The sequence below is a fragment of the Saccoglossus kowalevskii genome, chromosome 5, assembly GCF_978046115.1.
Source record: "Saccoglossus kowalevskii chromosome 5, keSacKowa6.1, whole genome shotgun sequence".
In the NCBI taxonomy this organism is placed as follows: Eukaryota; Metazoa; Hemichordata; class Enteropneusta; family Harrimaniidae; genus Saccoglossus; species Saccoglossus kowalevskii.
Window position 1 is genome coordinate 30,157,351 of NC_140645.1, and position 54,906 is coordinate 30,212,256.

The 54,906-nt window shown below is 36.1% G+C and overlaps 3 protein-coding genes across 3 annotated transcripts in view; 1 reads left to right on the plus strand and 2 right to left on the minus strand.

Annotated features, from left to right (window-relative positions):
* Positions 1-7,726, minus strand: part of LOC146746011 (nephrin-like) — a 13,883-nt gene extending 6,157 nt beyond the window's left edge. The window contains exons 1-6 of the mRNA XM_085498892.1: positions 7,702-7,726; positions 6,506-6,790; positions 5,717-5,986; positions 3,654-3,920; positions 2,639-2,920; positions 871-1,170 (exon numbers count right to left, since the gene is read on the minus strand). Coding sequence (XP_085355018.1) covers positions 871-1,170; positions 2,639-2,920; positions 3,654-3,920; positions 5,717-5,986; positions 6,506-6,790; positions 7,702-7,726 — 1,429 coding nt within the window. The remainder of the gene's footprint in view (positions 1-870; positions 1,171-2,638; positions 2,921-3,653; positions 3,921-5,716; positions 5,987-6,505; positions 6,791-7,701) is intronic.
* A 20,373-nt stretch (positions 7,727-28,099) lies between these two features.
* Positions 28,100-41,196, plus strand: LOC146746012 (uncharacterized). Its single transcript, XM_085499306.1, has 12 exons — positions 28,100-29,293; positions 29,799-29,942; positions 30,213-30,343; positions 31,309-31,380; positions 31,498-31,593; positions 32,488-32,576; positions 35,720-35,822; positions 35,989-36,091; positions 38,085-38,192; positions 39,183-39,278; positions 40,042-40,140; positions 40,337-41,196. The coding sequence occupies exons 1-12, from the start codon at positions 28,147-28,149 to the stop codon at positions 40,564-40,566; spliced, it is 2,418 nt and encodes an 805-aa protein (XP_085355432.1). The 5' UTR covers positions 28,100-28,146; the 3' UTR covers positions 40,567-41,196.
* A 2,844-nt stretch (positions 41,197-44,040) lies between these two features.
* Positions 44,041-52,744, minus strand: LOC146746013 (kin of IRRE-like protein 2). Its single transcript, XM_085498893.1, has 5 exons — positions 52,637-52,744; positions 52,358-52,422; positions 50,675-51,001; positions 44,378-44,659; positions 44,041-44,105 (listed from the first exon to the last, which is right to left on the minus strand). The coding sequence occupies exons 2-5, from the start codon at positions 52,404-52,406 to the stop codon at positions 44,041-44,043; spliced, it is 723 nt and encodes a 240-aa protein (XP_085355019.1). The 5' UTR covers positions 52,407-52,422; positions 52,637-52,744.
* Positions 52,745-54,906: the final 2,162 nt, after the last annotated feature.

The following is a 54,906-nucleotide window of genomic DNA, read 5'->3' on the forward strand; positions in this document are numbered from 1 at the left end:
GACTTTGGGGGAAACCATGATTAATGTCTACAGGTTCTTGTGTTGGATCAAACCTGGTTGATGCCAGGATAATACATTAAATTGCCATTTGATATAGAGATGTCCACACAGCCCTGTCATGTAGTCCTAAACATGAATATACTTCAGTAGCAAAACTTCTCTATGTGTCAACACGAGTACTGGCAGTTTCCACATACAAAAACAAGCAGCCTCCGCAGTTAGCAATGCACATTTCAATTAAAGAACTGAATATATCATTAGAAAATCAACAAATCTGAGCGAAGTCTACCCAGGGTGCCTACATATATATGTATGGTATCAAAGCAATCAGACTGCTGTTTTGAACAATAATTCGAAATATCACTTTTTACCAAAAATATTCTCCGAAATTGAATAATCGAAAAAAATCATCGTGAAATGAATGAATCTGTGAGTTGCCTAACGGTAGTACCTACATGTATAATATATAAAAGCAATTCGACTTGCGGTTTTTAACAAGAAGTTGACACGGACGATGGACAATCACTCATATGATAAGCTCTGCTTTACAAAGTCAACAGTGAAGCCAACAAATCAGAGGAGTGACATTCAATGTATTACATTTTGAGCCATTTCAGAATAAATTATTTTACTTAGGTTTTGTTTTCTGGAAAAATGTAGAGCACGATTTGACACATTCTTATAAATGTACTATTATTTTGTTATTTTTGGACAAAAAGATAATTTTCTATTTTGTTGACCATGTGCACTGCTGGATGCTGAAATTGTGGTGCAACATTCTACAAATTTATCTATAATATCTTTATTAAATCAGACTAAATGGATACCATGAAACAACAGGCCCCCAAAGTAATATTCTTCACTACTTACTTATTGGAACAAGTTCAATCTGCAGCGACTTTGTTCCAATTTCGTTATAGGCCATACAATCATATCTGCCGTAGTCTTTTGCGGAATTCACTTTCTCAATTGTTAAGGTACTAATAAAAAGGTTATCTTCGTATTTCTCAGCTATCTGTAATCCTTCAACGTCATTGGTTAGCTCACCACCAGCTGAGTTCAACCATTTGAACTGGGGATCAGGGAAAGCATCGGATTTGCATACGAGAACTGCCATTTCATCTTTATCAACTGCAACTTTGTCAACAGCATCAACTATATCAGGAGAATCTAAAAATAAAAATGTACCGTTGGTGAGAGGTAGCAAAAAATAATTAACTTTATTTTTATTAGTCAAACACAAACTTTACAATAGATACAACAAGCATTGATAATGCATAGTTAAGTATTAGCTGTTGTCGATGTAAATGTTCAGTACAAGTGACATGTAGGAATGAAAGATCAACACTAACACAGATAATAGAGTTCGGACATGTTACAGAATGATATTTTATGTGTTTTTTTGACAAATTTGATAAAATCTCAAGGCAAAACATGTTGTTTTGTTACCTTGCGATATACGACATACGTACAAACTTTCAAGTGAATCAGACCATATCTTTTAGAGGAATCGACACAAAAAAGGAAAAGAAAAAAAAACATGGCCGCCAGTCAGCCATTTTGTCCCAAATTTTGAAAAAAATATGACGTGCACGTGTAACCCAATATACATGATCATCATACATAGTTTGATTGGAATCACCCTATTCATCCCTAAGAAACAGTTCCAGACACGTTACAGACTGATTTTAAGATATTAAACAAAATGGCCACCATTTCGAAAAAAATGATCAAATCTCAAAACAAAACACAGTGTTGTGTTATCTTGAAGTATAGTACCTATGTACAAACTTTGAACTGAATAAGGCCATATCTTATGGAGGAATCAGCATGAAAACGGAAAAAATGGCCGCCAATTGGCCATCTGGACCGAATCTCGGAAGAAAAGGTTATGTACAAAGTGTGATTGAAATCGCCCTGTTCAGCTCAAAGAAACCGTTCCAGAGACGTTTAAATATCAGAATTTAGCAAAAGTGAAGGGAAAATGGCTGCCAGTCAGCCATATTTAATCAAATCGTAACGAAAATCAGCGCGCATATGGAGATCATCATACCTTGTCTGTATACCAAGTTTGAACGAGATCGGTCAAGGGGTGCCTGATAAATTGCTCCAGACGTTCACACGGACGTACGGATTGAACACAGGAACGGACGGAACCCAAATTAATATTCCCAGTTTTCGGACTTCGTCTATGTAAAGCTTATTTACAACAAAGTGCGGAACGTAGGAGGATGGGAAGTGATCAAGGTTAGAAGAAAATTCAGTAAATTGATTGTTGACTGCTTATGTTATTAGATATACATTTATGCCATTGTAACAGTGAAATGTGAGATTTGATGACAGATGCGACTATTTTGGTTTGCAGCAATTTAAACTAATGATATCTGTATATTGGTTTGCACACTCCCTGAACAAGTTCAAGATTAAGATGAGCACACATATTATGCAAAAAGTGAAAATGAGCGAGTCAAAAGTAGACAGTGTTCTATTTTAGAGTGTACACATTTTCACGAGTCTGAAAATTACAATTTTGTAGCAGTGAAAAAATTGTTACAAAAGCAATCAAATTATCGAAGATTCGGAACCACGACAGTTCTTATTTGATAACTCAGTGATTATGTAATGCATTCTTACTTACAGTGGATAACAAGTTTTGCCGAGGCTGAAGCTTCTTCATCCATGTTATCGTAGAACTTTGTTGTTGCTTTACAAGTGTAGTTACCGCCTTTAGATCTATCGACCGATGCAAAGCTTAGATATTCCATATTCTCGCCAAGTTCATTGACAGTTCCATCTTTCATGATCTGTGTCCACTCGTATTTAAAAGGTGGTGGCTGGCTATCAACAGTACAGTTAATAGTCACCTTGGTTCCCTCAGTTACTGGCAATAATGGACTTTCCAGACTCACCTCAGGACCATCTGAGAAAACAATTGCATCAAAATTTCGACCAATATAGAATACACTAGGAATCTTGAATAATGGATTTTCGCTGACTGCGAATCTCTGCAATGTAAAAAAACATTTCGCTGAAATCAAAATATTACATTTTTAACTTGAATTCTTTTTTTTTCTTTTCATAGTTCAATGTCAAAATGCACATTCATCGTGCAATTGTAACTCGTCAATGAATCAAAGTATATTCAAAGAGATCCATTTCTTGCATATTCAAGGCAATAACTGTTCAAGTTAGACACGTGATACAAAATGTTCATGCCATAAATCTTAACCACACAGGTGATCCGAGAGCCAACTGATTTCCAAGACTTTTCCAGACCTTTTCCTAAACTTTCTTGCATCCCTTGACATTTTGACCCTTAATTCAGTTAACATCATCACCAAAGCTCATCAAAATTCAAAATAGCAGTTCATACGTGTACAAAATTAATTTATTTACAAGTTCATAGCCATGAAGACTTACTTTCAGGGTTCAACCTGTGACCAACAGCCCTTTCTGAAATGAATTAATAACTATGAAGAAATTTAAAGACTTTTCAAAGATTTGTTCCTGCAATTTGAAGACAACTCAAAGACTTTCCAGACCTCAAAAAAATCCAAAGACTTTCAAATTATTTTCCCAATGCTATGGGCCCTGCGATCTTATATTAAAGGCAACAAGGGCTTCCAAACGCTAGTGAAATGAGCAATACTTACATTCAATTTGTACTATCGTTGTGGCGCTACCAGTGCCTTGTACACCGTCATAGAAAGTATTCTGTGAATTACATGTGTAGATTCCGCCTTCACCTTTACCAATGTCGACTAATTCCACAGTAGATGTCTGACTGAGTGGCTGATCCGCACCTGGTGCAACCCACTGAACTGACTCTGGTGCAGGCAGAGAATCAACCTCACACTCAATTGTCAGTGTCTCTCCTACTCTACGAGCTACCACTGATGGCACAGTCACAACAGGGGCATCTGGAAAAATGAAATTGTAAATTATTCGATACCATACATTTCTCAGCTGAAATTTTAAATTGGTACAAACTTCTGATCATTTTTTATCATTCTAAACCAATGTTGGTCTATGTTGTTGTCTTATCAGGTTTCAAAAAAAATATAGAAAAAAATATTGATTTATTACAACTATTTTATGAAAATGAATAATTTATTATTTTTTGAAGCTGCTTGGCCCATACTATACGAGGATATTTTTGATAATACGTCACATTTTGCATAATGGTTAACATTTTAGTTAAAAAAACAAGACATGAATATCACAGTCTCCGTTCTTTGATTATAAAGTAGTACAAACAATATCTGCAAACATGTGAATGAATATGTAATCTATGTGGGCACAGTCACCATAAAGTGATTTCCCATAATCTAATCTGTACTGACCACCAACAACTTCCACTGACCCATGTTCAGAATCTCAGAGTACACAAGTAAAACAAAACTACTTGTCATACATTCATAAATCTGAATGAACCTTGATGTACATGAATTCTTTGTTAATTAAGGTCTTAGTATATAACTAGGACCTGGGTCGAATCAAAGATCAAATAACTGCATTGTTTTAATTTGTATATTCTTGGGAGGGTGTGGTCATTATTGCCAAAAGCACATCTACTCTTGCCAAGGTGTAATCATACCAAATGCAAATAAAATCGACACGGTGCTGGTAGAGATAGCATCAAATAACTGCATTGATCTAATTTGCATATTTTTGGAAAAGCTTGGTCATTGCTGTCAGAAGCACATCTACTCGTATCAAGGTGTAATCCTACCAAATATGAACGAAATTGGCTCAATGGTTGCTTAAATCAAGTTAGCTAATTTGCATATTTTTGGGTAGGGTGTGGTCATATTAATAATAACCTAAAATATGACTTCCAATGATAAGTAAGCTATTTTGAAATTGGGTTCTAGAAGTTGGTTCCGAGATTCTGTAAAGTTGCAAAGTTCTGAGGTTTTGAGGTTCTGAGTTCTGAAAAGTATACATTACCGATCGAATACATTTGGTAAAGCTTGTGAATCTGAAATCAATAATTCATAAATCTGAATCTAACCGAATCAATGTATTCTGAGCATGCTCAGTTGTTCTGTCAGTGCAGTAGGAAGAAGTAATTGTTGATGAAAATCTTGACCCACATAGGATTTTCTGATCTGGAAATAAAAATTACGTGCATATTCAACAGAGACTTGCTCATCAACCTGCCAAATTTCATAAAATCTGCTGCAGAATTTCTGAGAAAATGTTGGAGACATAAAGGGGGTGGACGGAAGGAACCAGAAATAGGAATTAGTAGTCGCCTTTCAGGCTACGCCTGAACGGAGACTAATGAGAAATTTCAAATAGAGTTAAAAGTTGTCTTAGCCGTAAAAAGATACAGGATCAGCCTGAAAATCTGGGAAAGATAGAGTTGTCACAAATGCAATATTTGTTTTATTTGGCCTCAATGAAAATTAAAAATGGAATGGAATCTAACTCAGCAACAGTGCTTATAATATATATACAAGGCCAATCAAAGCCATTGCATGGAATTCACGAAATTAGTGACGTACTCTTGCATAGAAGATGAAGATATGACAAATAATATAAAAATTTGAAACGAGGAATCTGTAAAATGCAATATGAAAGAAAACATACTATTGAAAACATACTATTCACATCTGTTCAGTTTCATGGCAATCAGCATGTTACATTTGCGCTATACTACAATTAAAACTTTTGACCAATGACCCCAATCCACAATTTGTGTTACACTTACATTGGACAACAAGCTCAGTAGTACTCTCTCCCTTGCCTGGACTGCCATCATAGAAATAATTGAAGGCCCAGCAACTGTACAACCCAGCATCGCTTCGTGCTACGCTATCTAAGGTTAATTCTTCGGTGGTCTGCTCCACAGCACTATTACGGATCCACTGGAACTCACTGGCAGCGGGATTGGCTTCCGTGATGAATGTACTGCAGATCATACTCACTGCGTCTCCCTCTTTCACAGTCTTGCTCTCATCCAACACAACAACTGGAATGTCTAGTGATTATAACAAAGATTATTTTAATAATAAATTGCATGGGACATGTTTATATCTGCACATACAGATATAAGCAAGACATTGTATGAATTTGCAATTCATTTCAATAAAGAAATCTTAAAGCACTGCAGTAAAACGTTTGGAGATCATATACAAAAACACTGACTCTACATTAAAGTTGTTATAGCTGAATAGGGAACTGAGTTCTGTGCTAACAAGACTTAAATTATTAAGATTAAGTGAATAGAATAAAGGTAATACTGGAGAATACTTTATTTTTGATGGAATTAATTTTAGCTGAAAAGGCTTTTTGTATGAAATTTATTTTCACTGATTTTTGATTAATGTGAAATATAGGAAAAAAAATATGTTCACTGGATTTTTCAGCGAAAATAAATTACAAGCAAAAATAAAGTATTCTACAGTATGCTCGGCATACCCAGAGTTTGTAAAAGGAATATCAATGATAGCGCTCTCTAGTGCCATTCTCACATACAATAATAGCGCTCTCTACTTACATTGCACATCTATTATAATGATCTCTTCAGTATTTCCTGTACTTCCATCATAGTATATATTCTCTGCTGAACACATGTATTCTCCAGCCTTGTCACGTGTAATGCTTAAGATTTCCAGTGGGTTATTAGGATCCACTTGAAAATTGTCCAATAATGAAGTCCATGCCACGTTGTCAGTTCGTGGATTTGACGATATTACATTACAAGAAGCAAAGAAGTCCTCGCCTTCTTTAATCTTTCCATCTTTGTATCTGGGTTCCACATCTATTTTGAGATCAGGAGGGTCTACAAAAAAAAATTTATTCCATCAGAGGTCTCAGATTTTATGCTTATCACCACAAAGTGTCCTGATAATTGGCGATCCGCTCCGCTAGGATTGCCCTTATAATCACTTTTGTCGTTTTGTGTGTGTGTGTGTGTGTGTGTGTGTGTGTGTGTACTTGGATTACTATATGTTGCGAGGACTTTGCATGGTCAAACGACCTTTATTGCGAGGACCTAGGGAGACTTCCGAGGACGTTTTGACTGTCCTCGGAAAAACACCCTTTAAAAACGAAAGAAATTTGATAAAATACCCTTTGGCGTTCTTCTGACAGGGGTCCTCGGTAGGTACAGAAACATTGATGTGTGTGGTTAAAATCCGCACATTTTCATTGGAGGTGTTTTGTGGCTCACAGCGCCACCAAATTAGCATATCCACACACCTTAGGCATACACACTGTACGTGTGTGAACGCGGAATTAACTGCGCTAATTAGGTGGGAGCGCCACCAACCAAAGTTTTTTGGTGAATACACACACTATTTTGAAAAGGCTTTTAGACTGATTTTTTAGCTTTGTTGTAAGAATAATTTACGTTTATTCATGTTTAATAATTTCAAAGCCCCCAATCATTCATAAATTCGACACTGAAACAACTCCATTGCTGAAAAAAAACTTATTACAGAAAAATAAATCTATGGTGTAACCTTATTTCAGTGACGTCCGAGGATTGAAAGCTGCTCACAGCCTGTGAACGCATACAGCAGGTTATCGAGCTGGACACCCCCGGATTGACCTACATAACGTTAATTTGGCAATTTGATGTATGCCAGCTTCAAATACAGTCAGATAACGAACATATGTTAATTTACATAACAGTCCTAAAAAGTACAAATCATTTGAAAATGAAACTTGTATGATAAATCTGGTTGTTACATTTGACATGCCCTGATTTCGTCATAGTGAACGCCCCATAATGCATTGCGATTGAAAAACTAACATGGCCGCCTTCGTGATACAGAATAGTTTGAATTTGTGGCATTTAGTGTCTCGTTCATTGTTATTCAGGAATTTTAAACATATTAACCATCCCCTGGCTTATATTTGCTAATAAACGAGTAAGTACATTTCTGCAGGTCTTCACAAATGTTCACCAAATCGAATAAACATTAAACTGGTTTTGTACTGAGTCACACGCTGCAAGCGAGCCACTGTCTTGTTAATGACTACCACACGGTTAGGTTTTGTTGATCCAAATAAACTTCCAATTCATGTATTCGAAAGAATTTTATATTAATAGTTAAACATTGAATATATAATTTGTTGTTGTGATATTAAATAATCTAAATATAAAAATAAACTTAAGCCGAAACCTTTTTTTATATAACCATGGCGATTCATGACGTACGTGATAACTTAATGCGAGTAATATTAGCGGTATAACTTCCATTTGTGATAGTCACGCCATTAAGTGTTGTGTGTTTTTCTCCACAGTGTTAGACATGATTTTACTTAATCACGATGATACTATTACTCTATGATTGCTTTTATTTTATTTTGTTTTGTTTGAAACCTTACTTCTGTAATTTCCAAAGTCAGTGTTGTGTCAATAGATATTACTAGTTTTATAAAATAAAATTTAAAAAAAACTCTGGTAGTCTGGTTGGGCTACTAATTTCCAAAAAAAAATATAGCCCCAGGACAAGATATTCTAGTGTGTGTGCTTTGGGGGTACTGTAAGTTGTGCTCTGATAAGTCTATTTTTACTGAATAAATAATATGACTGTCTGACTTTCTTGCTGTGCACTGTGAGACTGTGTACTGTTTATTTGAGTGTGACCTACCAGATATCTGGTAAATGTGCCCTTGATAAGTTATACCTATACTGGTTTATTTCAAGAGTATCTTGTATTGTCATTTCATTCTGACATCAGCAAATCATTTGAACAAATGTTAATCATTTGTTAACACACAGGATTACAGCATTATAAAGATTATTTGCAGAGCACAAACAGAAGCTAATGCTGCAAATATGTCTGTCCGTCCATCTTCCTTCCGTTTGTGTTTCAAATCTTGTTCCACTGATCTCAAGAACCACTGGCTAGATTGAAATTAAACTTGGCACAGGGTTACTATATTCTGCTTGAACCAATGCATATACTGGATTACATTTACAAACCTATGCATGGTTTAGATAATTAGCATAATAATTGTCTAAGCATTTGTATCGTTGCATTTGTTTGCACACATTCATTGAAACTTGGTTCATGATTGCTGAGTGTGTAGATCAACATATAATAACAGCTTCTAATTAGTATGTGTAAATTAATTAGCTAATTTTATACTAATTAAATATTTCAGCTTGTTTATTCCTCACCATAACATGTGTAAGTTGATTGCCTGATAATAGTTTTGTAATTAATCCATCTATACTAATACATTTTTTTATCACGTTTTGTTTGTAATGTAACATTTTCCGTCAGTGCATTAAAACTTAGTACATGCACAGTGTTTGTATAGATTAATATCTAATAATTAATATGTGCAAATGAATTAGCTAATTTGCATACGAATTTCAGTATCATAGTAAACGCTTTTTCCAACAAATTGAAACTTAGATAATTAGCTTAGCAGCTTATTAATTAACTGTGTTCAGTCTGTTTATTCTGTATTATATTAATAATTAATAAATTTGTCTAAATATTGGGACTATTTGTCCTCACAATGGTAGTGTGTTTGTTAGTCCTCGGTACATGCTGATTCTCTACTTGCAATCCACACACATGATGTATTACAACAAACTGGCTTTTTTCCAAATATTGGGACTATTTGTCCTCACAATGGTAGTGTGTTTGTTAGTCTCCGGAACATGCTGATTCTCTACTTGCAATCCACACACATGATATATCACAACAAACTGGCTTTCTTCCAAATATTGGGACTATTTGTCCTCGCAATGGTAGTGTGTGTGTTAGTCCCTGGAACATGCTGATTCTCTACTTGCAATCCACACACGTGATGTATTACAACAAACTGTTTTTTTTTCTCCAAAAATTGGAACTATTTGTCCTCGCAATGGTAGTGTGTTTGTTAGTCCCCGGAACATGCTAATTCTCTACTTGCAATCCACACACATGATGTATTACAACAAACTGGCTTTTTTCCAAATATTGGGACTATTTGTCCTCGCAATGGTAGTGTGTTTGTTAGTCCCCGGAACATGCTAATTCTCTACTTGCAATCCACACACGTGATGTATTACAACAAACTGTTTTTTTTTTAATATTGGAACTATTTGTCCTCACAATGGTAGTGTGTTTGTTAGTCCCCAGAACATGCTGATTCTCTACTTGCAATCCACACACGTGATGTATTACAACAAACTGTTTTTTTTTCTAAATATTGGAACTATTTGTCCTCGCAATGGTAGTGTGTTTGTTAGTCACCGGAACATGTTAATTCTCTACTTGCAATCCACACACATGATGTATTACAACAAACTAGCTTTTTTCCAAATATTGGGACTATTTGTCCTCGCAATGGTAGTGTGTTTGTTAGTCCCCGGAACATGCTGATTCTCTACTTGCAATCCACACACATGATGTATCACAACAAACTGGCTTTTTTCCAAATATTGGGACTATTTGTCCTCGCAATGGTAGTGTGTTTGGTAGTCCCCGGAACATGCTAATTCTCTACTTGCAATCCACACACGTGATGTATTACAACAAACTGTTTTTTTTTCCAAAAATTGGAACTATTTGTCCTCGCAATGGTAGTGTGTTTGTTAGTCCCCGGAACATGCTAATTCTCTACTTGCAATCCACACACATGATGTATTACAACAAACTGGCTTTTTTCCAAATATTGGGACTATTTGTCCTCGCAATGGTAGTGTGTTTGTTAGTCCCCGGAACATGCTGATTCTCTACTTGCAATCCACACACATGATGTATCACAACAAACTGGCTTTTTTCCAAATATTGGGACTATTTGTCCTCGCAATGGTAGTGTGTTTGGTAGTCCCCGGAACATGCTAATTCTCTACTTGCAATCCACACACGTGATGTATTACAACAAACTGTTTTTTTTTCCAAAAATTGGAACTATTTGTCCTCGCAATGGTAGTGTGTTTGTTAGTCCCCGGAACATGCTAATTCTCTACTTGCAATCCACACACATGATGTATTACAACAAACTGGCTTTTTTCCAAATATTGGGACTATTTGTCCTCGCAATGGTAGTGTGTTTGTTAGTCCCCGGAACATGCTAATTCTCTACTTGCAATCCACACACATGATGTATTACAACAAACTGGTTTTTTTCCAAATATTGGGACTATTTGTCTGCGCAATGGTAGTGTGTTTGGTAGTCCCCGGAACATGCTGATTCTCTACTTGCAATCCACACACGTGATGTATTACAACAAACTGTTTTTTTTTCCAAAAATTGGAACTATTTGTCCTCGCAATGGTAGTGTGTTTTTTAGTCCCCGGAACATGCTAATTCTCTACTTGCAATCCACACACATGATGTATTACAACAAACTGGCTTTTTTCCAAATATTGGGACTATTTGTCCTCGCAATGGTAGTGTGTTTGTTAGTCCCCGGAACATGCTGATTCTCTACTTGCAATCCACACACATGATGTATCACAACAAACTGGCTTTTTTCCAAATATTGGGACTATTTGTCCTCGCAATGGTAGTGTGTTTGGTAGTCCCCGGAACATGCTAATTCTCTACTTGCAATCCACACACGTGATGTATTACAACAAACTGTTTTTTTTTCCAAAAATTGGAACTATTTGTCCTCGCAATGGTAGTGTGTTTGTTAGTCCCCGGAACATGCTAATTCTCTACTTGCAATCCACACACATGATGTATTACAACAAACTGGCTTTTTTCCAAATATTGGGACTATTTGTCCTCGCAATGGTAGTGTGTTTGTTAGTCCCCGGAACATGCTAATTCTCTACTTGCAATCCACACACATGATGTATTACAACAAACTGGTTTTTTTCCAAATATTGGGACTATTTGTCTGCGCAATGGTAGTGTGTTTGGTAGTCCCCGGAACATGCTGATTCTCTACTTGCAATCCACACACGTGATGTATTACAACAAACTGTTTTTTTTTCAAATATTGGAACTATTTGTCCTCGCAATGGTAGTGTGTTTCTTAGTCCCCGGAACATGCTAATTCTCTACTTGTAATCCACACACATGATGTATTACAACAAACTGGCTTTTTTCCAAATATTGGGACTATTTGTCCTCGCAATGGTAGTGTGTTTGGTAGTCCCCGGAACATGCTAATTCTCTACTTGCAATCCACACACATGATGTATTACAACAAACTGGCTTTTTTCCAAATATTGGGACTATTTGTCCTCCTCGCAATGGTAGTGTGTTTGTTAGTCCCCGGAACATGCTGATTCTCTACTTGCAATCCACACACATGATGTATTACAACAACCTGGCTTTTTTTTCAAATATTGGGACTATTTGTCCTCGCAATGGTAGTGTGTTTGTTTGTCCCCGGAACATGCTAATTCTCTACTTGCAATCCACAAACATGATGTATTACAACAAACTGGCTTTTTTTCCAAATATTGGGACTATTTGTCCTCGCAATGGTAGTGTGTTTGTTAGTCCCCGGAACATGCTGATTCTCTACTTGCAATCCACACACATGATGTATCACAACAAACTGGCTTTTTTCCAAATATTGGGACTATTTGTCCTCGCAATGGTAGTGTGTTTGGTAGTCCCCGGAACATGCTAATTCTCTACTTGCAATCCACACACGTGATGTATTACAACAAACTGTTTTTTTTTCCAAAAATTGGAACTATTTGTCCTCGCAATGGTAGTGTGTTTGTTAGTCCCCGGAACATGCTAATTCTCTACTTGCAATCCACACACATGATGTATTACAACAAACTGGCTTTTTTCCAAATATTGGGACTATTTGTCCTCGCAATGGTAGTGTGTTTGTTAGTCCCCGGAACATGCTGATTCTCTACTTGCAATCCACACACATGATGTATCACAACAAACTGGCTTTTTTCCAAATATTGGGACTATTTGTCCTCGCAATGGTAGTGTGTTTGTTAGTCCCCGGAACATGCTGATTCTCTACTTGCAATCCACACACATGATGTATTACAACAAACTGGCTTTTTTCCAAATATTGGGACTATTTGTCCTCCTCGCAATGGTAGTGTGTTTGGTAGTCCCCGGAACATGCTAATTCTCTACTTGCAATCCACACACGTGATGTATTACAACAAACTGTTTTTTTTTCCAAAAATTGGAACTATTTGTCCTCGCAATGGTAGTGTGTTTGTTAGTCCCCGGAACATGCTAATTCTCTACTTGCAATCCACACACATGATGTATTACAACAAACTGGCTTTTTTCCAAATATTGGGACTATTTGTCCTCGCAATGGTAGTGTGTTTGTTAGTCCCCGGAACATGCTGATTCTCTACTTGCAATCCACACACATGATGTATCACAACAAACTGGCTTTTTTCCAAATATTGGGACTATTTGTCCTCGCAATGGTAGTGTGTTTGTTAGTCCCCGGAACATGCTGATTCTCTACTTGCAATCCACACACATGATGTATTACAACAAACTGGCTTTTTTCCAAATATTGGGACTATTTGTCCTCCTCGCAATGGTAGTGTGTTTGGTAGTCCCCGGAACATGCTAATTCTCTACTTGCAATCCACACACGTGATGTATTACAACAAACTGTTTTTTTTTCCAAAAATTGGAACTATTTGTCCTCGCAATGGTAGTGTGTTTGTTAGTCCCCGGAACATGCTAATTCTCTACTTGCAATCCACACACATGATGTATTACAACAAACTGGCTTTTTTCCAAATATTGGGACTATTTGTCCTCGCAATGGTAGTGTGTTTGTTAGTCCCCGGAACATGCTGATTCTCTACTTGCAATCCACACACATGATGTATCACAACAAACTGGCTTTTTTCCAAATATTGGGACTATTTGTCCTCGCAATAGTAGTGTGTTTGGTAGTCCCCGGAACATGCTAATTCTCTACTTGCAATCCACACACGTGATGTATTACAACAAACTGTTTTTTTTTCCAAAAATTGGAACTATTTGTCCTCGCAATGGTAGTGTGTTTGTTAGTCCCCGGAACATGCTAATTCTCTACTTGCAATCCACACACATGATGTATTACAACAAACTGGCTTTTTTCCAAATATTGGGACTATTTGTCCTCGCAATGGTAGTGTGTTTGTTAGTCCCCGGAACATGCTAATTCTCTACTTGCAATCCACACACATGATGTATTACAACAAACTGGCTTTTTTCCAAATATTGGGACTATTTGTCTGCGCAATGGTAGTGTGTTTGGTAGTCCCCGGAACATGCTGATTCTCTACTTGCAATCCACACACGTGATGTATTACAACAAACTGTTTTTTTTTCAAATATTGGAACTATTTGTCCTCGCAATGGTAGTGTGTTTGTTAGTCCCCGGAACATGCTAATTCTCTACTTGTAATCCACACACATGATGTATTACAACAAACTGGCTTTTTTCCAAATATTGGGACTATTTGTCCTCGCAATGGTAGTGTGTTTGGTAGTCCCCGGAACATGCTAATTCTCTACTTGCAATCCACACACATGATGTATTACAACAAACTGGCTTTTTTCCAAATATTGGGACTATTTGTCCTCCTCGCAATGGTAGTGTGTTTGTTAGTCCCCGGAACATGCTGATTCTCTACTTGCAATCCACACACATGATGTATTACAACAACCTGGCTTTTTTTTCAAATATTGGGACTATTTGTCCTCGCAATGGTAGTGTGTTTGTTTGTCCCCGGAACATGCTAATTCTCTACTTGCAATCCACAAACATGATGTATTACAACAAACTGGCTTTTTTTCCAAATATTGGGACTATTTGTCCTCGCAATGGTAGTGTGTTTGTTAGTCCCCGGAACATGCTGATTCTCTACTTGCAATCCACACACATGATGTATCACAACAAACTGGCTTTTTTCCAAATATTGGGACTATTTGTCCTCGCAATGGTAGTGTGTTTGGTAGTCCCCGGAACATGCTAATTCTCTACTTGCAATCCACACACGTGATGTATTACAACAAACTGTTTTTTTTTCCAAAAATTGGATCTATTTGTCCTCGCAATGGTAGTGTGTTTGTTAGTCCCCGGAACATGCTAATTCTCTACTTGCAATCCACACACATGATGTATTACAACAAACTGGCTTTTTTCCAAATATTGGGACTATTTGTCCTCGCAATGGTAGTGTGTTTGTTTGTCCCCGGAACATGCTAATTCTCTACTTGCAATCCACAAACATGATGTATTACAACAAACTGGCTTTTTTTCCAAATATTGGGACTATTTGTCCTCACAATGGTAGTGTGTTTGTTAGTCCCCGAAACATGCTGATTCTCTACTTGCAATCCACACACGTGATGTATTACAACAAACTGTTTTGTTTTTTTTCCAAATATTGGGACTATTTGTCCTCACAATGGTAGTGTGATTTTTATTCCCCGGAACATGTTGATTCTCTACTTGCAATCCACACAAATGATGTATTACAACAAACTGGCTTTTTTCCAATTATTGGGACTATTTGTCCTCGCAATGGTAGTGTGTTTGTTAGTCCCCGGAACATGCTGATTCTCTACTTGCAATCCACACACATGATGTATTACAACAAACTGTTTTTTTTTCCAAATATTGGGACTATTTGTCCTCGCAATGGTAGTGTGTTTGTTAGTCCCCGGAACATGCTGATTCTCTACTTTCAATCCACACACATGATGTATTACAACAGACTGGCTTTTTTCCAAATAATGGGACTATTTGTCCTCGCAATGGTAGTGTGTTTGTTAGTCCCCGGAACATGCTGATTCTCTACTTGCAATCCACACACGTGATGTATTACAACAAACTGTTTTTTTTCCAAATATTGGGACTATTTGTCCTCGCAATGGTAGTGTGTTTGTTAGTCCCCGGAACATGCTGATTCTCTACTTGCAATCCACACACGTGATGTATTACAACAAACTGTTTTTTTCCAAATATTAGGACTATTTGTCCTCACAATGGTAGTGTGTTTGTTAGTCCCCGGAACATGCTGAATCTCTACTTGCAATCGACACACGTGATGTATTACAACAAACTGTTTTTTTGTCAAAATATTGGGACTATTGGGACTATTTGTCCCCCAATGGTAGTGTGTTTGTTAGTCCCCGGAACATGCTGATTTCCTACTTACAATCCACACACATGATGCAAAACTCACAGCAAACGGGCGTTTATCCAAATATCCCAGAGTAAAAGAAAATATCATAAGCTACAATGAAAATTTATATGCGCAGATATACCTACATCTGGAAAGTACCAATGAATGTGCAAATTAGTACTTTTATATTAATTGAGAGGTACAAAATTGCACTTTTGAATGAATTGAGATGCGCTATTGCACACTATCTGATCGTCTGGGAACATGAAACTTCAATATAGTATTTCCTGCAGGATGCGACTGACCACAATATACACATTTGCATTCTCCAGAGTTCATTATTGCGTGAATTTGCACCATATGGTTTTCTCAACAGTCCGAACTCAAGCACATCATTACAAATCTCGTACATACATCATGTCGTACATATGAACATTTATTCATTGGTGATCTAAGTCAAGAATGTCGAATGGCAGCCAATTTAATATTAAAAAATCATTAAAATTAACCATCACTGCCATTCTGGTACCGTTTCTCAGTTGTGAATAGTTGGATATATCTTTAACCTGTGCTGACAAGTCATGTGTGAACTTCATATATACGGCATTCATCATATTGAGTTGCGATATGATTTAAGATGTCAGAATAGTGGCCATAGTATGTTGATAATTCATATAAATCAAGAATTTCTGCCATGTGTGACCATATCTTGGTCATGTTTGATTTAGTTCAAATTTAGCACATATATTAGACATTATAATTCAGGTTATTCATTACCTCAGGCTCATTTCAGACTGGTGGTCATTTTGTTTTAACGAATGCTGCTATGTTGTAATATCTCTGACTTTCCCAAACCATTTATGTTGAACTTTATATATACATAATGTCACACATGTGCATATGTGTTCATTTGATGAGATATGTATACGGTCGGGTGGTAGCCGAATTTTGAATTCCGTTCAAAAAACATATAGGTATGTACGTTGAACATTATGGGACCATTCCTTATCTATGACATACTCTGAACTTTCAAACTTTTAACTACGAGGACTATGTGATGCGATCATTTGTTAATATATTATACCAGCATTTCAAATGAATACGTCTGATTAACACTTTACTGGAATTAGAAAAAAGGCTACTATTTTTTGCAAAGTACATAGCGTGTAATGAAGAACATTCATGGGTATTTCGGGCTCACAAGAGAAGCATGAGAACATATTCTTCCAGAATTACGCAGAGGCCACCAAGCAAATGACTGCCGTTGCAGTGGTCGCTCGTGGACCCGAAGAATTAGGCGATCTCCGAAACGCAAACGGGCGAAAGCGCTGGCCGCCGCCCGTGATTTTTCTTAAAAGACGATTTTATATCCACATTATCTTTTAACAAGAAACTATTTGAACTTGTAACGCCGAAAAACAGGAGCTAGTTTTCAATGAATTTACAATCGATGCATGCTAGTTCTAGGACTGGGTATCATTACATTGATTCATGGTTGCAAATATAGCATTTCAGATGATTTATGCGTCTCAGAACTACCTTCGAAATAAAGTGAGTATACTATAAAACAGTCACTTTTAAGGCGAGTATCCCACTTGATTCTGACCAGAGCAATCCGTACTAAATTTTAGTTACGTTTTACATTTGATAACAAGATTGTGTGTGTCACAGCTAGTGAATACTTATACTTTGTCTATGAAACGGGTGAGATTCCCACTACTGAACGGAATACTAATTGAAGTTATATGTGTTATGTATCACACCATGATGCGTCGTATTATTATAGGGTGACAACATTCACATAACCGCTTTAGTTCTCATTTCATTTTGAAAATGAAATATCATTCTGTTCTGGATCTGGATAGTGTGAAATCACATTATACTGAACACTTGAGAATGCAAATTTGCATTTTGTGGCGGCTCAATAAACTTTTTGAGATCGTAACTTTGTCCAAAAAAATTGGACAATGAAGTGTTCTGTTAAATCCAGTATGTAGATGAAAGCAAGAATGGGTCTTGGACAAATTTAAGCAAACGCCGGAGTGTCACTGTAAAGTCCATACACTTTATTTGTAATCAACTTAGAGCATGTATTGTGCCCGGGCTGTGCGTATCATTGCGAATACTGTCTCAGCAATGTTCTGGGCTTAAGCACAGTCCCCATGACAGGGGGACTGTGGCTTGGGGAATCGGGGTTCGACGTGATTGGTGCATAGTAGTATTTGTGGTTATATTTGAATGTCATCTCGTGGTTATTACATTATTATTGCTCCAGTTTACAGTAAAACGTCCCGCGTTATTGACTTATTATTTGTTAGTAGTTGAAGGTGTGTAGCTGTAATACCTATTCCTTTTTTTGTAAATCGGCGGTCTATATATTACCTATTCAAATACATTTCTTACCGATATACCCACATTTGCCCCAGCACTTTATATACCTACCGACCACATCAACACACCCTCGACCTTTTATTTATTACATATTCAGAAATTGCCCTGAGCAAATTTATATTCCAATGAACTGACATTTACCACGGCTGCAACTAGTTACATCATTCCGGCATATACACGAATCATGTTGCAAGCTAATGCTGGGTTCGGAGGAGTTGGATTTGTTGCGAGCAAGCCTTACAGTGCAGTAAAATGCTGGTAAAGGTGTTGATTTTCATATTTGAGGTGAACATCCCGGGTCCCCGTTGAAGCACTACTTTGAGCAATACCATTCACAAGAATTACAGATTACTGTCGACAGAGTCTCACTTTGAACCAGCTTTCAGACGAGGTTTTGAATCGACCTGTCGCTTATTTGCTACACTGGTAGTATTCATGGGAGAGGCTGTTTTTTCCTAATCTGGCCAAGTATGATATAAAGTTGTGTTTTGTATCACTACAATTTTCTATGCTGCTTTTGGCTGATACTACTTCTATCTCGCCTGCAACGGGTATGATGTCCACGACAAAGTCTGACTGACGATCATCGATGCGGCAGATCTCAATTAGGGTACCGGCTCTGCCGAGTGACCCCCGGACCCTGTACAGACTGTTCCCGGTACACGCGTGTGGTCCATTACCTCTAAGCTACAATTAAAAGTACTTTATTATCCTAACTACCATTTTGTACCGAATGCAGCGCGAATGTTTCTTAGATGCGTTTTCTGTTTGCGTTTGGATAGTGGCGCTTTTCTCTGCAAACTGTATCATCGTTTCAGTTGGCGGATTAAAAGACTTTGGTTTCAGGGTAGGTATTGTCCATTTAACTTTCTGAAATTATTCTAGAACATGGTGTGGTTGCTACAGAAATATCTTAGTCTCATGCCCGGTTCTGTTAGATATTCTTGTTGAAAAAGCATACATTTCCCTCGTCCTGGCAAAAACAGGGTCGCCGAACCACGAATAAGGGATCATGATTTTTTGTTTAATGTCACAATATACAATGCACGTGCTAGTAGCTTATGATGCGAGTGATCCCGACTAGAAATGCAGTTATCACAACGTTACACATTTACCCGTCTTTCCCTGATGTCTGATTTGAGCACAGGGTTCGAAATTAACAGAAGCGTATCACAGGAGGCAAATGATGTTGCTTTGCCGCCCTTCAAAATGTTTAAATATTCCTTAACTCTGTACCAGTGGCGGCAACACGCGCGGGGGGGGGTGCCCTCGTCGCCTCTCCAAAATCAAGCTGAAACCCTTTATGTCAGCAAATTTTGCCCCTCAAAATACAGGATATAGCGTTTCAGAGTGTCTAGATTTCAAACTTTTAAAGGGGAAGCATGCCCCAGACTCCCTAATAAGGTCGCGTTTTCGGCGCGAGGCTAGTGATCAGATCTCGCCCCTCCATGTAAAATTCCGTGCCGCCGCCTTATACGCATGCTGCAATACGAAAAAATCCGTATTATGAGTGGTTTTCAAACAGAAAGTCATGTCTGCCTACAAAAAAAAATGAAAAAAAAAGAGTATATTTGGTTTTCAATCGCAATGTCTTAATTCTTATGTGAATCTCCTAGGTGAATTCCCGATATGAATTAGTATCCAATCATACGTTCCGACCTCCTTCGCAAATAGAGGTTTTACTTTTGATTAGTATGAACATGCAGTGGAATGGCTTATTTATTGAAAATGTTTGCATGCATTTAGCGTTTTTTTTTTCAAAAACCACTATTGAGCATAGGTACTCCAATTCGAGTGCCTCCCCTGTTTTGTATTTACAAATAAAATGTTAAGCATGACAAAAATTATGCGTTTGGTAAAGTGTTGCTGGACGTTGATTAACATTTTTGTGGCGCTGTATTTTTTTTAATCGAGGACGCGCATGCGCATAGTTGTTAAGTTTTTAAAATGGCGGTGTCGAGCGCGAGTTGTAAACTGGTTGCTGGTAGACTAAGAAGTCGTTGTCAGACGGATCAAGGCCGAATTACCCGTTTTAATGTGGCCGAAGAGTATATCCAAAAAGGAATAGACCAGCCTGGGTTTTACAAACACATGGTTTTGTGGAAAGGTGATTATATTCAAATTGTCTTCTCGTGTGATTTGTGGCGCGGTAACTACAGTGTGGTTTCAGCAGTGTCGCTTTATTACTTGAATTGATCATTTTCAGATTTGCGGGCATGGACATCATCATTTGTAGGTCAACAGTAATCTAGCTTTGTGAAAGTATTTCGGTGCCATCCATGCTTATAAAGCAATCAACTTTTCAGATAAAACATTGACGCCACTGAAAAGTGGTGGCATGTGAAATCTTGGGTAGCCACGCCCACATGTTGCATTGCAAGTTGGCAGCAAGTTTACTAATACTCCGGTGTTGTACCGACTTCGCGTTTAATTGAGAACACTCATATAATATAATATTGGTCGCTGAACAATTGAACATGCAATTCAATTGCCTTACTGGAAATATAAAAGCTGTCGAAATCCAATGTGATGATGTATTTTGACTGTTTTATTTTCAGGAAGAGGTGTATTTGCTGCAAAGAATTTTACAAAAGGTGATTTCCTTTTAGAATATCATGGTGAGCTATTAACTGGAAGGGAGGGTGAAAGACGTGAAGACAGCAAGGAAAGTGTATTTCGTTACTTTTTCAAGCATAAAGGAAAAAGCTATTGGTTAGTATTTTCTATTAATATTTTGGCACGTTTGACATTTTATTTTTTGACTAAGGTTTCCATCCATTTGTTGAAATTACTACCCAGAATGCTTTTTGCCTATCCCCCGCCGTTGCAATAGCATTTGTAATTCATGCATAGAAAATTCATAGAGATGACCCATAACTGTTCACATCATTTTGTCTATCAGTCTCAAGTTTCCTTGCATCTTAGACTGGTATTTGTAGTGACAAGTGATGCAAAATTTGATAATTTTTGTTTGTTTTGGTATACCTTAATTTGTTACATATAAAATTTTCAGGAAAATAAATATTTTTCTGGAAAATTTACCAATTGCAGCTTCCTCGGGTTGGAGCTTGAGCATGATAGCAGATTTCTGAGTATATCTATAAGTCAATATACATTATGAATGGTAATTTAATCTGACAGCACTTTACATAATAAATACTGTTGGTTACTAGTATAAAGAATTAGTATTAACTTCAGAGTAAGATGTACATTTGTAGAGCTATGTAATTTGTTTTTAACAATGGGCAATACTGTTTGTTTCTACCTGAGTATTGTTGTCTATAAATAGTAAAATTGATGAAAGTTCCAATATATTTTTAAAACCATTCATGATCGCTCAAGAACATTATTACCCTTATTATTACCATTATTACCAGGTATATTATTATTATTATCTTTTGTATTAACTCTAGGGAATGTAAATATTTTTTTCAAATTTTGCTACTGACCCCATGTTTTATTTTTCATATGACCATGTCCATTTTGTTTTAGAATGTTATTAATCATAATCATGTATGTAAAGCTGACTACAAGAATAAGTTTGTAAAGCACTATATAGGCTTGAAAGGTTATATAAACTCAAACTTGGTTAAAACTTGTTTTTTAGTGTCGATGCAACTGATGAACCTTCAAAAGGTCCTAAATATGGACGATTGGTTAATCATGAAAGAAAGCACCCAAATTCAAGAATGCAAGTAATAGAACTAAGGAGTCGCCCATACCTAGCATTGTTTGCAATCAAAGACATTGACGTTGATGAAGAGATTCTTTATAATTATGGACCAACTAGATTACCTTGGGAAGTTAAGGTAAATATCTATACTCTTACTGGAATTAGCTGGATGTCTGAAATACTGGCAGCCACTTTTTTGCTGTAAAAGGCGTTGCAGTGGTACGTACAGTGGTACTTACACTTAACTACTGTTGAGATATAGTTACACAATCATATATTGTAGATGATATTGGCTACAATGAAAGTTTTGTTTACTTGATAGTTTGTACATATTTGTACATATATTGACTGGGAAATGTTGTTGAGATTCTTTCTTGGTTGGAAGATTGTGTTTTCAGTTTTGATCATCTGTGTGTGAACTTCATTTCCTATAAATAGTATAGTAGAAAAAAAAATGTTTTGCTTCATGTAAATTTGACTATGTAATTCTGTTCTTAAAACATTTGGTCAACCTCTATGAATTAGCTTCACTCATGATGGCCTATAAAAACCACTTTACTAACTCAAAATTAATTAATTAAGCTGCGTTTTATTAGGCCTTGTTGAACAAATTCCAAAATAGGGACTTGTGTTTTGGTTCCGTCTGTGTATACGTGTATATGTTCATTCATTGACAAGTCATAATGAAATACATATGCATAGGATTTGTTTGTCATTTTGTTGATCTTGATTGACTAGCAGCCATTTCTGTCTCAAAAGAAGTGTTACCCAGACATGCCTATGTTGATTTTGTTCAAACTTGGTATGAACATCAGGTGACTGATGCACATTATGATAGTTTCATGGTTTGATTCAAATGGCTGACTGGTCTTCATTTCTCCAAGATATTTTTTCTTCAAATTTAGTACAAACGCAAGACGAATGTTGTTTTTTGAAATTATGACTGACTAGCATCCTTTTCCAAAAACAATAAAATCTCAAAAAATTGTACCTGCCATTGTCATTGTTTCTCAGGGATGCCTTTGCTGATTTCATTTACTCCTTGCATGATCACTTTATTTTGTTTTGTTGATTCAGAATGGCCAACTGGTGATTATTTTAGTCCAATAACACACCAAAAATCAACATTTCAACAATTTTGTTGAAAATCATTACAAAGACAATACATTACACAAGTTGATTTATTTTGTTTTTGTTTCAATGACTTTTGAGAGACTAGTATACATTTTTGTTCCCTCACACGCTCGTAAACCGTTTCTCAGGCATGTCTGGGTCAGTTTTATTCAAACTTGAGAACATGACACTATCACGTGTGAATCTGTTTGGTGATTTGCCTCAATCTGGCAGCTATGCTTTTTTTTTTTTTCATAGTTTCATAAATATGCTTTATGCTTTAACAGATTTTGGTATGTAAAACATATATGTTTTGTTTTGCTATTTGATTCAAAATGTCCAACTGTATTATGTGTGGATTATGTGGATTTGTTCATAGGAGGTGTCACTTTGACTGAACAAAACATGAATATGATGCCATTTGATGTAACACCATATTTTAACATGCTGAATAATCTCCTAACATTTATTGTAATTTCTCTACATTTTCATTGTTTATATTTAATGCGGTCACTAAAAACTGAGCAGGGACTAGGGCATTGACAGTGACTTGTTTTGTAAATTTGTTATTTGCTTGACAGTGGTGGTATTTTGACTTGTTTGTCATATCAAAACATCAAAATGTTTTGTTGTTTTCAGAGCATTATTGGTGATTTTTTCTTGAAGTTTAGGTAATTTTCTGTTCTGGTTCCTCCTTGTCTTTCTTTGCATAATTCTCTGCCTTCATTGACCATTCTCAATATTTGGCCAAAACTGCCCATATTTTCTATCTTTTGAATATTATTAAATATTTAATCTGTATTATATCTACACAGTTGGATTTCTTATGTTTTGGCTTTTGGGTAGCTTTTTGTTTTGAGAATAATGTGCAAAATAGTATTCATATCAGCTGTTGTAGATTAGTGTCAGTAGTAACACAGAAAGCACATGTTTCTGTACCTGAGAGAAGTGACAAACATAAATATCATGCATCTAATTAGTATATGCTTTAAATTTGTAATCTTGTAATCTCCCTGAATAAGTTGGGAAAAACAAGTCTTTAGGTACTATTTGCAATACACTTAGTTCCTGGTGTACAGTTATAATTATCAATGCACTATTGCAAGATGTATGCTTAACCTAAATCACATTGGATTATTTCTTTATCTATAGAAAAAAGTTCCTGGTGGTGGAAACAAACAATCAGAATCATGTGTCATGAACAGTAATGCCTTACTTGCTTGTGTTGAGCTTGATGGCTGTAACACTGAACCTGAATCATATGTCACCCACAATGCCAGTAGTGAACCACCTGTTGACTGCAACACTGAACCAGAATCACACGGCACCTACAATGCGAGTTGTGAACAAGATTGTTGCAATACAGAACCAGAATCACATGTCAACCACAATGCTGGTAGTGAACCTGTTGACTGCAGCACTGAACCAGAATCACATATTACCCACAATGCCAGTAGTGAACCTGTTGACTACAACACTGAACCAGAATCACATGTCACCCACAATGCCAGTAGTGAACCTGTTGACTACAACACTGAACCAGAATCACATGTCACCCACAATGCCAGTAGTAAACCTGTTGACTGCAACACTGAATCAGAATCACATGTTAACCACCATGCCAGTTGTGGACCTGTTGACTTCAACACTGAACCAGAATCACATGTTACCCACAATGCCAGTAGTGAACCTGTTGACTACAACACTGAACCAGAATCACATGTCACCCACAATGCCAGTAGTGAACCTGTTGACTACAACACTGAACCAGAATCACATGTCACCCACAATGCCAGTAGTAAACCTGTTGACTGCAACACAGAATCAGAATCACATGTTAACCACCATGCCAGTTGTGAACCTGTTGACTGCAACACTGAACCAGAATCACACGGCACCTACAATGCGAGTTGTGAACCAGGTGGTTGCAATATAGAACCAGAATCACATATTACCCACAAATCCAGTTGTGGACCTGTTGACTTCAACACTGAACCAGTATCACATGTTGCCCACATTGCCAGTAGTGAGCCTGTTGACTTCAACACTGAACGAGAATCACATGTTACCCACAATGCCAGTAGTGAACCTGTTGACTGCAACACTGAACCAGAATCACATTTCACACAGATTGACAGAAGTAAACCAGATAGTTGCAACTCAGAACCAGAAGCATGTCTATTGCCTGCCAGGTTTGAGCCAGATGGTGGTATCGTGAATCTTGAATCGTATATTGCACATGGTTCGGATGGTGGCTACGTGAGACCAAAATCGTGTATAATACAGAATAGTGTGCTACCTGTCAGAACTGAACCAGATGGTGGCAATTTGAATTCAGGATCATTCATTTTACAGAACAGTATTTTACCTGCCAGAAGTGAACCAGATGGTGGCAACTTGAAACCAGAATCATGTTTGGTACATAATGATGCCAAAGCCAGTTGTGAGCCTGTTGACTTCAACACTGAACCAGAATCACATGTTACCCACAATGCCAGTAGTAAACCTGTTGACTGCAACACAGAATCAGAATCACATGTTAACCACCATGCCAGTTGTGAATCTGTTGACTTCAACACTGAACCAGAATCACATGTTACCCACAAGGCCAGTAGTAAACCTGTTGACTGCAACACTGAACCAGGATCACATGTTACCCACAATGCCAGTAGTGAATCTGTTGACTGCAACACTGAACCAGAATCACATTTCACGCAGATTGACAGAAGTAAACTTGATAGTTGCAACTCAGAACCAGTAGCATGTCTATTGCCTGCCAGGTTTGAGCCAGATGGTGATATCGTGAATCTTGAATCGTATATTGCACATGGTTCGGATGGTGGCTACGTGAGACCAAAATCGTGTATAATACAGAATAGTGTGCTACCTGTCAGAACTGAACCAGATGGTGGCAATTTGAATTCAGGATCATTCATCTTACAGAACAGTATTTTACCTGCCAGAAGTGAACCAGATGGTGGCAACTTGAAACCAGAATCATGTTTGGTACACAATGATGCCAAAGCCAGTTGTGAACCTGTTGACTTCAACACTGAACCAGAATCACATGTTACCCACAATGCCAGTAGTGAACCTGTTGACTGCAACACTGAACCAGAATCACATGTCACCCACAATGCCAGTAGTGAACCTGTTGACTTCAACACTGAACCAGAGTCACATGTTACCCACAATGCCAGTAGTGAATCTGTTGACTGCAACACTGAACCAGAATCACATTTCACGCAGATTGACAGAAGTAAACTAGATAGTTGCAACTCAGAACCAGAAGCATGTATATTGCCTGGCAGGTTTGAGCCAGATGGTGGTATCGTGAATCTTGAATCGTATATTGCACATGGTTCGGATGGTGTCTACGTGAGACCAAAATCGTGTATAATACAGAATAGTGTGCTACCTGTCAGAAATGAACCAGATAGTGGCAATTTGAATTCAGGATCATTCATCTTACAGAACAGTATTTTAACTGCCAGAAGTGAACCAGATGGTGGCAACTTGAAACCAGAATCATGTTTGGTACATAATGATGTCAATGGTGGGTCAGATAGAGGCAAGACAAAATCATTAAAAAGAAGAGTCATTTTGCCATTTATAACCTCACCAGAAGAATTTCTCACCCCAGGTTATACTAATTCCTGTAAAAATGTACGTAAATCATCAACTTTGTTTAAAAAATATGATTCAAACATTGTTTTGGAATCAGACTGTGAATCTGACATTTCTGATTCTGAAATTTCTTTTCCATTTCTGCAATCTAAATGGGATAGAAGTAAAAATGTTGTTAAAGTTAGGCCTCTCACACCTGTACAAACTAAGGTTAAAACACATCCTTCAATGGAAGTAAAAACTGCAGCTACTCATGACAATGAAGATGAAAATGATAGTGAAAACTTTGAAGAAGACTATGACGATTCTGATGCTGACCCTACTTATGAACCAAATTCAGATTGTGAGTCGGATGTATCTTTTTCTTGTGAATTAGATATGCATAGTATCAGTGATGTGAAAACTACAGGAAATGACAAGCCATGGATGAAATCTAGCATAAGCCCCAAAGATAAGGCTTGCCAATCAGCTGCTATCTGTCAAAGTAGTGATAATTGTTCCAATAGTATCATTGTTCCTGATCTGTCGGATTGTGAGTCCGTTGAATTCAATACTGTGTCACCATTGTCATCAAAGTTTCATGGGAAAGAAAACAAGAATCATCAAAATACTTCTGCAGGTGAAATGAGCATAGAGTTTGTAAAGTCTTCAGAAAAAAGAAATCTGCCTAGTACATCATCTACTACAAAGAATCTTAAGAATGACATCCAAATCAGTTCTGTGAATCCTTCCTCGGTGCAGGTTCAAACAACAAATAATTCCAATAGGAAAAGAAAATGGGACAAATTTGCTTACTGTGTTTACTGCATGAACAAATATCCAAAGTTACCAAGGCATTTTGAGAATAAACACAGTACAGAGAAAGATGTTGTCTATGCATTAAGTTTCAGAAAGGGAAGTACCGAAAGGAAAATTTTATGGCAGAAACTGACAAATAAAGGCAACCATGCTCATAATGTTGAAATACTTAAAGATGGATATGGCTATATCATACCATACAGAAGACCATCATTTACAGTTCCTGTATCGCAGTATCTCCCTTGTCCTGAATGTTTGGGTTGGTTCATCAAAGCAGAACTGTATAAACACAACAAGATATGTCCTGTCAAACTGTTTGAAAATGCAACACCAAAAATAATTCACCGAAGAATACAACAAGTAGCAGGAATGTTATTACCACATAGTGATAATGTTACAGAGGGTATGGCGGACAGAGTGCTATCTAAAATGACTTAGGATGAAGTGGCAGTAATTGCAAGAAATGATGATCTTATCATAGAATTTGGATCCAGGGAATATATGAAAGTTGGTACAGAATCTGCAAAGATTCAGTACGTGAAGCAGAAAATGAGAGAACTTGCAAAACTTCTAATACAACTTAGAAAGATCAGTAAGAAAAATGCATCCTCCCTAAAAGAATATATTCATCCTTCAAAGTTTGAAATTGTAATCCAGGCAACACAGCAGTTGGCAGACTATAACCTTGACGACAGAGTTCTTGGAAAACCTTCTCTTGCATTAAAGTTGGGTCATTCTCTGAAGAAATGTACTACAATCTGCATGGCTGAGGCAATCAAAAATGAAGACTCTACCAACGAATTAGCAGCTAAGAAATTCCTTAAATTGTGTGAGATACAGTGGGCACAGTCGATAAGTTCACATGCACTTAATACTATGAATGAAAGGAAGAGAAACATGCCAAAATTTCTTCCATTAGTTGAAGATGTTGTGAAGGTAAACATGTATCTGAAAAAGACTGCCACTGATGCTTATAAAGATCTACAAGAAGATACAACCACATCAACCTGGAAGAATTTGAGCGAGATAACGTTAGCCCAATTGATTTTATTCAATAGGAGGAGGAGTGGGGAAATGGAAAGAATGCTTCTAGAAGATTTTAAAGAAGTAAGAGGAGTCAATCAAGAAGCTGGTTCATCTTTGACAAGTTGGGAGCAAAATCTGTGTCGTTTGATTGATAGAGTTGAAATAAAAGGCAAAAGAGGAAGAAATGTGCCTGTTCTATTAACCAAGGATCACTGTAATCAGATAAAATTACTTATCGAAAAAAGAAAAGCTGTTGAAGTCAATGTGGCAAATCCATACATTTTTGCGTGTTTACAAAACTCACTGCGCCCAGTACGTGCAACAGTATGCCTGAGAAAGTTTGTAACAAAATGTGGCATTGAACATGCTGAACGGTTCACCTCTACAAATTTAAGGAAACAAATTGCTACAATGTCACAAATCTTCAATTTGAAGGACAATGAGCAAGACATCCTTGCTGGATTTTTGGGACATGACATAAGAGTCCATCGAGAGTTTTACAGACTTCCACAGAATACATTACAAATTGCAAAGGTCAGCAGAATTCTGATGGCATTTGAGAAAGGAAATATTGGAGAATTCAAGAACAAAGGACTTGATGAAATAGAAATCAACATAGATGGTGAGTAGTGTTTTATCCCATGATAAATTCTGCGTTTCACTGCTATGACACTCCAACTATTGTTTTTACTCAATCATCGTCACCTTCTTTAGTTGTATGTCAAATATGGAACTAGCATATAGGCTGGTCACCTTTCCCTAAATTGAAATGCCTGAATTTGTTGATGGAATTTCAATCAATGATTATGGGGAATTGCTATTAGTATCAAATATACACTAGCCAACGATTATCAGTATTTGCTGACACTGTTAAAGATAACAACAAAAATTGTCCCCTTGTATATGCCAGCAGAAAAACCTGAATGACCGATAGAATGAACAGTCTATTGTGTATTGATATTAGGTTAGTATTTGTTCAGGAAATAGTTTTTATCAATGACACTGAACAATCTTTGCAGTAGTTATGCTGTAATCTCTTTGAGCACTGTCTTAGGACGAGAATTGAAATAAGTCGTATGATATTTGTCATTTGGCTTACTAACTTTTCAAAATTGTGTGAATTATAGATGAATGTGAGAATGAAGACCTACTGAATACTGGTAATATCATTGAAGATGAGGAATTTCAAGAAATGAATAATAATAATACAGATATAAATGGAAAACTACAAGACAAATGTATGCATATTGATGATGAAGATGTTTCTAAAGGTTTGTTCATATATTTAGTGTTCAGTTTAATTCACCATTTCCTAAGGCACTTGGTGTTCAGTATTTACATGCACTTAATACTATGAATGAAAGGAAGAGGAACATGCCAAAATTTCTTCCATTAGTTGAAGATGTTGTGAAGGTAAACATGCGTATCTGAAAAAGACTGCCACTGATGCTTATACAGATCTACAAGATACAACCACATCAACCTGATAGAAAAAGTATTTATTGTAATAGGGTTTTTGAATGGTTTATGTTGTTTTACAGGTGATGTAGATACAATGAAAGTAGGGCCCTACTCGATAATGAAGAACAGTATATTGGACCTGGGCCATAAAAAACAGCTGTCAGATGATATTGTGAACTCTGCTATTTATATTGCCACAAGAGAGAAAAAGGTATTTATTTTATGTTGAAAGGTTCTGAACAGATGGAATGGTGATGGCTGAATTGGGAAGCTGAGTTTAAGATTTAATTGCATACTGAATGATAAAGATTTTGGTAAACTTTTACTTATTGCTGCTCAATGGAAAGAAATCTTGTTTTTCTTGTAGATATTCTGGTACAGGGTATCCCTGACCCTGACTGTGATAATTTGTTCAAAATTGATAGACTTTGTTCACATATCAATGTCACTTTCAATCAAACTTAAATTGGTATGATAACATATTTGGTTGTATTTTCCCCAATATTGATTTTGTAATTTGATATTTGACTGGTTACCATTGGTATTTGTGTTATTTAGTCTGTGTTTGTTTATGATGATTGTGGAGTGTGGGTCTCTCTGATTCTCTTTTCTGTCAACATAACAGCATGGCAGATTAATGGAGGGGATGGGAGGGGGGTCTCTGATTCACAACTTCTTTGTTGACCTGACCTCAATGGGAATGCCTTGGATATATAATGATCATCAATGAGATTAAAAAAGTGTTTAACATTTGACACTCATTCATTTATAAGTCACTTGAGTAACTCCTATAATCTGTTAATAATTTGTGCTACTATTTAAAGATGTATTCTGATTGACCATTCTCTATGAAAGTTTGTCAGGTCTGAGTTGAGCATTCACAATCGGACGAAATGAATTTTATTTATTTAGATTGAGTTATTCATGCACTGTTCATCACTTTCTGATGCTATCTGACGTGAATATTATGTAAAATACAGTGTATATGTATTGAAATATATTTTTTTCATTAGTGCATTATATCCAAAGTGTAGTGCACTTCAACAGTTTTTTAGTACTTATTTCCTCCATTGGTGTCTGCTGTTATGCTTTGTTGCCACAGTTTATTCATTGCTTATCATTAAACATAATCTCCTTTATTTCATTGCTGACAATGTAATTTTATATTGTTTTCAGGCCATTCTTTTTTTTGACCACAATTTAATGACATCTATTTGTTTGAAGGGTGAAATGGCCAAACCAAAAAAGGTAATTATCATTTAATATTTTCCAGACTAGTCAGCTAGTGGAAATTTGTTTCTTCCATTTAGCAACAATTGTTACTAGTCATGTGTATTATTACTAATGCATACAATGTATTTACAGATAAATCTTTCCAAGTATGAGATGGTAATAGGTGCTATGTTTGAAGGTGGAGAAACAACTAATTCTGGCATAATAAATGGACATTGGACACTTGTGGTAAGTTGTAAAATACTGTAAATAATTCAGGCACCATTTTCAATTTTACAGTTGACTCTAAAATTCTTGTATAATTGTTTTCCATTTCCTTTGCATAAATCCATCAGTACTGAACAATTTTATTAGTCCCCGTTCGGATGATCCGTGCGTCCGTCCGGAGTCATATCTCAGAATCCCTTTGGACCGATTATGTTAATTCTTTGCATGTGCCTAGTATCTTATGTGGGACATATGCACATGCAGTGGTTCAGCGATTCGATTCAAAATGACCGACTAGCAGCCATCTTGTTTTTTGAAAATTTTGTATTTTGGACATGCTTTGTCAGTTGTCATTCAAACTTGGTACATAGATTATACATGCTAAGATACATGTCCATGACGATTTATTTTGCAATTGGATCAATTGAATTTTGCATCTTGTTTTTTTTTTTTATGTGGTATCTTGGATGTGCTCTGTCAGTTTTCATTCAAATTTGGCACATACATTTACTTTATACATGTTAGGATACATGTCCATGACAAAGTGTGACAGCCATTTGACTTTTTGGCCTTACTACTATATTTCCACAATTTATGTACCATTTTCATTCGTATTGGCACATACATCGTACATATCAAGTGTGTTTCATAATCAGATCAAAGATGGCAGAATAACGGCTGTTTTTATTTTTGGCCATATTACTACTACACGGAACACGTGTTTTGATGTAAATAAACAATCTGTTGTATACACCATTTGGAACTCAAGTTTCAAGGACACGCTCGCGACAACCCCTCCGCTTTAATATGACGAGCACAAAGAAAACTTTCAAATATTTAACGGGGACTGTGTCATTTTCAATGACTAGTTTATTTCTGTCCAATATGAGAATTGATTTTTGTAATGCTTTACAGGTGGTTAAGCAAAAAAGTCATGAAATAATATATCTGAATTCTACTGGTGAAAGTAAAGAGACAATGGTGACAATTCAGCAGAATTGGAAGTAAGTAGGAAGAGTTCAATTATAATTTATTTTTTTCTGTTATTGCATAATTTTGTAGATTTTTAATTTAAGGTAGAGATGCAGTTTATTTGGCTTGCTTTTTAATTGAGTAATTAGACAATGAAGATGGTATTATATATCCAACATGTTATATATTTTCTGAAAGCTTATTATACAAACTTTGTAAAACTTGTCTTTATTTTAAATATCCAGAATGCGTTTTTGATTTTGGGTCAAAAATATGCTTTTTTGGACAAAAGTGGTTTAAAAAAAATTAGCTTAAAAACTTCAAGTCCATTTGTGGGTAAAATTACATCACTGGATACCTTGGTATACTACTAATTCAAATGCATCCACTCATCTCTCTAACGACTTTCAAAGTCGCACAGCATGACCTCAAAGTTCACTCTTTTCTATTTTTGCATAATTTATATATCCATGTTAATTGCGGACTTGTTATTTTTGTTCCACTCGCCGTAATAAACTGTCCGGACGCATTTTGAAGGGGGAACACCTTGTCAATAATGTGTGAAAATTTCGAGGCAAATGGCCAAAGCGTCTATCAGCTATTTTAATTTAAAACCCAAGAATTCACCAAAAATAGAAGACGAGAAAAAGGCTAATTTGCATATTTGCGCGTTAAACCGGGATTTACTGCTTTGTCATACTTTGTCATACTTTCTAGACTATTGAAATTGAAAGTTGACGTATAGACATAGACATTTTATGTAAAATCGTTGGACCAGAACAACTGCTCTTGAATATATAAATCAGAAACACGTCATTCATACCTGTGTTTTGATGGGGTCGGTAAAAACACGTGGCAATGCCCAGTAAATATGACGTCATCTCATGAATTATTAAACAGGGGGCGGTCCAAGGAAGGTGACCTTTTATTACGATCAAAACATGGCTTCTCTTCGATGTATTTTCATTAAAAAATCTACGAGTATTTCAGAGCCTATGGTTTACCGTGAAGAGTACAAAGTGGGATATTAAATTATTTATCCTTGATGATTTTTATGTAGTATTGAGAACCAACTCCAGGAAGCGAACGCACAATAATGAATAATCGCGTAATCCTAGAATCGAAACGCGAGGCACAGAAGTTTTGTTCATCGTTTCCAATCCCATTTTTCCCACTGCAACATATTTGTTAAAAGAAATATTTGAATTATGTTCGTTTTTTAAGGAGGCATTTTTTTATTTTTCCGATTTTGACAACGCCTTATTCAGGGATTTTCTAAGACAGTCGCAGACAATCAGCGCACGGGTGTACGTACAAAACATGCTGTTGTACTACCGGCGACGGTCGCCTGCAAGAAGAGAGCTCCAGCTCCTAACGTAAAAGTTTTAAAATTCGACCGGTTTTAAATAATTAGTGTTGGAAATCTGACATGTTTTAAGAGTGCAAAATTAAGGTGCATTTTCGAGCGGTCGAATTTTTCTGAATAGAAATCGGCAAATGAAAAAAACAGGAGTGTTAAACAGTGTGCTTTGGTAGTTTAAAAAAATGGAATGTCCGTCAAATTTACGTAAACTTCCCCATTTTTCACGGAAAAAGCAAAGGTCGTGGCCGTGTTGCAGGCTAAAAAACTCAAAAATCAAAACAAAATCATCAATCAGTAAGTATTATGACAAGGAAAGCAAAACATCAGACGCGGAGAAGCGGTCAGCGCGTCGAAAGAGTTGTTACCGTAATGTATCAAGTTACCTCTCCCTGTGATTTATTTTTCATTGAAATTATTTGGTTGTTTTCAATTAATTTTAGCGTACCTTTGCAATTTATTTTAGCATTGTCAGTTGTTTGCTTCATTGAATTAAACGGAGTTTGTCCGGTTGCAAACAAAGCTGTCTCGCACCACCGAGCAAAACTTGCGAATGATCGAAGTACAGGTACCCATTGGACAAAAGATACACAAAAGTTTGTATCTCCCCGACCCAGTGCAATATATCCGGTTAGAATCAAAGCTCACGTGTCCCTTATTTGAGGGACCAGACTCTGCCGTAAATTCGGGATGGGATTTAGAAAAAAAATAAAATGGGACTTTTAAGGTGTATTTTGGCGTCATTTCAATCATTCCTAATGCCTAAAATAGAGTCTAAGTTTTACCGTAGTCATTGACGCCTATTCAAGAGTATGATGTTTATTGTGACTAGCGTGAATGGGTAAGCTTCGTTTCGACTATGAGCAGTTATCACTGTAAACAATGTTAAATTATTCTTCACATGCTCAGTTTATTTTTTGAGAACAATTATTTAAAAATAAAATCTCTCAGTCAATCAGAAACTCGGATTCATGCCTTCAGGGAAAGTCATGTTTGGACGCTCACATCGATTTGTTTTTCGTTCGGTGGGCTGATGCCTTCGGTGTAGCTTTTGCATCTTCCGACATAGAAATCATCTGAATCTTCTTTCTACCTCTCTTTCTTTTCACACCACGCATAATGTAATGATAAAAATTAAGAAAAAACGCTGAGGAAATATGTTTGGTTTGCTAGCGAGCGAGAACTGATTTGAGAATAATTGCACATGCGCGTGAATTGAATGAACTATGACCCGTACAATCTCGATTTGCATATTGTCAATCAAAGGTCTTGTTATTTGGTTACTCATGCAAATTAGGCAATTGGACATAAACATTGCCACGTGTGAGTGTTTTTTATTTTTAACCAGAAAATAAACAGCAATTTTAACGGTGTTCCCATAAGAATTCATTGGTCAAATTTTCACAGAATGTTCTTTAGATAAAAATCTATATAAAAAACGAAAAAAACTATTTTTGATTGAAATTCACAAATAAAGTGCATCTCTACCTTAACTCAAAGTTCTGGGATATACTGTAGTATGAGAAATAGGTAGTTATTGTTTGAACATAACTATGTCCCCAAGAGTGTTTTGTTGCTATAACAAAATATGACATACATGTAGTTGTGGAGCAAATTACCAAGAATTGAATAAGGTTGAATCCATATGCACTCCTACTTCAAGTATTATTCTTGATACAAGTGTTTGCTATAAATTATCAGTAGGATCCTGTGCCACCTACGTGCCATAGTTTACTTACCGTAACACAAAAAATGCACCTAACTCTTGCACAAGATTTTTCATTTTCAACAACTAAAATATCTGTTATCTTTTAGTAATTATGCAAGTAAGAAGGGTGAAGTCAGTACTTATACTATATTGAAAGTGGATCATACAATGCAAGATGATGCTGTATCATGTGGTGTGTTAGTCATCAAGGTAATTATGGACTTTCAGCTGCATTTAAAATTAAAATAGTGATATATTAAATGTCAGTGAAAATAAATGGTTTTACAGTACTTTCTCAATGTATGTATCATATATCAGGCCGTTGTATCGACAGCAATGTTTATTTTATTGCTGATAATGTCATAATACTTTTCAGTTTGCAGAGCAGTTTGCTAATGGACAGTCTACAAAATTAATGTATGACATGGACAATATAGTGCAATTTAGAGAAGATATATCACGTTGTATTGTAGAAGCAGGTAAGCTGCCATTTTTAGACATAATGAGACATTTTACAGTTCCCAGTCATGGCTGTACTTATTTCACTCAAATTCTGTATGATCATCTCACAAAGTTTTTTTTTTCATGATGTGATTAACAAATTTCTGAAGTGAGCTTATTAGTCCCCGTTTGAACGTAGTCCGAAAACGGGGACTTATGTTTTGCCCTGTGTGCGTCCGTGCGTGCGTCCGTGATCACCTGTATCTCGAACATGTATGGGCCGATTAAGTTCAAACTTCACTCATACATCACACATTATATGGGACATATGCACATGCATTTTTTTCATGATCCGATAACGATAGCCGAATAGCGGCCATTTTAAGGCCGAAAATGCATCAAAATCAGACATTTTCACCATTCCGGACCCGGATCTCAGTTATGCATGGACGTATTTCGTTCAAATTTGGTACATACATTAAACATAATAGGACCTTGATGCACGTCATATTTTTTGGGGGGGGATCGGGTTTGAAATGGCCAACTGGCGGCCAATTTGTTTTAAAGAATTCAGTTCTGCATCCGTATCTGAGACATGCTTGGATTGATCGAGTTCAAACTTCACACACACAAGGTACATCATGTCACAAATATGTATGTGCATTTGTTTCATGATCTCATTAACGATAGCCAAATGGCGGCCGCTTTAAGGCCGAAAATGCATTGAAATCGCACATTTTCACCATTCCGGACCCGGATCTCAGTTATGCACGGACGGATTTCAGTCAAATTTGGTACATACATTAAACATAATAGGACCTTGATGCACGTTATTTTTTTTCTGGATCAAGTTCGAAATGGCCGACTGGCGGCCATTTTGTTTTAAAGAATTCAGTTCTGGATCCGTATCTGAGACATGCTTGGATTGATCGAGTTCAAACTTCACACACACAAGGTACATCATGTCACAAATATGTATGTGCATTTGTTTCATGATCTCATTAACGATAGCCAAATGGCGGCCGCTTTAAGGCCGAAAATGCATTGAAATCGCACATTTTCACCATTCCGGACCCGGATCTCAGTTATGCACGGACGGATTTCAGTCAAATTTGGTACATACATTAAACATAATAGGACCTTGATGCACGTTATTTTTTTTCTGGATCAAGTTCGAAATGGCCGACTGGCGGCCATTTTGTTTTAAAGAATTCAGTTCTGGATCCGTATCCGAGACATGTCTGGATTGATCAAGTTCAAACTTCACACACACAAGGTACATCATGTCACAAATATGTATGTGTATTTGTTTCATGATTTCATTAACGATAGCCAAATGGCGGCCGCTTTAAGGTTGAAATCGCACATTTTCACCATTCCGAACCCGGATCTCAGTTATGCATGGACGGATTTTGTTCAAATTTGGTACATACATTAAACATAATAGGACCTTGATGCACGTCATTTTTTTTCCAGATCAAGTTCAAAATGGCCGACTGGTGGCCATTTTGTTTTAAAGAATTCAGTTCTGGATCTGTATCCAAGACATGTCTGGATTGATCAAGTTCAAACTTCACACACACATGATACATCATGTCACAAATAGATATGTGCGTTTGTTTCATGATCCGCTTAACAATAGCTGAATGATGGCCATTTTAAGGCTGAAAATGCATCAAAATCATGTATTTTCCCAATTCCAGAACCGGATCTCAGTCATGCATGGATGGATTTTGTTCAATGTGTTGTACATATGCAGGTGCATTTCGGTCATGATCTGCTTTGAATGTATATGTCACTCAAATATGAACAGAACGGGGACGTGTCATTGACAATGACTTGTTGAATTCTTGAACGTGATTTGATTCATTGGTATTTGGGACAAAGACAGTACTTGAAATAACAACTGAATATAACATCAATTTATCTGTTTAACTGTTTTCCAGACATGCATGGTATAATTTTGTTCAAAATTAATTGCATTTGCCATATTGATTGTTCTGATAAAATTGTATTTTTTTTTATTTTTAGCTTCAGAAGATTCTAAGACGCACATGTCAAAGAGAGCTTCTGTGCATACTCCATCCCTAGAACTTAAGAAGACGGATTTCCTTTTACCTATGAAGAAATCTGTTGAAGGTAATTTTATTTCCCTTACCGTAAGACTAAACTTATTTTTAACTGTAACTAATCTGTGTTCTCAGTTGCAATTTTAACTTGAAACAACTCGTCCAAGAAATATTTTCTAGCACTTTATTAAATAACTGGCCACCGGTTATAAAATAAGTCAGCGGTGAGTCAGCTTTCCTAACACCACTGGTAGCACTTTATTGGTTCAGTGGATAAGGTTCCCACAGGGTCTCCTGAGTGGTCTACAACGAGCTTATTCTCAGATTACCAGGGTCACATTTGGGTGTCTGTGGTTGAGTTAGGGGTTTGCTATCTTAGTTAAATTACCCGGTCAATAGAGTCCTCTAACCATTCCTCCTGTGCGATTACCACTGGTACCAGTGTTAAATCCAAAGTACACCAGTATTATTCCAACTAATAAACAATGTAGGAATTCATTGACGTTAATGGTCTGGTTCAATCCTCTTTCCTATGGGTGCACCCCTACAATAGTCAAGTGACAGATAAGCTGGTATCGGCTTTCTGTGGCTGGTACACACATCTACAAATCCCCAGTCAATCCTCACTTGTTGGAGTCAGGATTCCAAGTTGGTTCAAAGTGAGTACACCATAACTATTAAACTCCCAACAATGTTGACAGTGACTTGCTATAAAATGTGTTAAATATCACTCTAGTCAACACAACTGTACAGGCGATTTCTCCTACTCAGTCCTAGTTGGTCACGTAATTTTTAGTCTTTGCAAAGTCATTACTTATTCTGACCAAGTTTTCAGCAAGTTACACTACACACTTGTCATAATAACACTTGTGTACGTTCTCTTCAAGTCTACGGTCACTGCTTTGCTTGTTATCTCTATATCAGTATTTTCCCATCCCATACCTACAGAAATTGTATTCCACCACAATATTTATCATGGGAAATGATAAAATGACAATTAATATTAAACAGCATTAAATTTTCTTTAATTATATTTTTATATCTATTAATTCAAATCTAGATCTTGCTGTGAACAAGACACAAGTTTCTAATAAAAGAACCTCCACATATTCTACCAGTGATTCCTCACCAAAAAAGAAGAAAAAATCAGCGGAAGGTATTGTTTTTATTTTATCTCTTATTAGTTATCGTGTGGTTTCATTGGTTGATCAGTACCAGATGCTGTAACATTATCAGACAATAACAGGGTAGTGCTTGAGGACAATGCACAAAAAAGATCAGCAATATACCAAATTGTCCGCACTTGTGAAGATTGTTTAAACAACAAATCCATTACTAGTCGTTTAAGTTAGAAAATCCTGGTCTTTTTAATTGCAAAATTACCTATAAACATGTTTTTGTATGCCATTTGTTTGTGAACGTGTTAAAGTCAGGACGCAATAACAACAGAGTTGTTGTCCTTTTTCTTGAGCACATCACTACATTTTGGGCATTATAATTGAAATAATGGATTTCTCGCTGCCATAATGGAAGGAAATGGCCTCTTAAATAATGTGTTTTTTCTGCATCTCGCTCATTGAACACATATCTGTACTAGTACTTGACCTCTTATTGCTAAATAATGTCTGGTAAATGGGTTTTCTGCAGAAAGTATCATTAGTTGTTGCATTCCATCACAAATCTCCTGCTTATAGGAGTAGAGTATCCATGCTTGTTTGGGAGAAATTTCCTGAATAACGTCTTAACTCATAAATTTGAACTGCTCGCAACAAAAAAGTACTTTCCTAGTGAATGTAGACAAAGTATAGTGTGCGAAACTTTCGAGGGTGTCATTCTTTTGGGTTTGTTTTCAGTGCTCCATTACTTGTGATTTCAGCTTTATTTACTAACTGCCTTGATTTGTGTTATTTTTATTCCAGATGTAATCATGTCATCACTGTATAACAAGAGAACTTCCACAGATAACCCTATTCAGTCAGAAACTAAGAAAGCTTATTTACAGAGAGAACCTGATAAAGGTATTATAATTGATTGATTGTATTCCCTTCCTAAGCACGAAGTCATATATATTTTGCTCTCAGTTAAAAATTAATTTTTCTTGTGGTTTCTACATTGCTTGCTATCATTAAGTCTTGAATACTAGACAGTTTTATTTCCATGCACTAAGTTCTTTTGGACCTCTTTTGGTTTAATTACATTTTCTCTTGTGCTTAGGTGTGAGTGATGGGAAAAAGATGTGGACCACAGAAGAACGGACAATAGTTAAAAACTATTTTATGAGAAATATCAGAATGTTAAAAGTTCCTGGAAAGATTGAATGTACTAACTGTCTGAAAGAGAATCAAGTACTGGCCAGCAGGTCATGGAAAAACATAAAGTATTGTGTGTACAATCTGATAACAACATATAAAAGGCAATCAAAGTCAAAACAGCATTATTCTTAACTCTGGCTACAGGTCTTCGGTATGCCATTTAGTTGGTTGGGGGTGGTTATCAAATATGTAATACATGCAAGAATGAGTTTCATCTTTCTTACATGTGTCTTGAATGCTTCTGTTAGCATGTGCTTTCATATATGGTTATGGTCAAAACAAGTCAATTTATATTGATCCAGTATAAATTAATTTTGGTTTATGTGCTTGTCTAGATGCACTTCAAATAGAGCAGATAAATTTTCAATTATAGGTAATAACAGTATGCAAGATCAAACTTGTTTGCATATGAATAGATAAACTATGAACATAATTTCAAAGCTTCACAATATGATGAAATCTGGGCTCTAAAAGATGGTTATATCAGTTTCACAAACCTGTATCACACCTTGTTCAACACTTGTTGGGCACACAACAACCCATCCCATCACGCAGCATTGCCATATTTTTAGTGTTTAAGTACGGATGGTTTCATTGTGTGCCCCTCATACATGTATATTAAAACCTGAATATTTGATAATGTGTTGTCGCCCCACCCCCTATCCACCATTGACATTTACTTTATGTGACTATTGCTGATTTTTTTAATGTACATGTATTCAGTGTGTACCATTAAGAATAAAAAAAAAGTATTCAAACAAATTTTATGTTCAGTAATGATTTATTATGTAGAGATTATGTTTTAGTTATGTTTGAAACATTCACTTTATATGTGTATAATTTGGAAATTTGAGAATGACTTCAGCCTTGATAATATGCTAAAAAACAACAGTATTGACTTCTGTGTGAAGCATGTACTAATAAAGTGAGTATGAGGTTACCCTCTCTGTAATGAAAATGTTGGCTGCAATAAATGCAGTCACTTCCTTGTATGGAATATCAATGAAAAAGTTGGCAACAATAAATACAGTCCCTTCATTACTTGGAATATTTTGGTTTGGAAAAAATAAAGTCACTTAAATACACTGATTATCAATAGTTAATATTAATATATACAGTCACTTCATTGTGTGGAATATCAATTAATATTTTGCGAACACTAAATGCAATTATTTCATTGCATAGAATGTCAATGAATATTTTACGAACAATAATACAGTCATTTCATTGCATAGAATATCAATAAATATTGTGAAATTAATATATACAGTCACTTCATTGCATGGAGAATATGAATGAATATTTTCAGTGGCAGATCTAGAGGGGAGATTCTTTGGGTCATCAGTGAATGCAGACATTTCATTGAATGAAATATCAATGAATATTTTGCCATCAATAAATAAAGTCACTTCTTTGAATGGAGTATCAATGAAAATTTTGACATCAATAAATGCAGTCAATTCATTGCATAGAATATCAATGAATAGTGGCAACAATATATACAGTCACTTCATTACATGGAATATAAAAGGATCGTCTTGCAATAATCATTTCTAATCAAAAAGGAATATAGTGTAATTATTTCTGTTTTAGAAAAAAAAAACAATCCAAAAGTCATCGCCTTGAATGGTTTATGTTTGAAACAGTTACCTCTGCTTTAGATGAGCAGTGAAATATCTTGTTTATTTGCATGTTTTCCGAGGACTTGCAACAAGATTATGAGTGACACCCCCTGAAATTTCCTTGTCCTCGCAACAAAATCACAGTCCTCGGAATTTTGTCCTCTGTGGCATAGGAAAAACCAGGTCAGCAAAATTTTGAGATACTCTAAAAATGCGTAAACAGGGCATATCCTTAATAGATTTGATGATATGTTTTTTAATTTTATGGCAGTAGGTACAGGGGAAAATGGTGTCCTCGCATGAGGGGTGCTGTTACCTAGTCCTCACAACATATAGCAATCCACGTATGTGTGTGTGTGTGTGTGTGTGTGTGTGTGTGTGTGTACATTTCCAGTGTTTTCACGTATGATTTCTTCTGTGATTTTTTTGGCTTGGCCGATTTCTTTCAAACTTGGCAGGTAGGTCACACCTCCACCCTAGTTATAAGGAAAAATCTGGAAAAAAATTTTGGCCCACTGTTGCTATAGCAAAAGCCAAAAAACTGATTTTTGGATAGCTTCACGCCAAATGTATCTCCTCCTACAAATTTTGGATAAAACACTTCAGACATAGCTCATTCTACTCAGCTTGAGTGTGGGCACAAAGTTACCATTTGAATTTTTGATATCTGTTTTCATTACCGAGAAATTTGACCCCAAATTTGGGGTAACTTTTCACCAGCAACGGCTCGACTCGTTTTGTTCATACTTCACAGGTAGGTCGTGCCGTCACTAATTGGAAAAAAATCCTGGCCCACCACTGCCATTGCAACATCCAAAAACTGATTTTTGAATATTTTCGCCCAAATGTATTACCTCCTACCAGTTTTGTACACAGTCAGCTGGCATCGGTGTCGCTGGGTGTATATGATAAAGGGAAGTTGTGCAACCAAATTTGCCGAGTTTGCAGTTTTTCGCCATTAAAAAAATAACTAAGGCAACAACTCACGGTTTTTCAGCATTTTTGTAATAAAGACATTATTCTCTAACAATAGTCCGCCCAAAACAGGAACATTTCTACTAATTCTTGTGGTTTTTCCACGTTTTTCGAAAAACCTGCGATTAGGCTGCGAAAGTAGAACATTCCGGAGGGGCGAAACGGAAGAGCCAAATTTAACGTGTAAAAATAGAACGCGTATTTTGACCTCTATGCGGTCGTTGCCAAAGAGCCCTGCGTCCATCGCAGTACTGTCAGTCACGAAAATTGATGAATAAATTAATACACATAAAATATGAATCACGGGCTAATTCAATGGTCACCGAACACTCCACTACTAAACAATCTGTGGCAAGATAGTAGCGTACTGTATATTTGACCCAGATTTGACAAGTGTGGTACAGTTTTTTGCGCGTGTCCGTAATAACGCGCACAAAGGATTGTGGGGCAGAGTCCTTTATTTGCTGGCATTCTTGACTTTTGACTGCAGTTCTTTTTTATATTTTAGAGTAAATGCTTTTGATATGCTCTTAGGTTTCTTAATATCCGTCTGAAATTCTGGACTGTGGTCATATTTTTCGATTAGGAGTCGTATATTTAAATAACTCACCGTGACTAATGTTTTGCATTATGAAGTATATTATAATGAAGGTCAACACACTGTACTTTAGGTAAATATTTACCATCTCGTTATTTCATTATTTCGCTTTCCAGAATTTACAGGAAACGCTTCATTCTAGAAAATGTTATCGCAAAACGGTTGGAAATAATAAATGTAACAGCAGAATACCTCCCAGCACAGTCACTCGACTAGGAGAGTGATTGTGGTCCTAGTAATAAACTAAGTGACTTCTAAAGACTGAATGGTGTTTGCGAACTTCGTATTAGTTATAAACCGACGTTAGCTTCACGTTTATGTCACACCATGGAAACAGCCAAAAACATGGTGCTTGTTTTTGAGCGGAGCGGGTCGCCAACCAGCCTACTGGCTTGTCTATTAATCTGTCATTCAGCTTGTCATTTGAGTACATTGTACAGCTAATCGGCCAAACTGAATATCCATACCAGACGCTACTATAGAGTAAGTCATATTTAATCTGTTAATTTTTTAAAGCTTTAGAATAGATTGTTAACAAATACAGGAATTAAACTTTTGGGTTCAGAGGGTTCCCATTTTCAAAAATACCAATATACTGAAAATCTGAGAACACCACGACAAACTTGTTAGGCAGGGGGAAAATTAATAAAATTTAATGTTTCTGTTCATGTTCAAGCCCAGCAAAGAAATTACAAGATTTATCTGTTATGTATGTATATATACTTTTTTTTACTATACATGTACTTACACTGAACATCAAAGGTGATAACATCTTCACAAGTGACAGCGTCTGCTAATGTACCATGGCTTATTTTACAATTGAATGGTACCTCGGCGTCATCTCTGCTAAACACTGGGGAATATATAACAGGAGAGTATCCATTGCTTGGTGTATCAACTCCATCTTTCATCCACACAAGAGTTGCTGGTGGTGTACAATCAGCGATGCAAGACATAGTTGCATCACTACGACCTTCAACCACTTCATTTTCTGGACCAGCACCGGTCACTCTACAGGTAGGTGGACCTTCTGTATGAGTAAAACAATTTCACATTTGTTGATTAAAGTGTAAAGAAAGTAACTAGTTTTGCACCTACAAACTGGGAGACACATGAACAAAATAAAAAGAATGATGGATCGCATCTTTGAGATACATGTAGTTTTGATGATCAAAAATTAAATTTGTTGATTTACAGTATAAAGTTCTCTTCAAATTTTATAAAATGATTTTCCAAAATTTTTCAATTTTTTTATCAAGACCTGAAGCAAAGGCACACCACTGATCAAAATATTTTGAAAATCTTTCAAAAATCCACTGTCACTTTTGTTTTTCTGTCATTTTTTTATTGTCTTGTATTTTCTAATGTTTCCATTCGTTCCAGCTTCTTTGTTTTTCCTTTATGTATTTTTTATATTCACAAATGAAACTATCATAAATGCAACTGCTGATTTGCATGCAATTCTATCGGATCATATATAACAGTTGAGGGCAGCATCACTATATTCAAGGTGCACGACAATTCTTTGTTCCCATTAAGCAACGTACTGCCAAACGCTTTAAATTCGAAATAGATAAATATTTGTAAATATCTGAAGTCGGTGAAAATCGATTAATTGTGCAGCATAAATACTTTTAAAAAAAATCACAAATTTCTCGAATAGTGACGCAGTATACAGTATTAATGGTAAACAAATACAAGATTATGAAAAGAATCCTTTATTTGAAACGAGATAAAACAAACCATATGTTGACCTATCATTAACAGCGAAATACATGTAATATGGGCATATTAATGGATGGTCATTAATCACATCAACTACATTAGCATTCATGGTCATAACCATTAAGAGAATTTGACCTATTTTAAGGTCACATAAATTTACTTGTTTTTCTTTATATTCTAGCACGATTTCAATCCTTGTTATCCAGGACACCTTGTCAGAATCATTTATCAATGCATTTTATTAGCCCATCGAAGGACACTTCTTTTGTAGATTTCATTGAGAATAAAATACCAATTGTAAAAATGAAATTTAAGTTTCAATATTTTCTTATTATTTTATGGTTTTTTCTATGATTGTTAGTCTAGAAAATAAATATATACATGAAGTTAAGAACGAAGACTAACTTTGCTACAAAGAATCACTTTTGATTAAATTCTAAAATTTTGAAAAGGTAGTAAAAGAATTTAATGGAAAAAATAAAAATTTCCTCAAAATAGACTCCAAGCAACACATTTGAAAACACGATTTTATCCAAAATTGCATTGTTGAAATCAGACAGCACTAGACGTTTTATTGTTCGCCTCATTAGCATATGACCTGAATTCAAGAAACGTTAAAGCTCGTAAACATCACGCAATAAATGTCTGCAATTCCACGTCAATCGTAAAAACTCTAATTGTTTTTTTCTCTCATCTCGACTCAGTTATTGCAATCGAATTATCATGTTCACCCGGTGGTTCTTTGTAGGTGTAAGATAAAAATAAAAAGAAAAAGGAAATAAACATGAAAGTGAAGAATGAACCACACTGGTAGGTATTCAACAATTAATAAAACTCAAAATTTTGACATGTAAATCAATTGATTAATAAGGTAAATTTAAATTTCCTGCTACGTAATTTACTCATTTAGAAACTTGTCCAGATAGAGATGCGTCATAAAAATATGATTAATTTTGACCATAGACTCCTGTTATTTACATTATAACATGTATGCCTAATAGAAGAAAATACAAGTCAAATTTGGCATTTATGGTAAATGCGTAAAAAATAAGTAAATATACAGGTGAATGGTTACAACAAATTACAAAATTTGAATTATAAAAAATATTTGTGCATTTAATCAACTTAGATTTCTCAAAAACCATGGGTAGATTGATTATCTGAAATACCAGGTTCTATTTTATTTTGATCTAAAACTTCAGTCAATGCAAAACCATTCACAACATTGTACCTGATTGGCTAACAGTGGCATTAACCAACATTGTAAAGTGATCAATAAAATGTCTTTATTAAGTCACCAGGCTCTTGTTATCTTGCATGTCAAAGTATCACATTGAAATGAGTGAATCAGAAAACATTTCTTTGAATGTCATTTATTTTGTATGTCAACACATTTTAGTGTAAAACTCACCAATGGAAGCACTACAATAAAGCACAGCAGGTGATGCATTAATACCAGAGTTAATAAAATACCAACTTTTAACATATGGAATAGGGCGAATCGGCATTAATATACAACATTTGAATTAAGGGAAAACTAGGCTACTTGCTGATCTGTGATACTAGAAAACTGACAACTTCAACCCCTCAATCTTCACAAGAAATTAACAAGTTGCCGAATATGGCATAATTCCTCCATCCGATGGTTCTGAGAAATTAAAACTCGACAAGGCCTTTACTCATTGCCACCTGTGTGAATTATTCAATGGCCTATAATGCCAAGGTCAATAAATACATTAATTAAGTATTGGACTCGCTTTATCTTGTGTATTGCATTATTAAGGTTTCAATTTGCCCAACAAATCCATTCTAGTCGTTATTTCTTTGAATCTAAAAATATAATTTCGTTCTAGGAACCTTATTCACATTGTTCATATTCCCAGTGGACATTGTGATTTGATTATATGAAAAAATAAGGCCAGGTTTGAGAAATTTTATAGAGAACTGCAAGTCGAACTTGATATGAATAAATAAAAATGCCACAAAAAGGGGGCAAGTTGCTACTTAGTTAAAGCGGTCAGTATAGTATTCTTTAGAAAATTCTTTTTCAGAGAAGAAAACATTTATTGTGTCATGTGAAGGCCATCTACATTAATATCAGTTTTGTAAATATTCAATCATGATTCTATGAAAAGCACAACTGTTCAACCTTGAGCACCATGCTTATATAAATGTCTCATCCCAACAGCAGCTCTACCACACCTGATCGAAATGGTTGGTCCCAAAAGTTCAGTTCAACAAACTATCAAACTCGTTTTAAAAAACATCAGAGATTACATGAAGACATTAGTGTGCGTCAAGGTTAGCCGTCTTGCAACCAATAATTGCAACGTGGACAGCCGTACGTAATAAATGAACGTGACGATTACTTCCTGCAAGTTGTATTTGCCGTATACTTGATTCGTTGTTATCAGAGGATATTTCTCGCATGCTTCATCCTGAAACTGTATAAATTCACACCTTGCAACAATGTTACACAAACTAATTAAGATTGGCTAAAATTGAAACAATTGTCTTGGCAATCAATTAGATGTGCATTAAGGGCAATGAAGTCGACTAACCTACCTCCCCTCAGGGGGTTAATGGAATATGCCAGGTGTTTCAAGGAAGACTTAAAACAGAAGTTGAACAAACTATGATAAGTCCGGATGTAGGGCAAGGCATCACAAGGAAGCCATTAACATAATGCCTTGCGTGTAAAATATCAGACGTGTATTAAAAATATCTTATTTATATTTCATACACAGTGCACAAACGCTTATAATATGATCATTGCTAGGTGTCAATCAAACTTAATATCTGACTATTGATATAAAATAGTCTATTGTTATTCTACAACAGCCTATTGTTATTCTACAACAGCCTATTGTTATTCTACAACAGCCTATTGTTATTCTACAACAGCCTATTGTTATTCTACAACGGCCTATTGTTATTCTACAACAGCCTATTGTTATTCTACAACAGCCTATTGTTATTCTACAACAGCCTATTGTTATTCTACAACAGCCTATTGTTATCCCAAAATGCAACTAATTGTTAAGGGACTGCTCTGCATTTGTCTGGAATAAAACACAAGGGAGTGCAAGACAAATAAGATTGTTAACACGTCACTATTTTTCAATGCTATGGGGAGAACTTGCAACCCTAAAGATACATCAAGATCTATTGAAATTCATGTCTACTTTGTGGATAGGATTGTAGAATAGGTGATTTTTCTAGCCTCTGCAAGATCTTGCATATTGCCTGAAACATGGTTCATTTGCTTCATCAAAATTCACCATCAAAGGTGTGTAGTATATCCTCGGGGGCGGAGCTACGTCACAGACGTTCTACGTTGCTAAGACGCGCACCACTGTACCACGTATTTCTAAGGGCTTTGTGCGCGCTACTGTGGAACGCCGGTGGAGCCGGTGAAAACTCGAGAAAACACAAACTCAATTTTGAAGTAATCCTGAACAACCAAATTCATACATGTTACACACGCAGGGCTAATCTTGTTACACTGTTCAGGGGAGTCTCAACAACCATCGAAAAGTACCGTTTTCTACCGTTTTCACCGCGAGGGTTGCCAGGCGGTAGAAATTGCCCGGATGTCCGCCCCTGAGGATTGTTACACATTTAAATCCACTTCTTTCGTGTTCGTCAAATTCTATGTTATGTTTTGATGACACTATAATGCTATGACCTTTGGGTCAAATACTACCCATAATGCATTGCAGGCATGTCATTTTGGATGACTTATAATGTGTCTATTGAACAATACTTCTTAATTATCAGTTAGTGATTAGACACGAATGACTGAAATTTTTACTTTTCTATTAGTCGGCAATCAAACATTACTGAGAAACCATAAGGATTTGGAGATGTCTCTGAGGCAGGAAACATTTTCAACTTCTCTTCAATATGTCCATTTATTTTCAAAGCGATACCATGGCAACCGAGTACGTTAAAGTGGACCTGCCAGCTGCCCGACCATTTTGAGGTCTTAATTCCCTTATTCAACACACTAAAAAGGGATTTCAGTGTAGAATAGAAACACGAACACACTAACGTAACATGCACATAATGAAAACCCCACATCAGTATTTTATCGGCATGCCTGGCAATCAATACATTGAGATGCTAACAATACTGACAACGTTACTACATCTGAATCACAATTGCTGCACTCAATATGTAAACAGGGACACGATTTAAAAAAATGTGGGGGACGAAATGTAAGCAAGGAAGCTGACTACATTGCACGTCCCAAACCCACTCACATGTCCCCCCACCCCCACCCCACCGCCACGCCAACGTAATTTTTATAATCAAGAAAGATAATGAATTACAAGCTACAAGTGACAACTACAATTAAGCTGCATCTGACAGCAAATGTCCGTTTTACGGACAAAACTGGCATTACATGATATGCATGTTAATTCAATTTTCACACCCTGCTATTACATTTAATCTTTTACGTAAACTGAAACCGACATTATAAGAGCCAACAGCTTAAAATGGGTAAAAGAAACTGGGTCAAAGGTAACACAATGATATTATATAGGCATTTTGTATTCAATCCTCCCACACACGCACTCAACACACAGTTGCATTATAAAGAGTTTTTGTCAGACGCTGACCCTGAATGGCCTTCAACACCTTTGCAGAACACTATTCAATTTTCAAGACAAGCGAAAAAATAGATTAGGTGTAGTTTGACTGCAGTCGCAATAATACAACTGCAGAAGAAACAATTTTCCCTCAGTCTTTTGATGCACAATCACGTTGACGTTTTCGTAAGTAACAACCATTATATATTTTCTAAAATTGAGAAGGGAAATTATTCATCCAAAATTATTAAAAATCACTAGTTCTAGTTCTTGTGCATATTTTTCACCAGTATTTTTAAAATTACAATCGCAATCACTTTTGTATGATTTGGAAAGTTGGGGTGGGGTGGGGTAGGGGAAATGCGAGGGTTATTCACAATTATATCTCAGTGAAAATTTCACAGTTCTACAAGCAGACCATGAGCATCTTTCCAAAAAATTATTTTTTTAAATCACATTTTTAAATCAAAACATTCCAACAGAAATAAAGCAATTTGCATTACACTGTAGCACCAACAAAAATCATTTATGATTTGTCTGGCAGCACATACCGATCAAGATATTTCGCATGATAAAAAGTTTTTACATAACTCGTTTTATTCATGGTCTTTTACCTGTTAAGATACAAGATAAGAAATATCACACGGATTGTCATGTGATCATCGCTAAGTATCAGTCGTCTATTATACTTTCATAAGAAGTACAGATATTATAATAGCACTTACCCAAAACTGTTATGTCAGCTTCTTCTTCCAGAATGATTGTTCCAGTGTAGGAACATTTCCACATCGCCATATCATCAAAGTTAGCATTCCTTATTTTTAACGTAAAGTCATCGTTTTGCGTATTACCGACAATCTCGCAACAGTCATCAAAATCATGATCAGCGAAAAGCTGGCCTGCTTTGTTACCCAGGTACAGCGATAATTGCCCTCTGCTCCATCCGACACTGGCGGAGCCTTCAAAATCATTGAAACTACAATTCAACAATACCTCGTTTCCTTCCAAAACCACAGTATCTATGGGAACACCACGAAATGACTGCGACAATACTGTAAAAAACACAGAATACATTCAGTTAAAACATGTAATGTTCATACAATGTACAAGAAATCATATTATGAATGCATGAAATAACCTAATTCATAGCTATGTATGAGACGAATGCACTAGTCTCCATTTTCTACGAAAGTTTGTCAGTTATCAGAAGAAACGAAGTACAACCACTACATACTATGACAGACCCCACACCCTTCCCATGGCTTTCGTTGCATATGGCAGTTATTTTCACGAGTGATTTGGTGTATCCTGCGGCCGTACTTTCACGGGTGAATTTTAATAAAACTGTTACTAGATGGTCAACAAACATTAAGTTCTCCCAATCGTAGTATTCCATGTGATGTACGCCTAAATATGCCAAAAATGTTGCTGAATGATTTGAACAGGATAAAAATATAGTTGAAAATATATTCACAAAATAAAAATAGTTCGGTTGTCAATGAATCCACCATTGTCATTTGCATATTGACCATGAAAATTATATATCGGTGATATGCAAATTAGTTTAAGTCGAAATAAGTGACTGCCTAAAAGTACAATTACTGTTCAAATTTCATTTCACTCGGCAAGTATATTCATGTACTCCAAGAGAAAAATATCGTACTTCCAAATATTGTTTATTTCTGCTATGTTTCAAAAAACAGTACTCCTAAAGGGACTACGGTACTTTGTTTTCTCTCAGACCTCATTTGCATATGGGGTATGGAAATACCGATTTTGATTTCAGGAACGGATCAAAATATACTGCAGTACAATGTAATAATTCAAGACATTGCATTGTAGAATGCGGTATCACACAGACAAGTACCGCATGTTTTTAGACAACCATTATCTTCAGGTCTTCTACATGCATGTACATTGTATGTCAAAACAGAAAGCACCACACAGGTACACTAACAATAAGTCCATTATGTATTGTCTACTTGACATGCCAATGTAGACGCAATAACCTTGTGTGCGTTTCACATTTACTTAGCATCATGCCATCAATTTGTTTGGCGGTTGGAAAATACATCATCTATGAATATATATATAATATTGCATCAAACTGTCATTTCCTCCTAGATTTTTCACTTAAGGTATGTCCAAATTAATCAGCAAATACAAGAAGTACATTAGCATGCATTTTCTATATAAACAAAATTTAACCTCATCTACGGTCTTATACATCACCCCTAATTAAAAGATATCCCTGAGGAGACCTCATCATTGACAATCTAAGGTAGCTGCAATGCAAAGCAACAGACTTTAATTTTGGTATCAGAGTATTGTATTAAAGCATACCCATACCCCCAAAAATGCCAGTATGTCATACTCCTATATAATAAGATGTGTAACGACGTACTCACCCATTACTGGTAATAGACAGCAGAATACGTAGCAAGAGATTCCCATCATTACAGGTAGTCTGGCTCTGAAATGAAGACAAACATGAATGTAAACATAACGCAACTTGCAAAAGGCATGGGCTTCTTACTTTGCATAACAATACCTAGGGTCATGGGAAATATAAATCTGACGAATGAATGAGAACTGCAATAAAAAGCATTTTTTTTATCGTGCAAATGTAATTTGCGTAGGAAACACAATAACTGTCAGTGAATTAATGTTCTTAAATAAGAACCTACAAATGTATAGACTAGATCCAAAACAATTCCTTATTCAATTGATTTTGTCAATTCTCTGAAGCACAGCCAAGAGGTGAGGAAGACGTCTGGTCAACAGCTATAAATAAGCATCGATAGCCAAAGTGTATTTTTGTAGGCGTAGTCCGAAGCATGCGCAGTCGATGCTTACAATTCAAACTCTGATTTTACTAGGATGTAGAGTTGTAGCTGCCATTTCGACATCAACAAGAAATGCATTTTATCGTAAATAAGGTAGAGAGTGGTTTTTATATATAATAGGAATGTTCAATAAAAAAAAATGGGTAGGGTATCTGTATAAATCTTTCTGTAACCAAAATTTTGCGTTTATTATAGATTTTCAGATGAACATAACTCAATAAAGAGCAACAGTACATCTCATTTCTAGCCAGTGCTTTGATTTTATAACTAAACCAATTTAAATTCATGAAACATTTTTAATAAGTATTAGCCAAGTTTAATATGCAGGGACATTTAGTCATGAAGCCTAAAGATCAAGTAGCAGAAAGTTCCTCAAATTGTTCTTTTGAAAAAAACTGCTGTCCATCCATCTGAGTAATATGATTGTCAAACAGACAATGCACGTTTTCTCAGTTGAATTGTAGTGTAAATGTCAATATAGTCGGGTCAAAATTGTACGAAAAGAGAAACCTGATTTGATTACATCACACAACATATCAAGATGTTTCAGGACATTTTTTCTATGCACGATTGAGATTTAACTAGTTGCTTCTTCCTGTGCATCAATGACACTTTATATTTGCTTCAACTTCACACATCCACTGCGCCTATATAATTACTATAGTCTGTTGAGACAGGCAGGCAGGAAAGCAAATTGCTATTGAGTTGTCTGAATGGCAATATTACTTGTCCTGCCTGGTCAATGAGACTACTTCGTGTTAAGCCCAGCCTCAATTGTAAAGAAAATATTTGAATATTTTTAGGCGTCAATGAATTCAGGTGACGCGACTACTGCCTCCAAAGAATTCCAAGCCTTGAAAGATTGGCTCACATTCTCTAATTAAGACATTTCATTCTTGGGTCAATAGTTTAAACAGCATTATCACTAACTGTAAGTCTATAGCTTTTGTCTGTCTTGGTATTTATGTTTTTTCTGATACAGATACTAGAATTTCTTAGTCTTGCATAATATTTTCAACATTATAACCTAAAAATCTGTTAACTAATTAGAATAGAAAGAGGCAGTAAACTGCCTTGGAAAATGCAAATTCAGGATTGGTGAACATGTTCTATTTTTATAAACTTTTGAAACACCGGACATTTGTATATATAAATATTGTATAAAAACAATTCACTTTTATGGCATGTTCAAATTTATCAATGATTTGATTATCTTCCTCAACAGCACAATTCTCACAAAAATGTTGGTGCAATAACGAGATATCTGGGATGTGATTTTTATAGTTTAGTTCATGGTGCCTTTTGTACAATAGCACACCTGAACCTAGTTTTCAGATGTTTACTGGACATCAGTTATGTAAGAGTCAATGGAAATCTGACACTCCCACTGAGTACTGCAAATGCATTAAATTCACTGGGTTTTAATTTCGCCATTTTCACTGATGAGGAAAATCCAATAAATTAAATCTATGTGAACATGTACAATAAAACTGTGGGGCTAATTTCTGGATAGCGGTGTTCAGAGATACTTGAAATTGTCTGGCATTTTCTCATGATTTTTTTTCTCACTCAGGGGGGTGGGGATTAAGAACCTGTGAACAATAATATAGGGGATAGGGTAAGGTGGGAAAAGGTTAAGTAACCCATGGGTTATTCTAGGATTTTTTTTAAACAAGGAAACAGTGGGGCAGCGCCCTTATGCTATGGGCATGCGCCCACTTAACCTGCAAAGCAGGGAGAAAACATAAAATTCTGATTGACCAGGGATCACATGTGACCACAGTCTTCAACTGTGATCCGTCTGATAGTATTTTTGGCCCCAAGGAAGTCATAGAATGTTCCATTTTAACTTAGAATTATCAAAAAATCCACACCCTGGTAGGGAGAACCTTATCTACCCCACTTGGTGACGCCGCTGAATTGCAGTGCTCCTTCTTGTTTTTTTCAGAAAAAAAGTGTGGTAATCATTATAGAGCATATTCAAGCAAACGGGAGTACTCATAAAACCGCAAACAGTTGCACTGTCACAACTTTTTTTGTAAACACTGGCACCTTTTTTACCGATTGGAGTAGCGAAACTAGACCACTGCACTCTCCTGAAAGCCTTTGTA

What these genes read in the sequence shown, in the direction of transcription:
- LOC146746013 (XM_085498893.1), bottom strand. Translation starts at nt 52,406, where the DNA reads ATGATGGGAATCTCTTGCTACGTATTCTGCTGTCTATTACCAGTAATG. An exon ending in CTGTCTATTACCAGTAATGG is followed by an intron (nt 51,002 to 52,357) that starts GTGAGTACGTCG and finishes TGTTTTTTACAG; the next exon opens with TATTGTCGCAGTCATTTCGT. An exon ending in AGCTGACATAACAGTTTTGG is followed by an intron (nt 44,660 to 50,674) that starts GTAAGTGCTATT and finishes TTACTCATACAG; the next exon opens with AAGGTCCACCTACCTGTAGA.
- LOC146746012 (XM_085499306.1), top strand. Translation starts at nt 28,147, where the DNA reads ATGAAAGTTGGTACAGAATCTGCAAAGATTCAGTACGTGAAGCAGAAA. An exon ending in TGATGAAGATGTTTCTAAAG is followed by an intron (nt 29,943 to 30,212) that starts GTTTGTTCATAT and finishes GTTGTTTTACAG; the next exon opens with GTGATGTAGATACAATGAAA. An exon ending in ACAATTCAGCAGAATTGGAA is followed by an intron (nt 32,577 to 35,719) that starts GTAAGTAGGAAG and finishes GTTATCTTTTAG; the next exon opens with TAATTATGCAAGTAAGAAGG.